Below are 71,684 nucleotides of genomic sequence, written 5' to 3' on the forward strand. Positions count from 1 at the left end.
TATTAGTAACTGCAAAATTAATGAACTCTGTAATACCTGCTTGATATTCTGGGTCACCCGGTTTTTTTGTTGATATCCAACTTCGATCCATTCTATATGCACCAATAGCAATTCAAGACTTTATAATAATCATAATATTTTCGAAAGTGATAATGTCTTCACATATATGTACATGTAAGTCTTGAATTTAGCAAAGGGGGTGACAAGATATTAAATTAGAGAATACAACAAATATTTACTAGATTAGACAAAATATTTTTATCAACCGAAAAACGACAAAACCATACTTTTCACGGGAAAATCAAATTTGAAACCATGACCCAAGCAGCCACCACAAATGCAAGCAGAATTTTTAAGGCTATAAACTAAACATGAATCATCTGAATTTAAATATCATATTAATTCAGAATATTGTATTCAATAAGAGAATAGTAAAAAGAAACATTAAATCCATTTACAGTACAATAGACTTTAAAAGCAAGATAAAATTTTAATATTATAACCCATGGCAACAAAGATTATCGAGTTTAAGAAGAAAAAGTCACAAATGCTGATCATAACCTAGTGTTTCGACTTGAGGCCAGTTTCAATTTTTGAGTTGAGCTTTTTATTCTTCAACACTTGAATCAAAAAAACCCTTTGTCCCTTAAATTTTGCCACATTATCTTTTTTAGATTATCCCTAAAAGATTGTCTCATATCATACATATACACGAGGAACCACAACTTTACTCAAATATTACAACGTATATTAAATTTTTAGGATCACCACTTTTCCTTGTCATCAACTCCACACAATCAAAATATAACTATGGGGCAAACAATTGAGGACAAAAGCCGCCAAAATTTATTGTAAACCAGAAGAAGCATCAAACACAAGGACAAATGGAACTTTTAATAAGTATCCAATTTCCTCAACTCATTTACTACGCTATCTGATATTACAAAATGATCACCCAATAGCCTCATTACCGTAATTGTCATTGTACAACTATAAACAAGGCAGAACAAATTATTACGAAAACAATTGGCTAATCGGTGATGTTGCACAACTTAAATACAGAAGTTCACAAATCACGAATGCTATAAATTCAATCTAGCCAGAGGCCAAGTATATTCACATATAAGACGCATGCTTATTTTTCTGAGTAAGGAACAGGAATGAAAAATACCTTAAAAAGAATAAGAATTTTCTGGTTGTGGTGGGAAATCGATCAAATGTAAAGTAATGCAATTGCTTGTATTATGGCTGGAAATTGAACAATCTTTATCAATAATTAATAGTGAACAATGAAAGAAGAACGAATTTGTGGTTGGGGGACGTGGCCCGGAATGCAAACGGCTTACCGTTGTACAATCGCTTGAAACAGAGTGGTTGATAGTCGTGACCCGAGTACGCTTCAGATGGTGGCGGCCTTGTAAACTAGACGACGGTGGCGGCTTACTATGTGGATGATGGTGGACACAATCTTAAAATCGATCGCCTCTAATTAGGTGGTGAAAAACTTGGGAGGGAAACCATGGAAGTTCAAGGGTTTGGGTTTTTGGAGGAGGAAGATGAAACTGCTGCTACAGTGCTACTACTCTACACCTCCTTTTAACTCTTACTTTAATTTTATTTTATTTTTTGTTAGGAAGTGTTAGTCTAAGATAATAAGTAGTAGCGTAGTACACATCTCCTAAAAATAAAGGAAGTTAGTAGTCTTTAATTTTTATTTTATTATTTTTAACAAAATTTTACTCAATATTTCTAGAATGCTTCTTAGTATTTGATACTAGTGTACACGTGATACTAGTATATAAGAAATCATAAATAATTTTAAGATTAAACAAATAATAATAAAAACAAAGAGACCTCTTAACACTAACAACAGGTCTCTTTGTTTTTTTCCCGCCAACAAAAAGCTCATTAGAGACCTGTTATCAGTAACAACAGGTCTTTTTGATCAAAGAGACCTGTTAAGTCTTGTAACAGGTCTCTTTTAATATATCTCTTTACCTATTTTTATAGTAGTGTTAAATACTGTTAGCACAGCTGATAGTTTGGAGTATTTTTTGCACCCATGATACAAAGGCTTTTTAGAAGCCTTAGATAATGACTCAAACACGTCACCTTCAACACCACGCATCATCTCATCCACCCCTTCATCCTCGACCTCATCCACCTGATCATCCTCAAATCCATCCTCATCACCATTATCAATAATATATTCATCAATCCTGTATTCCTCGTCCACATGAATCTCATTGCTTCTATCATGCACACCATTCCATCAACATCCCCACTGTACTCTTCTTCTTCACCGTGCCAAATCCACACATGGTATTTAAGCCTAAACCCCGACAAACTACATGATCTCTAATGATATCAACACTATTGACCACCTTCACATTATTACGATCAATTAGAGGTGATCATTGGGCGGGCCGGGCCGAAGCTAAAAAAATTTGCCCACTTCTTGGGCCGGGCCAAGCTTCGGACCGAATTTTTTGTGCCCAAACCCGCCCAAAGTGGTCGGGCCGTGCGGGCTTTTCGGGCCATTTTCGGGGCGGGCCTAAAAAATCAACTAAATATGCTTAAAAACGCATTCCCAAACCCGCCCAAAAAAATAAAAATTTCGGGCTGGGCCGGGCCCAACCCGATTTCGGGCCGAAAATTTCTGCCCAAAGCCCCCCCAAAATCGGGTCGGGCCATACTTGATCAGGTCTACAATCAATACAAGGACAATAGAGGCAATCGACACCCATTCTGCGCTGATAAGATGAAGCCCTCTCGTAAAACTCTTGAACCCCATCAAAGAATTCCAATGTATCACGTCTACCATACATCCAACTACGATCCTTCTCCATTAAGTAAATTGTCTCTAAACATAGCAACATATTACGAATAATGTATAATTGCTACATACATTATATATGTAAATCAAATTCAAACACACACCATGCATATAACATTCTTATAGTAAAAAAATGCATATATGCTTCCAAAGGGTCATTATCACTCCAACCTAACCCATCATTGAACGTGTAATCTCACTAGTGAATGTATGTCGACTTTCCAATTTTAAGGAAAATCCGACAGCATTTCCCCCAGTTCTCCAAGTACACGATGTAGATAATTACTTACCCACATATGTACCCAGAGAACAGGGTGAGGAAATGATAAGCCAAGATGTTCCTTAAAATCAGAAAAAGAAGACATACATTCACCACCTAAGTGAGAGTAAACGTTCAAGAACAGTCCCAACCAGGGACTATTCAACACTTTCTCCTAATGAGAAAGCCTTGAACGGGTATCTAGGCATATGATGATGCAAGCATTTTATATATTGTTGTATTTATTTGTCATTAAACAATACAAAAGTTGTAATAACATGAAAAAACTTTTATTGAATGAATAAAGAAAAAGAAATATAGATTAGAAAAGTTTATAATTCATACTAATATAGCAAGTACAATGGATGTATTCTTTCTTACTTCCCACTTGAGCTAAATATGTAGTCTTCAAGCTAAACTTGTGCTTCAATTCACATATGAATCTATAAAAAAAACAAAAAGAAAAAACAAAACAAAAAACAAAAGTTAGTAAGTAATTAATACCTACATTTATTGCTAAAGTATAACGCATCATTAATCAAACTAACAATTGCTAATTACTAATTTTTTTAAAATTTAGAGTAAATAATGTAATTTCACTAATTTATTCACTAATTTATAACACAATTGCTAATCACTAATTCAACCACATTATATTTTACATACCAAAATTCAACTAACTTCACTAAGTTATCTGCATTTTAATGTGTATTCAGTTCAAATTAGACAATGAGCATATACATAAACTCTAACAAGTTATGCAAAGAAAAAAAAAAGGCAAAATTAAGTTAATTCATCAGAAAAATAAACCTTAATGTTGATGAATTTCGAACAACAAAAGTTAAAACTAACCCTAGATTAATAATGTTTCTGAGCAAAAGATGAAGAGATCAGACTGATTGTACACGATGAAGAAAGAAGCAAGAATAACAAGGCAGCAGCCCCTGCACCACCAGCCCACCACTATTCCATCACTGCCCACGCCACCTAAACCGACCACCAACCCACCTGACCACCCCCCCAACACACCCAACCATACCCACCCAACTTACCACCCACACCCACCCCCACCACCTAAAATCGAAAAAAAAAACCCACCACTAACCCACCCCCTAACCCACCACTTGTTGTTGCCAGCCACATGCGTTGCCGCCTTGAAACCCCAAGCCCCACCCACCTGCCACCCCAAAACCCCTCACTCTCACCTCGCCGCAACCGTAGCTCCTTGCTTCCATCTACCGCGCACCACCAGTCATCATCAAGCTCCACTGCTCCTTCAATCTCACCGCATACCCACAACAACCACCTGCAGTCACCCTCTCACACACTCCCACCAAAAATACCCCACAATCACCGCCTAAGCCGCAGCTGTTGCCCACAACCACCCTCACCCACCCCACCACCATACACTATATACTGAATTTGAAAATCAAATCAACGACAAACCCTAGATTGCGAAAACTGAAATCGATAATCTTAAAAAGGACAAAAACAAATTCTTACCTCGAAGCTGCTTCAATGGAGGTAAGAAAGCTCGAATCCGCTTCAATGGAGAATTAAGAGTACGCGTAATGGAGGAGTGATATGGATAAAGCTCAGAATGCGCTTCAATGGAGAACTACGAGCACGCGTAATGGAGAAGGGATATGGAGAAAGGTGAAAATTCAGAGGTGGTCGAAGCTAAGAGAAGGGCGAAAACGAGAGCAAGGGAAAACTGAAAATGAAAAGCAGGGGAAAAGAAAGAAAGAAGAAGAAGCAGGCCTTTTTTTTTTTAATTTCGCACCGGTTTGAACCGGTGCTAAAACACTATTTTCGCACCGGTTTGGCTTGAACCGGTGCGAAATCCCATTCACCCTTTTTTTTCTTTTTTTTAATTCGCACCGGTTTGAACCGGTGCGAAAAAGATAATTTCGCACCGGTTTAATAAGAACCGGTGCGAAAAGTCTTTTTCCCAATCCCGCCCATTTCTTTTACCACCGGTTTTCAAGAACCGGTGCGAAAGTGCGGTGCCTATTTCATTTTTTCTACTAGTGTATATGTATTAATATTTTTCCTAATTTGGTATTCATTAAGAAATCCATGACAAAATCACGTGTAAGGCCCATTCACTTCACCTTATATTTGCTGAATTGAAATTATTTTTACTGAACTGAAATTATTTTTGCTGAACTTAAATTATTTTTGTTGAACTCAAATTAATTTTACTTAATTGAAATTATTTTTGCTGAATTGAAATTATTTTTATGGATTTTCTATTATATTTCTTCTTTAATTTTACTGATTTTTACTGAATTGAAATTATATTTACTGAACTAAAATTATTTTTGCGGAACTGAACTTAATAACTAAATTAGTGAAACTAATGTTATATATTAATATATTTTTCTATTTTTCGCTTCTTATATGTAACCCATTTTCCAAAAATTAAAGTGAGGGTGCATATATTCTAAAACATAATAATTATTGTCCAACATTCCGACAAGTTAAACAATGCACCCAACTTTTCAACAATTCCACACACTTCACTTACTCCTTTATTGCCTTACCCAATCCAAAACAAATCCAACCTTTTTCTTAAAAAAGAACCTCTGTTTCGGGGTTTTCTGATGTCCTGCGGGAGAGTTACAATTCCGAGACTGGAACCGGACGCCTGTACCTGCAAAATAACGGAGACTCCTGAGAGCTCCGCCTCCAACGGTCAAGTTAGTACCTGATTAAGGAGTAATTAATACAGAAATTAAAGTAATAAGGTCTCTCTAGGTGAGAGTATTTAATGTAGGTAATCTGCTTTGCTAGCGAGATCAGCCGGTTATTAGTGTGTTCTGTCAATTATTCGGTCCCTTGATTAATGAGGATTAATCGAGTATTTATAGCCTTGGGAAGCGTGCAACTCTCTAGGTTTAAGGTAAACCTAGGGCCGAACGGGCTTCTAGACTGAAATGGGCCTTGATGGCCGGTTGTCCCATTTGGCATGGGTGGACACGTGGCGTGTCTTAAGTGGTCCGTGGAGGACGTGTGGCGGAACCTGGTTGGTCCACTTGTCAAACGGCGCTTGGTGGATAAAAATCCCCTAATCATTTGCCCCTCACAGGTGGCACGCGACTGGTCACGTGTCGCCTGTGACAGGCGTCGCACGGTGACAGGCGACGGTCCGTTACAGGTGTCACCTTGCAGACGGCCGGGAGACTCTCCCGCCCAAATTTGAATTCGGAAGCGACCCTTCGCCTTCTCATTTTGCCTATAAAAGGAAGTGCTGACTTCGGTCATTTTCACATTTGAGAATTTTTGCGAGAACATTCGGACCCCTGAACTTGATCTGACATTTTCGGACTTTTTCTGCCTACCGCCTGTTCTGACAAGCCGACTGACCCGAACTTTCAGGACTTCATCAACTGTCATCCGTTCAGGTAACTCAGTTCTCTTACTCTTAATTTTCTTTTTATTTTTTGAAATGGCACCATGGAAGCACACGACACGCCCTAAGTTAGTGATCAGCCGGTCACCGGGGACGGCTGAATCTAGGACTAGGAGTGCCGCCTGCCCTTTTCTGGACCCATCTTTGCCCTTTATACAAAGTCCGACTGAATCTGTGTCTATGCAGAACGTGATGGCCAGAACAAAAAAGACTGCTAGAATATCAAACTCAGACGGCTCCTCCCAAAGGGTACTCCTTAGCGAAACATCTGACCAGGCGCCAGATGTGGAACGAGGCGACTGTCAAGCTGACAGTTCTGAGAGAGGGACCAAGGTGTTCCCTTCTCATCTAACCGTGGACATGTCTAATTTACCTTCTGCTCCTTCTAAGGGAGAGGAGGCGGGCCCCTCTAGGAGAGGGGAGGAGTCGTCCTCTTCGGACTCGTCAGGGGACGAGTCCGATTCCAGCTCTTCTGACCATAGTTCTTCTAACCATAGTTCTTCTGACTCAGAAGAAAAACATAACCGCCTACAAGAGGCGAGAAGTTCCCATGCAGTGGAGAAGGGGGATAATTGGGCAGAGCCGTCCGCCTCTTACAGAGAGGAAAACACCCCCTACTACTGCAGGGTGCCCCGGGGCCGGATCGCAACCATGCGAGACAACGTGGCGAGCTTTATTGCTAACCACAAAATGGGCCCGGAGTATTTACTGTTTGTGCCGGATCCAGAAGATACTGTCGTCTGGCCGGCTGGTACCAGCTATGGTGACGGCTGTTTTGGCTGCTATGTGGCGGCCATCAAAGCTGGTCTGCGCTTCCCATTACATCCGGCTGTTCAGCGGATTTTAGATGGGTATGATCTGGGGTTATGGCAGTTAGCCCCCAACTCTTGGGTAAACGTACTCGGCTATGTGGCCGGGTGCGAACTGAACGGGGTGGAGCCAAGTTTTGAGGCTTTCGCCCACATGAACTATCTCAGCCGGACCCCTAAGTCGGGAGGTACCGGCTGGTATCAACTAACAAGCCACAGGGGTTACCTCATGACGAGAGGTAAGGCAAACAAATGGAAGGATTGGCGGAACACCTTCCTTATTATCGAGAGTTCAGACACGGAGCTGAACAAACGTTTTAACAAGTGGAACAGGGATCCGCCTCTTCTTGCAGGCGGCCGCAGCATGCCGCCTGTTCCCCCAAAGGCTAAAAGAGAGATCCTAGACAAAGGACTCTTCAAAGTAGAGACTAGGGTGAACTCTACTTCAGGGGTACGAGAGCAAGTACCCCTACACTGCGTCCCGAGCTTCAAGTGGCTCTATGATGAGTACTTCTTGGCCGCCTGTGGCCTCGGCAGTCGGTGCTCTAGAGGTAGCCGGCCTGACGAATACTCTGTTTTCTCACGCCTTGTTTACTTGGGATTTTTACTAACTTTGCTGTTTATTTCTTTCAGCCGACGCCATGAGTAAAATAACAGCATCTAAGACTGCGGCGGCCATGCTGCGGGTTTCGCTAATGAAGCAGTCGTACGCCGACTCCCCCAGCAAGGAGGCACCCTTGGTAAGCTTTGAAAACTCTTCCCCTTTAAGTTGTATTATGCATATACTAACTCTTTTTGTTTTCAGTCTGGCACTCCAAGGGCTTCTTCCTCGCAACAGCCGGACCCCAAGGCCCGGAGAACGACTGTTGCAAGCTCTCCTGGGTCTTCCAGGAAAACAGTGGCGGCTGAGAAGCAGCCGGCCACTTCTTCAAAAACCCAGGCGGGGCCGCCTAGATGTATGGACACTTGCTTGTAAAAACTCACTCTTGCTTCCTTCTTGATTAGGTCTAACTTGTCTTTCCTTCTGCTTAATGCAGCCGGCCCCCAGGGACTTGACTTGGTTGAGGTCGCCAAGTCAATGGTTAAAGTAGTTCCTCCCTCTGACAGGGAGGCGGTCAAGGGTGCCGGCACCCTTGACCTCGATGGAATTTCGGGGATCCTAGCTGAGGTATACCCTTTTGAAGTTCCAGGACGCCTGTTAACCCTTATGATTGGAAACTGACGCCTGTTTTTCTTTGTACTTAGGCCCTGCTCCGAGTCAACAGCCTTCGCAAGCCGATTGATCGGAAAAACAAAGAGGTAAAGGCCGCAAAGGCTATGGCCGCCTCCAGCTGTGATAAAGCAATGTTTCAAATTGCCCAAAATGAAGTACTGACCATTGATCTTCTTTATTATCAGGCGCAGGCGACCGCCGCTGTTCGGGCTCAGCTAGAGGCGGCCCAAAAGAAGGTTGACGAGCTGGAGGGGACCGTCACCAAACTTAAAGCCGAGCTGAAGCCCCTTCGTCAGAAAATGCACTCTTACGAAGCCATGGAGAAATCTTTGGCTAACGTAAAAGAACGCCTGGTGAACCAGGAGAAGAGTCTTACCCAAGAGCTCTCGGACAAGGCCGAGCAAGAGAAACAAGAGCTCGTCCGGGAGATGGTGGAAGACTCCGCCCAAATCCAACGCATGACCTGGGAACGACTGTTCCCCAGTGCCGACTTTGCCTCATGGGAAAGAACGTACCGCCAGTGTTCGGAAATATATAATCAACAGATCCTGGCGGCTGCTGAAGAAGAGGCGATGGACGTTGCGTTGGAGGAGGAAGAGCCGGTTGTGGCGCTTGTGCCACTTGGGGGAAAGGCATCAAAAGATGATGCAGCGAAGGCCGAGTCCAGCAAGAAGAGTGCTGACCAGGCGGCTGCTGCTGATACTGAACTGCCCCCTTCTTAAGCTTTAAGTATATTTTTTCTTTCCACGGCCTGCGTGCCGTTTGCTTTGTAATTACCCGGCCAGGGGGCCGGGGTTTTGAATATTCTGCTGGTCTTTTATGGCCGGCTCATTTTAATCAAATTTTTTGTTTTTGTTCAAATTTGTCTAAGTATTTGAAATTTGCTCACTAGACAGACTGTTGTGTATGGCCGAACGTTAAGACAGGTACAAATAGTAAGTATGCCGCCTATGCCCCTGGACGACTGGTTGTCTGTTTCCAGGATAGATGATCAGTCGGCCATTTAATCAATCGGTATTCGAACTCTTTATTCAATTTGACCAAGTAAATAGAATTACCAAGTAGCCAAGGAATTTAAGTAGGAAAACAAGCGGCGGGTACCGGTTGTTTCCCTTTATTGCCAATGTTGGCCTCTAATTTGTTATTTGTTAACCTAGCAAGAGTATTGGTTGAGAGCCTTTGTTTATTAAAAACAAGTGGACGACTCGTACCTTTTAGGCTCAGTACTAAGTTTGAGTGACTATTAAGTTAACATAGGAGTTACTTAGTCTTCGTCACAATCTTGATTGAGTAGTAAAGGTATCAGGCGGCGTAGGCCGGCTAGACCCCTTGATTTACCAATGTTTGTTGGCTATTTACTCAATAGGTTATCCAGTAGGAATAGGGGTTCGAGTGCCCTTGTTTGTATAAAACAGGCGGACGACTCAAACTTTTTAGGTTCCATACCAAATTTGAAGGAGTGACTATGAGTTAACTTTGGAGTTACTCAGTCGCCGTCACTTTTGTTTGAGAAGTAGAGGTACCAGGCGGCGTAGGCCGGCTAGACCCCTTGATTCGCCAATGTTTGTTGGCTATTAACTCAATAGGTACCCCCTGCATTTATCCCAAGTAATACAGGCGGTCATCTGACTCAGATGTCAACTGCTACCACTGGTTTGGTTAGTGATAGAGTTATCCTTGTCTCAAAAACGGCTACGTGGTTGCCCTTTGGGACAGTCGTATAGGTGCCGTGTAATTAGTTTATAGAACAATGTTCCACCCAAAAGGGAGCTGCTCTCTGCGACGAATTTCATCCGAATGGATGCCGCCGGACGCCTGCTATAATGTTGGGACAGGTCGGATTAGTTTTTAAAAGTTAGATCAGTTGACTAGGCGCCTGGTCTGATCATTCGGCCGGTGGCCTTGGTAAGTTCTTGGTGAACGTAGGTGCTAAGTCAAAGAAGGGTAGCCGCCTGTTAGGCACAGGGTCGGCCAGGCCCTAATCTTTTTAGCTAAGTATTGTGAGTAAAATACTCAATGGAGAGTAGCCGACTGTAAAGGTACAGACGGCATGCCCCTCTGATGATAGAGTGAAAAAACTCAATGGAGAGTAGCCGACTGTAAAGGAACAGACGGCATGCCCCTCTGAAGATAGAGTGAAAAAAACTCAATGGAGAGTAGCCGACTGTAAAGGTACAGACGGCATGCCCCTCTGAAGATAGAGTGAAAAAACTCAATGGAGAGTAGCCGACTGTAAAGGTACAGACGGCATGCCCCTCTGAAGATAGAGTGAAAAAACTCAATGGAGAGTAGCCGACTGTAAAGGTACAGACGGCATGCCCCTCTGAAGATAGAGTGAAAAAACTCAATGGAGAGTAGCCGACTGTAAAGGTACAGACGGCATGCCCCTCGTAATACAAAATTGAATAGTAAGTGCCAACTTTATTAAGTAGCTCTTTACTTTACATCATTCAAAAGAAATATTTCTTAAGGTTATCTACATTCCAAGTTCGAGGCAACGGTTGTCCGTCTGGTGTTTCCAGACGGTAGGTACCGTCCCTGACTTCCGCATAGATTCGGTAGGGTCCTTCCCAGTTGGGAGTTAGTTTGCCAGACTCGTTAGCCCTACCAACTGCTTCCATTTTTCTAAGTACAAAGTCCCCTACTTTGAGTGGACGCCTGTGCACTTTTTTGTTGTATGATCTAGTCATTCTCAGGCGGTAGATTTCATGGCGCAAAACAGCATTGCCCCTCTTTTCAGGAAGTGAGTCTAATGCCAGGCGCATAGCTTCCCAGTTTGCCTCTTCGTCATATAGCATTACTCGAAGAGTCGGCTCGTAGTGTTCTATTGGAAGAACAGCTTCTGCACCATAAGTTAGGAGGAAGGGAGTTTCTCCAGTCGCCCCTTTTTCAGTCGTCCTAATGGCCCAAAGAACATGTGGTAGTTCATCTGCCCATAGGCCGCCTGCTCGTTCAATTTTTTTCTTGAGACCGTCTGAGATGATTTTATTAAAGGCTTCTACCTGGCCGTTTGCTTGTGGACGGCCGACAGATGCAAAGTAATGTCCAATTCCTTGGTCTCCCAACCAGCTTTTGAGAACAGGCGTCTCAAATTGGGGACCATTATCAAAAACCATAGACATGGGAACCCCGAACCGAGTGATGACGTTTTTCCAAATGAATGAAATTACATCTTTCGTCTTGATTCCCTTTACAGCCTCCGCCTCTACCCATTTAGTGAAGTAGTCAACGGCAACAAGTATATACCTTCTGCCGCCTGTAGCAGGCGTATATGGACCCAGAATGTCCATGCCCCACTTAGCAAACGGTAGTGGGCTGTGAATGGTAGTGAGATCAGTAGCCGGACGGTGAATTAATTTGCCAAACCTTTGGCACTTGTCACATTTTTTCACCATCTCCATTGCATCTGCTTCCAAAGTAGGCCAAAAGTAGCCCTGCCGCCTTGCCCTTTGAGCAAGCATCCTACCACCTATATGGGAAGCACAGAAACCAGAGTGAAGATCATCTAGTATCTCTCGTCCCTTTTCAGGAGTAACACACTTTAAGAAGGGTTGAAGGTGCCCCCTCTTGTGCAGTTCCCCCTGTATCATTTCAAAACAGGAGGCTCGTTTTTTCAGTGATGCCGCCTGTTGAGGATCATCCGGCAGTGTACCGTTTGTCAGATATGCCCTGATTGAATCCATCCAGGTTGAGCTTCTGTCTAGAATTCCAATAGGATTTTCCTCGATGCTTCTCTTCTCCATTACTTCCCAAAACACAGTTCGAGGAGTATCGGAGGAGGCGGATGATGCTAATTTCGAGAGTGCATCTGCCTGGTTGTTTTCTGATCTCGGTACTTGGATCAGATGGAAATCCTCAAGGGAGCCGACTGCTTGTCGGACCGCCTGTAAATATTTGATCATGGCCGGATGTGTTGCTTCGTATTCGCCATTGTACTGACTCACTATCAGTTGTGAATCAGAACAGGCGTCTATTTTCCTTGCCCCGGCCGCCTTACACATGCGGATCCCGGCTAGTAAAGCTTCATATTCTGCCTCATTGTTTGAAGCCTGGAAACTGAAGCGTAGAGCATACTCGAACCTGTCGCCCTCTGGAGATTGACATACGACGCCTGCTCCACAACCGTTTGAAGTAGAGCTTCCGTCCACATATACCTTCCAGACTTGGTCTGGAACTTGAGAGTCAGGAGGACGAGTCATCTCTACAATAAAGTCAGCAAAGGCTTGCCCCTTCACTGCTTTTCTAGGCTCGAAAGTAACTTCGAGACTCTGCATTTCTATGGCCCATTTGATCATTCGTCCGGAGGACTCCATGGTGGTAAGGGGCCGCTTGATCGGTTGGTCGGTATACACGACGACTGCATGTGCCAGAAAGTAGGGCTTCAATTTTTTAACAGCCATGAAGAGTGCAAGACCAAATTTCTCCACTAGGGGATACCTCAACTCGGCATTTTTCAGTACGTGACTGACAAAGTAGACCGGAAGTTGACAGCCGTCCCTTTCAGCAAGGAGCACCGCGCTTAACGCATGATCAGAGACGGCCAGGTACATGTAGAGATTTTCTTTGGGCAAAGGGCTGACCAGCCTTGGCAAGGAATGCAAGTGAACCTTTAATTTCTGGAAGGCGGCCTCAGCATCCGGCCCCCATTCAAACCTTGCCTTTTTCTTAATTGCCTGGAAAAAGTATAGGCATTTGTCGCCTGATCGGCTTAGAAATCTTCCCAAGGCCGCCAGACAACCTGTTAACTTCTGAACCTCTCGGACGGTACGAGGCGACTGCATGTCAATGACCGCCTGTACCTTCTCAGGGTTCGCCTCTATTCCTCTCTGGTTGATAAGGAATCCGAGAAATTTCCCAGACTCAACTCCAAATACACATTTCTTGGGATTGAGCATGACATGGTGCCGCCTGAGTGTGGCGAAAGTTTCTCGGAGGTCCGTCAGATGATCTTTCTGAAGTTTAGTCTTAACAATCATATCATCAATGTATGCCTCGACGTTTCTCCCAATCTGATCAAAGAACACTGTGTTTATCATTCGTTGGAATGTAGCCGGGGCATTCTTAAGACCAAACGGCATGACCGTATAACAGTATAATCCCTGATCAGTGACGAAGGCCGTCTTCTCCTGATCTTTCTTCCACAAGGGAATTTGATGAAAACCAGAATAGGCGTCCATAAAACTCATCAAGGCATGGCCGGCTGTTGAGTCGACCAGGTTATCAATTTTTGGCAGAGGGTAACTGTCTTTGGGGCACGCCTTGTTCAAGTCTGTGTAGTCTACACACATTCGCCAGGTGCCATTCGGCTTTTTAACAAGTACCACATTTGCAACCCAATCTGGGAAGTAACATTGCCGAATGAACCCTGCATCAAGTAATTTTTTGACTTCGGCGGCGGCCGCCTGACCTCTTTCTTCACCCTGGTTCCGCTTCTTTTGCCGTACCGGCTTCTTTTTCGGATCCACAGCGAGTTTGTGTACTGCCAGATCAGGACTAATGCCTGGCATTTCATGGACTTCAAATGCAAAGATGTCCTTGTATTCTTTCAACAGGTTGTGAAAGTCATCACCAAGGTTTCCCAGAGCAGTCGTCCCAACTTTGACTGTTCGGTCAGGGCGGGAGTCGTCTAATATCAGGTCCGTATGCTCACCAGCCGGCTGAGGGCGGAACTCATCCGGCCGGTCCTCTGCCAATGATTGCTATTTTCTTGCCTTTCTGGCGGACTCTGTCTGGGACGCCTTTCTTTTTCTGTCGCCTGTTTCTTGAACAGGCGCACTTTCCTTGACATTGTCAAGGTCTGTTTTTTCTCCACTTGACCCAGTGGCCTTAGCAGTGGGTTTGACATCCGAGAGATAGCACTCTCGGGCCATCCTCTGATCTCCCCTTAGGGAGCCGACTGTTCCATTGTCCCTTTCAAACTTAAGCAGCATAAGTGACGGGATTATAACAGCCTTGGCACTATTCAGGGTTGGGCGACCCAGAATCATGTTGTAGGCAGAGAGTTCCTCTACAACTAGGAATCGGACTACCATGTGTCGTCCTTCCCCTTTTTCGCCCAGGCGGACGGGTAGATCAACTCGTCCCAGTGGGTGGACGACTCCTCCTCCAAACCCTATTAAAGGGTGGGAGGCCGGATGTATGCAGTCCGTCTGATATTTCAGTTTTGACAGACATTTGCTGCTGATGAGATCTGAAGAGCTCCCAGTATCTATGAGGATTCGACCAACTCTCTGGTTGGCCACTTTACATTCAATAACGAGAGGGTCGTCATGCGGCCCCCTTATTCCTCCTAGATCCTCTTCAGTGATGACAATCTCAGGAAATGTATATTTGGACGGTCGTTCTTGGTGAACAGAATTTACATCTAACCGCCTTATATTATCTTTGTTGCCCCTAATAGTGGGGCCGCCTCCTGAGAAGCCGCCTGCAATGGTGTAGACGACTGCATCATCTGTATCGGAACTGTCGGCCTGTTGATTCTTTTTGGCCGACTGCTTTTTTGAGGAAGTATTCCCCGTAGATTTCTTGACATAAGTGTCAAGATCACCTTGATCAGCCAAGCGGTCTAGGTACCGCATGAGACTAATGCAGTCGTTGGTGTGATGACCAATGTCATCATGATAAGCACAGATTTTGTCTTGGTTCCGGTTGCTCGCAGAACCCTTCATGGGGAGCGGTTTCTCAATTGAGAGCCGTCCCTTTATTTCTTTTAGGATAAACTGGTTATCCTTGTTAAACACATACTTTGGGGAGTATGGTTTGAATTCCTTTTTCTTCTTGGCCGGCTGTTTAGAGGAATCAGCCGCCCAGACCCCTTTTCTTTTTTCATCTTTGTTGGACGACTGTTTCTGTCGTCCTTCTCTATTGTCGAACCTCTTCCCGTCCGACTGTTTCATTGTACACAGATCAGTCGCCTGTATATAGGCTTCTGCTTCAATCAAGGCCTCTTGAAGAGTCGCCACCCTTTTTCGAACTAAATCAAATTTGAAGGTAGACCCGTCTTTGAGACCTCTAAAAAAGTCAGTATAAGCTACCTCATCCGGTAACCCTTGAATCTGTATTCTCATCAGGTTGAACCGCCTGATGTAGGAACGAAGCCCCTCCTTTTCACCCTGCTGAATTGTTCCCAAATCAAGGGTCGTTTTCTTCGCAGGGATGTTCATTGCAAAGTTGGAGGCAAATAAGTAAGCAAGCGTCCTGAAACTGTTTACACAACCAGTCGGCAGGTTGCCGAACCATTGCTGTGCAATTCCCTTGAGAGTTGCTGGGAAACACTTGCACCAAGTGGGATCATCCAACCCTTGAAGGTACATCAGGTTGGTGAATGCCATCAGATGGTCTTCTGGGTTAGTAGTGCCATCATAGGCGCCTACTAAAACATTTTTTACTTTGGCCGGCTGAGCGGCTTCAGTAATTTCCTTGGAGAAGGCCGACGGCTGTTCACCAAGTCTAAGCAGCCGTAGCTGCCAGTCCATAGGTTGGACGTTTTTTGCTGCAGGTCCACCAAATGGAGGTGGCTGCATAAAATATTGTTGTTGCGGCACAAATGGCAAATTTGGTACCGCCTGCGCACTATGAAAGCCAGACTGTCGGGAGGTGCCGCCTGACTGACTCTCATGGTACGACTGAGTTGGCCTCATCGAGGCATTTCGCAAACTGTCCTGAAAATTTGAAGTAGAAGCCGACTCTGATAATCGGTCACTCCTCTTCTGCTCTAGCAGGTGCCGAGCATCTGTGAACGTTTGCTTTGACCCGTCCGCCTGAATATGACGAACCGGTTTCCTATTTCCCGTAGGATAACGGAGTTTTGTGAAATCAAGAGCAGACGGCTCCCGCTTCTTAGATTTAGGATGGGGAGTCGCCTCTCGCCCTTGAACTGGCTTCCTCTTCAGTGAAGTGGAAGGTTTTTTGGCCGCCTGCTCTTTGACTGAAGCAGGCGGTTTTTTGTTGATCAACTCTTGGATCTCTCCCTTGAATCCCCTCATGAAGGTCATGAGTTCGTTCCTTGTGATGGGAGCAGACCCATCAGTCGGCTGTTGCCGAGCAAGCGGTGCGCCTGCTGGCTCGCTTCCTGTTTGAAGATACTCCCGTTCCCTTATTTCAGTATGACGGGTACGGCGGGCTCTTAGGGTCCCGTCTGGAGCTGTATGAGTTTCAACTTCAAATTCACTTTCGGTATCATGGTCCGACTGAACTTGAGGGTCGTCTAGGGGACGCCTCTCTTCTGGGGTCGGTACAGACTTGGATGCCATCTCTGAAGTACTCTCCCCACAGACGGCGCCAAATGTTTCGGGGTTTTCTGATGTCCTGCGGGAGAGTTACAATTCCGAGACTGGAACCGGACGCCTGTACCTGCAAAATAACGGAGACTCCTGAGAGCTCCGCCTCCAACGGTCAAGTTAGTACCTGATTAAGGAGTAATTAATACAGAAATTAAAGTAATAAGGTCTCTCTAGGTGAGAGTATTTAATGTAGGTAATCTGCTTTGCTAGCGAGATCAGCCGGTTATTAGTGTGTTCTGTCAATTATTCGGTCCCTTGATTAATGAGGATTAATCGAGTATTTATAGCCTTGGGAAGCGTGCAACTCTCTAGGTTTAAGGTAAACCTAGGGCCGAACGGGCTTCTAGACTGAAATGGGCCTTGATGGCCGGTTGTCCCATTTGGCATGGGTGGACACGTGGCGTGTCTTAAGTGGTCCGTGGAGGACGCGTGGCGGAACCTGGTTGGTCCACTTGTCAAACGGCGCTTGGTGGATAAAAATCCCCTAATCAACCTCCATCACCCAAAAACTGATCATATTCATATTTATACTCACCTTTCTCTCTCATCTAATCCATTAGACCATTACAATGGCATCCGAATCAGACTTACCAGAGCTAGGACTCTCACAAGGAGGTCCAACATGGAACCATCTCACAGGGTCCAACAACTGGGAAGGTCTTCTAGACCCACTCAACGACGATCTCCGTCGTCTGATCCTTCGTTGTGGCGACTTCTGTCAAGTAACCTACGACACCTTCATCAACGACCCTAACTCCGCCTACTGCGGTGCTAGTCGCTACGCTAAGTCAGACCTTTTACAGAAAACCTGTTTTCCTGGTGGTGCTGATAAGTTTCAGGTTGTTGGGTTTTTGTATGCCACTGCACGTGTTGGTGTGCCTGAGTCGTTTTTGCTGAAGTCGAGATCACGTGAGAAGTGGGATAGGGAGTCGAATTGGATCGGATACGTCGTCGTATCGAATGATGAGGTGAGTAAGGAGAGTGGAAGGAGAGAGATTTATGTGGCGTGGAGAGGGACAATTAGAGATTATGAGTGGGTTGATGTTCTCGGTGCTAAACTTCAGTCTGCTAAACCTTTGCTCAGTGATCAAGATGATGATGCTCCTGCTGGTATGAGTTTTTGTGCTACTTTCCTGTTTTTAAAAGTTTGTTTTAATTTACTATGTATTTGTTTAAGTTATTGTTTCTTATTTATGATCTTGGAATAGTTAAAAACAATGGCTAAAATAAAAAAAATAAGAAAACAATATATAAGATGATAAGAGGGACATATAAAAATTTAAAAGGGGAACGAGTAAATAAAATAAATCTTTAATTATAATAATTGACACATAAATTTACATTGTATTTCTAAATTAATATCATGTTGGAAAGTTATTAAATACAGTATGTTATTTGCAACCCTAAGTTAAAGGCTTGATATATTATTACTCTAATCTCTAATTAAAGTATTTCCCTCCGTTTTTTTTAGTTAACACGTATTTCTTTTTGGAAGTTTATTTTTAGTTGACACGTTTTTTTAGTTTTTTTATTTCTTTTTTTTTAGGGGTAAGTTTTATACCTTGCATTTACTAAAGTACCTCCACTTGCTTTATCATTCTCTCTCCTATCCTTAATATGTGTGTCTAAATTGAACGTGTCAACTAAATAGAAACGAAGGAAGTATTTAATTTTTTGAGCTTGGGAATTTGGATTAGTTCCAATAAAATTGTTAAAGGTGTAAACACTTAGTTAGGATTGGAGGAATTTTAAAGGGAGGAATGTTATGTATTTGTAAATACATAACAATGATTAAAATATTCTAAAAATACATGATAGAGAGAAAAAAAAAGAGGAGAGAGATAGGAAGAGAGAGGTCTGTAGGTGGACCCCACCTATTTTTTGGTCAAATTATTTCATGTGATGAGAGATCAAATGCTGATTGTTCCATTGAAAGCTTATATGGTACCATTGAATCTTTAGTGGTACTATTTATGCATAAATTTAGTACAACTGAATGCATATATAATACCACTATATATATATATATATATATATATATATATATTTATATATATATATATATATATATATATATATATATATATATATAGTGTCACCGTATGTTCAGTGTATTATTGATCATCCAATGATACCAAAATATGCATTAGTTTGTACATATGTGTAATTACATGAATGCCCCTTGTTATGCATTTCTACATGCATAACGTTCCTCCCTTTAAAATCCCTCTACATCTTATAACTTTAATTGTAGCACAAATTTATAAACTTCAAATTATAACTTTAATTGTAGGTGATTCTAGGATAATCTTCTAATTATTTGTGGAACTTCGAGAGAGAACTTTAACTATACACGTTTTTGTAAGGGGGTCAACATAAAGTAGATGATTGCAATTGGAGTTTTCGTACTCCGAATAAGTAGTACTCCGTATTTTATTATAATCCTTTAGGACTCAAACTAAGCCCTATTTGTCACCATATGTTTTCACTAGTTCGGTGATAATAATTTCAAAAAACAAAAGAAAAAAAAAGAGAAAGAGAAAAAAAAAACTTACATTTTTTTTCTACAACACCCACTCATAATTATATTTACTCATTTTTTGCCTTTTAAAAAAAAAAAAATATTTACTCTTTTTTTTTTTAACTTTATCTACTTTTTTTTTCTTACATTCACTCATCTTGTAACATTGTCTTCCCCTTAGCTTAATTCTTGTAAAAACGATAAATGTTAAAATCTTATAGTTGTGCTTTTGTACATGCTTTAATTATTACATTTGTAACATCATTGTGTTTATGGAATTGCAGAAGACTTACCATCCAAATTAGTGGATTCAACGGAAACAACAAAAAACGAGGGTACAGGTATATATATTCTATCTAGTAGATCATTCTTTGATAAAACAGAGTTTAATTGTCTTAGTTCTCTTCTATTTCAAACTTTATACTTTGGGTATCGTAATCTATTAACTATTACTAAAACAGAATATGCTTACGTCACCACTGTTTACATGTCGCTCTCTTAATAAAATTTCCCGCCTAAGTGCTAGGATGATATCATCCTTTTTTTTTTTTTTGAGAGCTATCATATTTAATATTTTTTAAATTTAAATATTGCAAGTTTCTACATTACTACTAAAACCTATTACTTTATCCTATGGAATTGAAATAATTTTAAATAGTACACTAATAAATTGTCTCCTACATTGAAATATGTATTAGGTGACGTTGAACCAATTTTATATCATAATTTTGATGAAAATCTAAAATTTTAAAATTACTCATTTTTTTCTTACAAGGTGCATAATTCTTATATAGATTTTATATACATCTTACACACACTAGCGTTGGTTCTAACTTAGTAACTTATGATTTCAATATATCATTAGTTCATCATGACATACACTATGCGTGGTTTTAAATAACTTCAACTACAACATGTTAACACCTTTATTATCCTATTGGCAGGAACAGTTTTTCCTTCATGGATCTTGTCATGTTGTCAACCAACTTCTAAGAAAAATCCAGGTATAATATTAACTTAATAGCCTTAAAATTTCACATAATTTTAAAATATAGTATAGTCTGTATTTAAAATAAGATCGAAAGAGGATGATTAAAATATAGGTGAAATATGCTACTAAGCTAAGCTTAGTCTAGTGGAAAAGGAGAGCATCTTCCAACCACGAGGTTGGAGGTTTAATCCCCATCAGTGACAATTTGAGGGGTGGGATTCCCTTACCTTTCCCCACCCTCCTAAATTGTCTAGTCCTCTAATCTGGGCTGAGTTGATTAGTGAGAAATTTTAGCCCAATAGGGCCCTTCATCTTACTTGCCAATATGTACTTGTATATTATAGTTGAGTTCTACGGATTGATTCTATTTATCAGAAAGTATGGATATTCCTCCATTTTTTTTCTTTTAGTCCAACTCTAACCACATAGTATTCATTTTCTTAAAAAACATAGGTACCAATAATTTTAAAAATGTATTATTATACTTTCCGTCTCAAAATAAAGTACCTTTTCTTAATTAACATGGTCTTCAAGATGTGTCTTAGATCATCAATATCTTAAATTATTAGATATTAACAACAATTATAAAAAAAAAGTTGATAATCTTAGTTATTGAGAGGAATCTTGCGATAACTCATATGACAATGTTTTTTTACTCCCTTGTCCCTTTTCCTTCGTTCCTTTTTGCTTGTCTCATTGAATTAATAATTTTTGGAAAGAGAAACTTTGATTATAAAGAATCTCTAATAAACAGAATATAAGATACAACATTTATTACAATTTTTAATTTATGAATGTTTATCAAACCCACCATTAATGCACATATAAAGTTGTTTGTGACATAGGTAAAGAACGTTTGTTCATGATTAATGAAAGACCTTGTTTCGAGGTGAATTATACTCTACTATTTTGAGTATTGACATTGGCATATTTACTAATAAGCTTACATATGAATCAACACATATATTATCACAATAATTTACTCCGTACTTTGTAATTGAACCATATTTATATAGTATATGTTAGATTATTTGATTTGATTATTTTGTTTCTATCTTATACTGGTATTTTATTAGACAATGCTGATAACGAAGACGATGATGATGACGATGAACCAAAAATCATGGAAGGTTGGCTTACAATATACACATCCGAGGATCCAAAATCTCCCTTTACAAAACTAAGTGCAAGGACACAACTTTTGACTAAGCTTAAACAACTTATTGATCAGTACAAAGATGAAGATATTAGCATTACATTCGCCGGCCATAGTTTAGGTGCAACACTATCAGTCGTAAGTGCTTTCGATGTCGTTGAGAATCTAACCATGGAGATCCCGATTTCGGCTATTGTTTTCGGATGTCCAAAAGTTGGTAACAAGGCCTTCAAGAAAAGATTTGATTCATACCCTAATCTTAAGGTCCTTCATGTTAGAAATATGATCGATTTGATTCCTCTTTATCCTTTCAAACTTTTGGGGTACGTAAATATAGGTATTGACCTAGAGATTGATACGAGGAAATCGAGTTTTCTTAAAGACTCGAAAAATCCTAGTGATTGGCATAACTTGCAAGCTATGTTACATGCTGTGAATGGTTGGAAAGGAGTTAAGGAAGAGTTTAAGCTCGTAATTAAGCGAAGTATTGCATTAGTGAATAAATCATGTGATTTTCTTAAGGAGGAATGTTTAGTGCCTCCATCTTGGTGGGTTGAAAAAAACAAAGGCATGGTATTGAATGAGGATGGAGATTGGGTTTTGGCTAGTCCAGAGGAAGTTCCAACTCCAGAATTTGATTAAGTACATTAGTTTTGCTTGATGATTAATTAATTTTTAGAATTGAGTAGTGTACGTTTTTAATTTTTTTGATATTTGGATGCTTGCATAACATTCATTTTATTTGGTTTTTTTTCTTTTATTGTAACTAGAACTATTTGCATGTAATTTGTGTTTTAAATTTCTACTCGTCTGTACCAACTACCTTAAAAGAGTCGTTAAAATTAAATTTAGGGCAATTTAGATATCTTAAATGGATACCATGATCTCACCTCTTGACTTTATATCGTTTTCAAATATATCGTATATTTAAGTGTTATGTACTAATCTCAAGTCAAGAGGTAAGATCATGGTATCCATATAAAGGCAATTGCCTCTTGACTTATTTGAACTTATTCCGACGTATTGTTAGTAGTGTACTTAATTTTTGTGTCGATCTATTTGAAAACGATGTTAGCCCGGCCCTCAATCGCACACCTTTAGTTCTTGCACTAGTTTTAAGTCCCGTGCAATGCACAGTTTTTATCAATGTTACAATAAATTATAATGTTAGTTCAACAATAGTTTACAGTAAACTAAATAAATTTTTTAAGTGAAGTACGATAAATTGATTTTAATACTTATACCAAAGAATGAAGGGTAACTACTGCATTAAGCCGATTCACTCTATGAAAAATTAAAAGAAATTTAAGAGCTATAGGGCTCTATTTAATAAAGAGAAACACATGTGTGATATAGTGATATACACACATATATATCTCTATCCATATTTTATTAACACACTTTAACAAATAAGGAGTACAATACTTTATTAATTAATTAAGAATACATTATTTTTTTTCTTACATTTGTTGGAAATATAATGGTGGGAAATTTTTGCACCAAATTTTGACATATACTACCTTTTTTTTTTCCGACACATGCTATTATTGATTTGCCTTTTAAGAATAAAAAATTATTGTATATACAATAATACATAATATATATTACCAAAGTGAATTTCTTATTTATTGAAATAAAATGCATTGCCCAAAATCCAAATAATGAAGTTAGAGCAATTAAAAGATAGAATAATGATAATAATACAAAAATATTGAGTAATAATATTATTCTAAAAATATATTGCCTTATCTATGTTCATTTATTTCTAGAACACCTACTTGTAAATTAAATATATAGAAAATATATCAAATCATTTTTTTCCTTATATACTTGAGTGTATATGGAAGCCAATATGACTGTAAAAATGCAAGGGAAATATTTTAAGTTGTGTAATAATTAATGAAGATTTGACCCAAAAAAAAAAGAAAGAGGGAAAATTTTCAACCAGAAGATGACATGTGTCACTTCTGGTTTGCCTTTTAGTATATAGTTATTATTAATTTGTGGATGTGTTTTTGGTTTAAGGTATTACGGTGCTCTTACGTTACTTTATCTAGATCTTGCAAAAAAAAAATAAAAAAAAAATAATAGTTTTAGTTAGCCATTTTTTAAATCAATTTATCCACAATACATACCGTTAGTTCTTGTAATTGTTGTTGGATGAGATACTGTAAAATCAGAACAAATAAGGATTGAAATGTGGGCTTAATTGTTTAATGTATGTATAACGTTGTGACGTGTTAAGAACAATGTCTTAGATTAAAAATTTGCCCCGACTATATATGGTGCAATCGGAGATGGCATTGCTCCCCCAATGTGTTTCAATAGCAACCAAAATATCAGTTTTAAAGAGGAAGAAAATCGTAACCGTTGGAGAGAATCAAGCCACGAAATAATAATGGGGAGAAAAATCAGCGAGATTACAAACGTTTAAAAACCAAGTCAAACATTTTCGCGAGCTTCGTAACTGAACAACCTCATAAAAACTGGACCATTAGTTACGACTTGGCCCAGAAAGGTAGGCACAACACACCGCGCATGTGCCACGAACCGGCCGGACGGCATCGGGTGGCGCACGTGTAGGGATGCCCTCTTTTAGCCCACAACAATAGGGAAAACATTTCAAATATCAAAGCATAAACACACATATTTAAACCAAGTAAAACTTACTTCTCCCACCAATGTGGGACAAACTCATTTTCCTCCAAAATATAAACAAAGTAAAACCTTCCTTATCCCACCAATATGGGACAGAGAGTTTTCCTCCAACACAAATAATTTGTTTCCTGCATTTTTTCCAACAATTGTAATTGGGGCGATGGTTTTTGCTTATCTTGAAAATGAACCTAGATGTGATATGTTATGTCAACATCCAAAGCCTTGAATTTATAATTGAGATTAAGTTTTATACACTTCCTCCATGCTTTTATTATTGTAACATAGAGGTTGGGTTCACTTTTCTTAGTAATGGAAAAAAGAAAGAGAGAAAAGGGTAAAAATACTAAAGTATCCATGTGATTTAAACAAAAATATAGAATCAAGTTTTAAAAGTAATGATATTTTATTGGTATATTGGATATTTGTTGTGTGGACATAGATTTTTTGTTTCCTAAATTAGGTGCAATATTTGTGAAACTTGCTCAAATGAAAAGTGGTGCAATTCTTGAAAAACGCAAGAACTATAATTAATCTATCCCTTTAGACTATGAAATTGTAAGCAAAATAAGTCATCAATAACTAAAGCCTAGTCTTCTCATTAGCTTCACACCAAGCACAACCGCACCAGCTTGGTGCAATTCTTGAAAAACGCAAGAAGTATAATTAATCTATCCCTTTAGATTATGAAATTGTAAGCAAAATAAGTCATCAATAACTAAAGCCTAGTCTTCTCATTAGCTTCACACCAAGCACAACCGCACCAGCTTCTACCAGAATCGAAGACCACCTAGCATCAAGACCCCCCAACGCATCCCTTAACACAACACCAAAACTCATCCTTACACAGCAACTGTACTTACTCAAAACTGTAATACATAGTACGTGTTGAAAATATGATGTTGTAACCATGAAAATAATAGAGAAATTAGGGCAAAAGTACAATACCCAATTGTAGATCTCATATAAGCTGTGACGCATTTTACGGCTGCCCTAGAAGCGTATTTCGCCGCCACCGGTACGAGGCTCTCAGTGACGATTGCTCCCCAAGGGTAACACAACTACCTTCCAAATCCATACCCCAATTGAAAGGTTGGAATTACTTCAAAAAAATGCTCAGATCTCTATGGGAATGGCTTTTGTGTTTATTGTGTTTACGGGTTCACAATATTCTGTGCATTTTGGATATCCAAAAATAATAGGCTCAAAGGTATTTATAGTTATGAGGGAAAAACGAAACAAGTCGTATAAACCGACTCGCATCCCCGCCAAAACTAGTGTCCGCAGCCTAAACCTGTGGGTCTGACCTGCGCCTGGAAAAATTGATCCCTCGCCTGAATCCTGCACCCGTAGGAAACTTCGATCACGACAATGGTGTGGAGACGAGGGCTCAACTCCGTCTTAGGCTCAAACTTAAGCAATTGAACACCGTTTGCATTACACAATAATTCCAGCACATAGCTCACAAATCCATGTATAGGTAACACTGTTACGGCTTCATTGAGTTCCTTCTAGCTTTTTAATTTGCAAAATGCCATATTGTTTGGTTGGAAAAAATATTTGTGGCTCGATGAATGTGTATAATTATGAAAAATGCTATACATAAGCCTATATAAATAGATAAAAATGAAAAAAAACAAATAAAAATAACTTATCAATAAGCAAAGCCTAGTCCTATAAGTTAAATCAAAACCACCAACTACCTTGTAATAAATACAAACGTCCAATAAACGTCGTTAAGGCCAAAAAATCTAACTTCACTAACGGAGTCAGTAAGGTATATCAACAGTGATATAAGAGTTAAGATACAGGCCAGGTGTATGTCTTTAATGAGTTTAATCTGACTCATGGACAATAAAAAAGACGAGCTAGCAAAATTGATTGACAAAGTTTGTTAATTACTCCGTATAAAGATGGGCAAAGACCCGCGCCCAATTTATTTATTGGACGGATCTGAGGTTTTATAACAGGGGTAGTCATGGCTTTTGATGGGTCTCCAACCCATTAAACTGCTCTAATTACCAACAACAAAAACAATCCTCCTCTCTCTCAGTTTTCCATTGAAGCGCACTTCATTGAGGCGCCTCTTAACACTTGTATCCGCCATTGAAACAGCTTCTGAGGTAAGTTGTTTCTTTTTGTTAATCATCATATCATGGGTTTATCTTTGATCTTATTTTATTTAAATGTCAGTGCAGTAAGTTTAGGCTTTGAAAATTATTGGTTCTAATTACTAAGCTTATGAAAGATAAAAACTAGCGACTTTGTTCTTTGAAAAGAAAATTATGAGCCTTATTTATAGTTGAATCAAATTTGCATTTTTATCCCCAAGATTATGTGAGATTTTGAGCTTTATTTGATGAGGCAAAAGCTATCGAACGCCAATAAGCTAACTAAAAATAGAAATACTAAATTAAAATGAGCTCTAATTACATTGATTGACGCGTGATTTTAATGTATATTCCCAAATTAATATTACTTTAGGAAATATTTTAAATGCTTATCTAATGGTCTGATACGTTTATTAGCAAGATCCATTTGATAATTTAATCAATTTGGTTGCTAATGTATTGCGGAACCTTTTAATGTTACGATTAATTAGACCTCATTTAATGTTCCTATCTAAACAAACCGTATTGTAGAATTGAATGAATTTGTTAGGTGCCACAAATATTTAACTTAGGTGGTGTATTAACATAGATTTCATAAATATTTCCGTAATTTTAGGTGTAGTAGGCTAAACCCCTTGGTATTTACGTGCTACGTTACTTTCATCATAATGGCTTTTTAATCATCAAATGAAAAAAAAAAAAAAAAATGCTTGTAATTAATTATCAGGGTTGTGGAAAGCTAGAACCTAGAGGATGAAGCCAATTGTACTTCGAATTGTTAGTTGATTTATGCTATCAAACTTTAATTCTTTTTGTTTTTATTTAATAAATGATTTTGTTTTTGCACTCCCATTTGTTTAATTATTTTGATCTTCCAACGCAGAAAACTCAAAATGCAAATTAATGGCTTCTACCTAGCACTATGGCTTTTTGGATTTCTACTAATGACATTCAACTCCTCTAGTGGTATAGTTAATCGATCTATACTAGTTTCTGGTAACTAATTGCTACTCCCTCCGTCCCATTATTATTAAATGTCTGTTTTTCTAATTGGATATCTCAAAATTAAATATCTATTTTTATTTTTGTTTCATGTACAATTACCTACAATACCCCCACTTTATATCTTTTAACATACTTCGTATTATATTTCCCTAAATGCCCTTTTAAATTGATGCATGCCCACATATACTTCACACATGTAATTCATTTGATTATCATTGAATTTCAGCACTTGTTTGTGTCATAGTCCTCATAGACATTGATAAGAATGGTCCTATGCCTTTCTTAATCTATTTGCATGTTATAAATGGCTATCTCGTGGATGTAGTAAGTAGTCGGTTCTCAAGGCATCATAAATTGTAGTTCCTTTGAATAAGTTTGTGTTTTGATACTTAAGTTCTATTTAACTTCAACTCTACAATATATCTTAAATACATGTGCTGGATACTAAACATCCTTACAAGAATATGTTATTCTGATACAAATATACAAAAGTATAAGAGAAGGGGTGAACTGTAGTATGGAGCTTGTTTGCAGAATTGAAAGGAACATAATGTTGGATAGAAAAATAATACAAGAGAAAATTCACTAGGAAAATATCCTAAGCTTGATAGCTAATGGAGCTTAAACTTTCCGCTATAATGGACCGACAACTCCCTTACACCTTTAATTCTCTCCTACGAACTCAAGCTCCCTTTAATAACAAGAATTTCACTCAAGTTTCCACTCCAATACAAGGGTTCACTCAATGCCCTTGAACAATTGCTAAATACGAAGTATAATATATACTACCTCCGTTACATATTAGTTGCAATTTTGGGGTATTATTTGTGAGACATAAAATATTCCAAAGTTGCAATTAATATGTAACGGAGGTAGTAAATAGTTTAACACTAACCTGTTGGGCACTAGAAAGCAATCAAACACTAATTTGTGTATGGTATTTGTCCTTGTTTGAGTTCCTCCTAGATTCCTATATGGTTATATGCTGTAATTTAATGCTCTGGTAATTTCGCTGCATACTTGCATTATTGCCTTAATGTGTTTGTCTCAAAACCTGCATGGTGTGAAAACCTGACAATGTGTAAAGGAAGTCTTATATTCTTTGTTGTATACGACTATACGAGTATGTGTGGACTATTGTAGCAATCTTGATTTATTTATATCATTACAGTATTGAGAATGAACTTGTTACACACTCTCGACTCTCCCCTAAATTCCTATCACGATGTATTACACTTTCGCTAGGGCTTTTTGGTTCACCTAGTCACCAGAATATAAAGTGCACCAGTCTTTCTGATGCTGCACTGAAAGACTGGTGCATTTGGTTTGGTAGCCTTATATTTACAAATCACAGCACCAAAGCAGAATTTGCAAATTATGACACCAAAGCTAAGTTACCTGACTTTAATTTCAAGCCATAATAAACAGCGTTTTGACTGCAGAATTTTAACAACGAGCCATAGCTGTATTTCAAAGAGCACCAGAAATGCACCTTGCTAGTAGTCATTTCCACCCCAAAAATACATAATATTAAGACACCAATTATTAATTCTGATAACTTCAACCCATTATATCCTGTTTCTGTATTATATTCATCATTATATCAGCTTTACAGGCGTGATGTTAGGCGATACCAATACAGTGACAACAACGATAAGAAGTAGATATCTGAAGGTAACAATTTCTTTGGTATACCAGCGTTGTTACGTTACCTGTGTTTCTGACTGGTTGAGCAGCCATTTCTTGCTCTTTTCAGTTTAACATAAGTATGTGCTTCCCTGTTTTGCAGGAAAACAGATTTGGTTTCATCTTTGCTCAGGGAAATTCAAATGGTGATGTGAACTTGGAAGACTATGGCCCTGTTGATCCGAGCCCAAGTCAGGCTTCTATAGATCATGGACCTATTGAGCATGGCTCTCCTTCACATCCTTACATTCCAAAACCAAAGCCTCCACCACCGGCTCCTATTCCCTCTAGACCATGATGGATCGCCATAACCTTTGAAAGTCGTCAGCAGTCAGTTTAACTGTATTCTTTTCAGTTTCCACGAATGCCCAATGTATATCTCCTTCAAGTGTAACATTTACTAGTACTAGTATTTCAGAAACAATATGAAAATATTTTCTGTAATAACCCTATGAATGGTAGATCAGGTGATCTAATTTTCTTATGATCAAAACTATTATTACTTGACTCATTAATCATTCTTAGGCATCTTCCATATTAAGTCCTAACAACGCACAAGTACGGACTGCGGAGTCCATAGTAGATCAGGCGTTATGATTGACGATAGCTATACAGTTTGTATCAATGTTTTTTAAAATAGACAAAAAATTATTATATATTACAAATCATGGATCGCACGAATGCTAACAATGTAAAAGTACGGACTACGGAGTTAATATTTATTCTCGAAACAATTTCTTATACGGTAAGTTATAATTTGAAAAGTATCTTAAATATTTTTTTGCTTTAGTAAAAAAAACTGTTACTTAAAAGTTGAAATACGAGCATTTTGATTAGAAATAATACATAGAAGAAACAAAGAAAAGAATCCAAAGAAGAATTGAATAGGCCATTGCATGGTGTCTAGAAAACATAGAAACACGACAACATTTGCAATTCGCCAATATGCACTAGTCCCAAACCACGAATCCACGATATAGAAGAAAAAGAAAGGTCTGCAAGCCTAGACGTGTGTCACTTTCACACAGCACAGCAATACATAGCATGGCCTACTCCAAATAATTGTGCTTCTATTCAATTTCATTTTTTTATCATTCTCCAATTCATTCTATTGGTTTGCTTTTATAGAAAATCTCCCGAGCATGAAATCAAATTGGTTATCCGAATTTGGCAATACATACTACATTCCCTCTCTTATTATCCACCACTATGCCCATCATCTAGCCACTTCCAACTTGTACCGGATTAGCGCGCATCAGTTCGCAGTGGCCAGATTTTTGCTGTAATCTTGTCGGTTAGAGGTAAGTTTACCATTTAATACGAATCTAATAATACCTCACTTAATTATACGAGTATTAATTATTTATGGTCAAAGTTTTGCCATTTAATAATCGAGACACTTTAGTCATAACTTCTAATACTTTAGTATGGCTTAGGTTTATTTGCTTTTAATACTTGTAGTTAATGATTGAATTGTGGTAATTTGGTGTAATAATTGTTTTGTGATGGTGTTATAATATACGGAGTATTGTAATTTCATAACCATTGATGTTGGATTCAAGAGGTGGCGTTTTTAGTAAAGTGAGGCATCAACTTTATATTGGATGTTCATTCCTTGTATTGCAAATTTTTCTGATTGGGTTTTAGATGCATTCCGTTGAAGAATCATATGTACTTCCTCCATTTTCCAAATATTACATCAAAAATAAAATCTAACAAGTCATTACAAAAATATAGTTTTTGTTCAATGTAATCACGAAATGTTAGTTGGTTTATTAACTTAGGTTTCATAACCTTTGTCACCATTTATTGTTTTCTATGTAAATGGGACTGTATTGTATTGAATTTGTTAGGTGGTGTAATAACTTAGGTTTCATACTTTCATGAATATTTCCGCATTTTTAGGTGTGGTAGGCTAAAGTGTTAAACCCCTTAGTATTAACTTTCATCATAACGGATTTTTAATCATCAAATGAAAAACAGAGAATATGCTTAGCTTGTAATTATCAGGGTTGTGGAAAGCTAGAACCTAAAGGATGAAGCCAATTGTTGTATTGTTAGTTGAATCGCGCTATCAAGATTTGTATTTTCAAATTTATATATGTATGATTTCGTATTTGCACTCCCATTTGTTTAATTATTTTGATCTTCCAACGCAGAAAACTCAAAATGCAAGTTTATGGCTTCTGCCTAGCACTATGGCTTGTTGGAGTTCTACTAATGACATTCAACTTCTCTAGTGGTATAGTTAATCGATCTATATTTGTTTCTAGTAACTACTTTTACTTCATATTTTGCATGATAATGAGATTTGGAGATGAAACATCATAATATGCCCTCTGTTTGTCCATTTGAAGCACTAGATTGTGCTCTATCACAACGAAAACTTTGTGTAATTTGTGTTTAAGTTGTTGTAAATGATCTTTCTTTGATGTAGGTATGGGAACTTCATTCCTTGTTAGTAGTCTGCGTTCTTTGATTAACTTGGTATTGATTTTCCTTTTAGTTGAAAATTCAGTTGTTTGTGTCGTATACATTGATAAGAGTGGTCCTCTGCCTTTTTAAATCACTTTGCATCCAAATAAATGACTAACTCATGGATGTACTTTGTAGGGGTTCCTGAGGCAATTTGTAGTTCCTTTGAATAAATTTGTGGTTTGATACTTACATTCATGTGTTGGGCAACAACTCTTAAAAGGATATGTAATTCATTATTGCCAAATTTAGTATGGAACTTGATTGCCCAATTTAGCGGAATTGAAAGGAACTTAAAAGCTAGGAAGAAAAATAATGCAGGAGAAAATTTACATCCTAGGCTCAATAACTAATGAAAAACCTCAATCTTAAGAGATTTTGACTCAAACTTTCCACTATAATGGGCCAACGGCTCCATTACTCTTGAGTCTCTCCTACGAACTCAAACTCCCATATTCAACAAGAACTCACTCTAGAGGGTTCACTAAAAGCTTTTGAACAGTGGCTAATGCTTGTTTGGATAGCAAAAAAGGAATGAAAGAAAGGAAGGGTAGGGAAAGAGGAGGAATGGGAGCGAAGATAAAGGGAGAGGAAAGATGAGCTCCATTTTCCCTCCAAATCTCTCCATTTTTGGAGGAATTATGCTTATTAAAGAGAGCGAAAATAGATCCCTCCCTCTCCTTTCCCTTCCTCCCCCCAATTTTTTATCCAAACAAGAGAAATTTTCCTCCTCCCCCTCCTCTTCTGTTCCTTCCATTTAACAGTTTAACACTATATTGTTATAACACTAATATGTTAGGCACTAGAAAGCAGTTTAACACTAATTCGTGTATGTTACTTGTACGTGATTGAGTTCCTCCTAGAGTCCTATATAGTTTATATGCTGTAACTTGCATCTCTGATAATTTAGCTACATACTTGCATGTATTCCTTGTGTTGGTCTCAGAAGTCAGAACATGCATGGTGTGATAACTGGACAATAATCTGGCTAAATAATTTCTTCATTAAAATATAGTGCACCAGTCTTTAGATGATACACTTGGTTTGCTAGCCTTGAATTTGCAAATCACAACACCAGAGCTGAATTTACAAATCATGACACCAAAGCTAAGTTACCTCGACTCTAATTTCAAGCCAAAGGGTGCTTTGGCTGCAAAATTATAACAACAATTGGAATTTTAAATAGCACCAGAATTGGAAACATCTTGCTAGCTAGTAGTCATTTCCGCCCCTTACATCAGCCTTATTATGTTCATCATTATGATAACATATCATCTTTACAGGCATAATGGTTGTCGATAGCAATACAATGACAACGACAAGTAGAAATCTGAAGGTAACAACTTCGTTGGTATACCGCTTTGTTAACCTGTGTTTTCTGACTGGTTGAGCAGCTGTTTCTTGTTATTTTAGTTTTAATCACAAATAACATATGTACTTCTCTGTTTTGCAGGAAATCAGATATGGTTTCAAGTTTGCTCAGGTAATTTCAGATGGTGACGTGAGCTTGGAAGACTATCGCCCTGTTGATCCAAGCCCAAGTCATTCCAAGGCTTCTGTAAAACATGGACCTATTCAGCATGGTGCTCCTTCACATCCTTACATTCCAAAACCAAAGCCTCCGCCTCCAGCTCCTAGTCCCTTTGACCATGATGGATCGCCTTAACCTGTAAAAGTCGTCAGCTTAGCATCTGATCTTAAGAAAGGTAAAAAAAAAAAACATAATGTTGTCTGATATTTTGATGTTTGTATTCTTTTCACGGATGCCTAATGTATATCTCCTTCGAGTGTAACATCTACTTCAGAAACAATTTGAAAATATGTTCTGTACTAACCCTATGGCTGGTAGATCAGGTGATCTAATTTGCTTATGATCAAAATTCATAGTTACTTGACTCATTATTCATTCTTAGGCATCTTCCATAATCAGTCCTATACTCATATATATCTGCACTCAGTAGTATGTTCTCGTCTCAATTAAATGAATGGGCTAATAGCTTTAAGTTTGTAATCCTATGAACTTTTCAAGCTATAGTATAATATTTATCGTTTCTAGAACAGGGCAAGAAGAGGATTGAGTGAGCAATGTAAAGCATAGCTTGTTACAGAATAAGCATAAGTATGCTTCCTAAGTTTGACATAATCAGTTCTATTTGACAGAGTTATAAGACAGCTTAAACATTAGCGAGATGGCACAAGTACAACTATTTATAAGGTTACAACGGTATAAACTGTAAACCTAATTCAGGCTCTATGATTCACTGGATAAATACTTGTATACAGTATATATATGATCATAAGATACATTAATAATTACAGAAGATGATATCGAAGATTTTTAATTGCATGATAATGTTTGATATGATAACACCAAGATATACCTCTTAATATCTTTAACACTATTGACCCAAAATAAGTTGAAATGTTGTTTAAGGTATGGTGTGATCCTGAAATCTTTGATAATTATTTATATACCTTTTAGTTTGTACAATGCAAATTAATGGAACTTTAAAAGCCAAAAAGAGTACAGAATAAGGTAGGAAATTCGTATTATTTTTTCAAATGACTTAATTACTTCATACGAAGTATTAAGTAATACCAATATGAAATTTGTACTACTTAATATGAAGTAATTAAGTAATTTGAATAAAATAATAATAAGTAAAAACAATCTGGACAGGCGAATTTTCAACACAACAAATGCCTATTTCCAGTAAACTTTTTTTTAGCATTTACATCATAACCATAGATAATTTCCACATTATCATTATTATAAACTACAGTTAAGAGGCTTAAAGCCAGAGCACTATATTGTACAAATTTGCAGGATTTCACTAATTTTAAAAACTATATAACAAATTTAAACAAAGAGAAAGAATATTCTCAAACTAAGTCAACCAAAATCATATTTTCTCTCTCAAAGAATACTAGTCCAACTATCAATCATAAATAATACCAACACCACCACTACTACCACTTTCTCTCAAACCGAATGGCTTCACAAGAACAACAAGTGCTAGGGCTCTAAGACGAGGGTCCCACGTGGCACAACCTATTAGGGTCCCGTAACTGGGAAGGTCTTCTAGACCCACTCAACGACGATCTCCGTCGTCTGATCATCCAATGCGGCGACTTTTGTCAAGTCACCTACGACACCTTCATCAACGACCCTAACTCTGCCTACTGTGGCAGCAGTCGCTACGCCAAGTCAGACCTTTTAAAAAAAAACCGCCTTCCCTGGTGGTTCGAACAAGTATGATGTCGTAGGGTTTTTGTATGCCACGGCTCGTGTTAGTGTTCCTGAAGCGTTCCTATTCAAGTCTATGTAGCGTGAGAGGTGGGAAAGGGAGTCTAACTGGATTAGCTATATCGCGGTTTCGAATGATGAGGTGAGTCAAGAGATGGGGAGGAGAGAAATATATGTAGCATGGAGAGGGACTACAAGAAATTATGAGTGGATTAATGTTCTTGGTGCTAAACTACAGTCTGCTAAGTCTTTGCTTGCGGAAGGATGTCATGGTAAGACTTAAGAGCATTATTTTTTGGATGAATTTCTTTTTAGCATTTACATTGGATATACGACGAAATGAACAAAATTCCAAAAGTCAAGTAAAAAAAATGTCTAACCATTTAATTTTATTGCAAGTATTTTACTCATATTAATGGATTACAATAAATTAAAAAAAAAAAAAAAATAAATAAACCTTTAGTTTTGTATAACTAGTTAGTAAATAAGATACTCCGTACATTTTATCACCTTAATATCCTGGCAACAGATAGGTTTCTCTTGACTCTAATTTTTCCTATTATGGTTTTTAATTACAGCCTTAAATTCTAAATTTGCCCTTAAAAAAGAAATAAAGGTGTGATGGATAATTGGCTAATGTGTCAATATTATCTGGCATAGACAAAGATAAATAGACAATAATGTAAGAAAATATGGCCACAGTTTTAGCTACTTTGGCTTTAGTGTTTGCATTGATAGGAGATTAAACTTATAATGAGAGATTTCATGAAATTTTTTACTGTTGAATTTTTTTTATGCTTGTATTATAAAAATATTTTGTTTTATATGTATGTTTAAATTTTCAAACATAGCTTTAATTAGATTTAGTGACAGAGAGAAGACAAAGTGATAGACAATTTTGATAAGTAGTAATTAAGGAAAATTTTAGTGAAGGTGAAAAGTTCTAATTATGGTGTGTTCTCTTCATTTAAATTTATTTGAACATAACCAATTAGATTCAATTTTCACCTTATACGTAGACCTGAGTTATTTGCCTTGTAAGGTTACCCTTACTTAGCCCTATAGAAGCCTCTACCATCTTTAATTAATACGACTTTAGTTATTACTGCATATGCTAAAAATACAACTCTTAAAAAAGTGAAAATTCAAAATGGAGTAAGCTTTAATGGACAAAGGAAACATTAAAGTGGAGGAAGTATTAGAATAACTATAAATTAATACCATAATACAAATTTAATTAGCGTTCTTTTAAAAACAAAAACAGCATTATGAAATGTCATTGGCGTTGGCCTACCTCATTGGTACTTTTTTACCTGTTAGTTTGGGTCGTTATCATGGCATGGCTGCTAGTTCCTACTCCTCACGTTTTTGAAGAATCATACAAGTTTAAAATATCTTCAAACATTTATAATATCCACATGACAAGATATTTTCCTTCTAAATGTGAAATTAAATTTATCAAGTGGTAAAATTATGCTGAAAGGTTGGTAAAAGTTGTCTGTTTTGGTTGAAAAAGCACTCGTTAAAACAATATGGTTTCACATCTAGCTAGCAGTTGAAAATTTGAAGGTGATGAAATTTTCAAATTTAGCTGATTAAATGAAATGCTTTTTAAAACTAGCTACTCCGTATTTCAATACTCTGAATTTCTTAAGATTTAGATTGATAAAATAAATTTTTAGTAGCTATTTTGAAATGATAATCAGAATAACATTTTGATTTAAATGTTATTTAAGGTGCTTGTGAAATAGTGCTTGTTGTCCCGTAAAAAAAAAAAATAAATAAACAAATAAAAAAAAATTAAAAAAAAAAAAAAAAAAAAACAATGGTGTCTTATATATCCAACTTCTTATCATTTTAAACGCTACTTCCGCCGTTTTTTAAGTGCATCATACCCTTGGGCACATAGTTTTAGGTAAAAGAATAAAATATTATATAAGTGGGTATGATTAGGAATAAAAAATTTGAAAAAGTAAGATTATGAATGGGTAGGGCTATCAAACAGGTCGTGTCGGGTTTGTGTTCGGGTCGATGTTAAACGGGTTGAAAAACCCTTGACCCAAACCTAACCCGTTTAATAAACGGGTTAAAAACCCTTGACCCAAACCTAACATGCTTATTAAACGAGTTACCTAGATAACCTTTTACCCACATAGTATGTATAAACTAATTAATATTCGATTCAAAAATAAAAAGGACAGACATCATTAATTCATTAAAGATACTACTACAGTTTAAAGTTAGTAGTTGTAGCAAAAGATACCACAAAGGTTTAAAACTAGTAGTTTTAACAATACAACCATACATAAAAAATTATCTCAAATTAACCACCAAATTAAATTTTAATTTACAAAAGATGGAAAATTATAATTTTTTCGCCAAATCAACAGCAAAAAAATTACCAAAATGTATACGGTGTCAAGGTAATTTACAAAATTACATGGTTTGAAAAAAAAAATTCTGTTTTTTACTACTTAATTGATAGATTAAGCGTGTCGGGTTCGGGTTGAAAATTTCAACTCAAACCTAACCCGTTTAATTTCATATCGTGTTCGTGTCAACCCAATTATATAAACAGGTCGAGAATTCTTGACCCAAACCCGCTTATTTCGTGTCGGGTTCATGTTGGGTTCGTGTCGTGTCACCTTTTAACAACCCTATGAATAGGGACCACTAGGAATGATGTGAGAAAGAGAAAAAATTATAAAATGATAATGGGGTTAAAAGAAAGAGAGAGAAATAATATATAATATGAGTATGGTTTCCACTTTTAGGACCAAGTCACTTAAAAAAAACAGTTATTTATGAAAAGTAAGGCACTTAAAAAAAACCCAAAGGGAGAAAAACTTTAATTACCGTGGGTAATTAAATTCCTACCGAGTTGGAATTCCTCATAGGTCCAGATTAGCTTAGACAGTTTAAGAGCCGGGGAGGAGAAAGGCAAAGGAAAATCCCTTGAGATTATGATTTGTACTTTGTAAGTGGATAGCATGTCGTGTCAAGAAAAAAACAAAACAAAAAAAGTGGATAGCACGTAACACCAAACTAAAAGAGCCACTAAATACACTAAAATCTATTTATTTTGTTTATATACGGAGCATTTAGCCATCTAGCACTCAACGAAGAACATATTATATTAAAAGTTTCATTAAAGTTCTTTTTTGCATTATAATGAAAAAGGTTCTCAGCAATATAGTCACTTTGAGCGATCAAGCTAAGGTCACTTTGAGCGAGAGTAGGAATTACTTTATCCTTTCTCCCCATTCTCAAATTGTCTAGCCTATTTATTCGAGTTGGTAGATATATGTATCGCTTTATGAGAGGTTTCACAATGACAAGTCAGTTCTTCTTACTAACCAGGGAATATAAATACTTGTAGCAACATATTCACCCTAGGAAGACTAGTAGACATTTTTTTGTCATTTATTTACCTATGTCAAGTTATATTTGATACATTATTTCTAATTCTTTTAGTTTTTCAAAAGACCACCATGAGAACGGAGATGATGAGAATGATGATGATGAAGGCGAACATAGGAAGCCCAAAGTTATGCAGGGTTGGCTTACAATTTACACATCCGACGATCCAAAATCCCCCTTCACAAAACTTAGTACAAGAGCACAACTCCTAAACAAGATCAAACAACTAGTTGAGCAGTACAAAGATGAAGACCTTAGCATCATATTCACAGGTCATAGCCTAGGAGCAACTTTATCAGTTCTAAGTGCTTTCGACATTGCTGAACGTAACAAGGGAAATTCCGGTCTCAGCCATCATTTTCGGTTGCCCTAAAGTAGGCAACAAGCGGTTCAAGGAAAGAGTTGACGCGCACCCTAATCTCAAGATCCTTCACGTTAGAAATGTGATCGACACAATTCCACTTTATCCTGCAAGGCTAATGGGGTACGTACACATAGGAATCGAGCTAGAGATCAATTCAAGGAAATCACCATTCCTTAAAGCCTCAAGACATGTTGGTGATTGGCATAACTTGCAAGCTATGTTACATATTGTGAATGGTTGGCAAGGGTTTACGGAAGAGTTCCGGCTCGTGGTTGAACGGAGTATCGCTTTGGTTAATAAATCATGTGATTACCTTAAGGAGGAGTGTCTTGTGCCTCCATCTTGGTGGGTTGAGAAGAACAAAGGAATGGTGTTGAATGAGCAAGGAGAATGGGTTTTGGCTGGTCCTGAGGAAATTCCTGTTCCTGAATATGATTAACCAAATCTAATTGGAGGTTTTTCATGAATAAAATGTTTTCAAAGTGAGATTTGGTGGTGCAATGTAGTGTTTAACTTGTGGTGTATGACTACTTCATTTTTCTTGCTTTGATTGGAGATTAAAATATTGACTTGGTTTTGTGAATGGTTATTGTATCCAAATCTTTAGCAGCGTACCATAGTACTTGATCTTTTATGCTAAGCATATTTAGTAATTCAAGCCTACTAAATTCTAAGTCTTTAGTTAAGCTGAAACAACTCTCTTACCAACTGATTCAAACACTTGCTAGTCGTAGTATATAATGTTAATTGACCAATTGACACGGTAAAAGATAATGTGGAGTATATAAGCAAAGTTTTTAATTGGCACAATGCATTAGGCGAGCAACTCAAAGACACGGCAAGCTTGTTGAATATGGACGACCCACAAAACCATGAAGTTGGATACATGTATGAAGAATATACAGAGTATATATGAAATGAAATGTTATTCCATTGTTGCCTGTGTCAATGTAATCATTGTACGTGCAAGTGTATTAAATAAACCAAAATTTTGAACTATTAAAATGTTGAGGGAAGATAAATTCTATATTTTGTTACTTGTGATAAATTTGCAGTCAAGCCTCTGGTGAAGACCGTGAAGACGTGAGGAACTAATCGAATCACATATCCCCATCCTCGTGTTTAAAGATGGTTTTGAAAGGCGTCAATGGCGCTTTGTCACTTTAGTTAGTGAGAGACATGGAGACTGGTGATCAAGTCACATTTTGAGAGGTTGAATACAATGTCAGCGTTGTTGCCCAATTCGGCTGATGTTTAAGGGGATACGAGGAAGAAACAGGAACTTTTATAGTCATCACTAAGCCATATCCTTGTTTAATTGGTGGTATATTACTTTGGTTGGGAAAAGGGAGAGGGAGGTAAAAGGGGAAGGAATGAAGAAAAGGAAACTAACTTTTTTATGTTACTAGTGAAAAAAGAAATGTATAGTATATTAATCTCCCAATTTTTTAGGATTGAAAGAAAGGTTTCTGCTAAAATACTTCCTGTCTTGAAGTTGGGAGATTATCCTCCAGCAGTTCAAAGAGGACTCAACTGTTAATACCCTCTTGGTTTCGGAGTGGACCCTTTCACTCTTTCGTATTCATATACTATACATCTCACGGCACATATCGACCTAAAGGTAACACCACGAGACCAAGGAGTTCACTATATCTTGTTCATATACTATACATCTCAAGGCACATAACAACCTACTGGCAACCCAATTGGGAGTTACAGGATCCATGGTACCTGCAGCCTTCCAGACCTCATATTCATCATCATGTTCAAAACTGAGGGAAGAGATCTCTTTTTAGCAACAGAAAAAAGAGCAGTTTTTGACTCGATTTGGGTTTAGTAAAGGACTAAAGGGATTGATTTCAACAAACTCGTCGTGACTAATTGGTTATTGAGCTGGGCACTTCTTTTGGTCACTTATGCGAGTTATGCCCCAGACACATTTTGAGTTGCAAATCTTACTAACAATTGATGGTCTGATACTCATACTCTGATAGTACTCTTACCTTTTTTTAATTTCATCTTTGATAGAAGTACGTACTATTAACTCTATAAGCTCAAAGTATCCAAACTTTTTAACTTATACCGTTATACCACATCTGGACACTAAGGGAATGGCCAAATCAACTTAAACTAACAAAGCACAATAAATCAAAATCAAAAATGATTTCACCATTGCAAAAATAATCTGAGTCCTTTGGTGGTAGCTAAATTATCTATGTTCATCATCTTCTTCTTAATTACTACTTGTACTTATTTTTATACAAACACACACTTAAGTTTTACAGTAGAAATATTTTAAACAAATACTTTATTTGTATATTATATATTGCATATAATGGCAATACAATGTCAAAAGGAAGTGTTCAGATTATAGATTTTTTATTACTGAAGTATAGATTCTAGCATAATTTTACTCAGGACTTATTAGAAAACAGGGTACTATAGCCCATATATTCACTAGTCAACAGGGAACAGGTCTGCAATATTTATCATCTAAATCAACCCTATACTCATCATCAACATATAACACCTCCACCACCTTCTCTCCCCAAAGTCTCCCCACCCATCAGCAAAACCACCCCTTCCCCTCTCAGCCCTTTCCTATGGCCGAAGAAGAATTAGGACTTTCAGAATGTGGCCCAACATGGCACAACCTTCTAGGGTCCAAAAACTGGGAAGACCTTCTAGACCCACTCAATGATGATCTCCGTCGTCTGATCATCCGGTGTGGTGACTTCTGCCAAGTCACCTACGACACCTTCATCAACGATCCTAACTCTGCCTACTGTGGCTGCAGCCGCTACGCCAAGTCAAACCTCCTCCGCAAGACTGCCTTCCCAGGTGGTGGGCATAAATATGATGTTGTTGGCTTCCTTTATGCCACAGCTCGGATTAGTGTTCCTGAGGCCTTTCTTCTAAAGTCGTTGTCACATGAGAGGTGGGATAGGGAGTCAAACTGGATGGGATATATTGCGGTTTCTAATGATGAGGTGAGTAGGGAAATGGGGAGGAGAGAGATTTATGTGGCGTGGAGAGGAACTACCAGAAGTTACGAGTGGATTGATGTTCTTGGAGCTAAGCTGCAATCTGCCAAGCCCCTCCTACAGGAAGGAGCTCTTGGTAAGAAACACATTTCTCTAGTGTCACGCTCTTCTTTTCAAGTCCTCGCATATTCCCTTTCACTCCTTCAAAATTTCTACAATCAGAGGGATTATCTAAAAACATATATTAAATGCAGATTCAGTTGTTAATGACAGACTAACACTGTCAGACTGTTTACAGAGATATTCATGAAATTGTTTGTATTAATAATGGCCTATCAGTGGTAGCTAAAATGTTAAACCCCCCATTAGTGATAGCTCACCTTGCTAATACCACGAACACAATAATACTGTACATAAGTTACTTTTCTACGTTTTCAACTGATCATTTGAAGTAACCATATATGGTCTCCAGTCTCCTATAATCAATTTACGTAAACATTTTAGAATAGGTAAGTCAAAGCATTAAAAGAATGTCTTAAGCAACAAAAAATAATAATTATGCATAAGTGGTTTTGGTGCACAAAAACAAAAAGACTGGTGTAGGAGCATATAAGATTTTGTGCATTTGTTATAAATTATAGATCATGAAAAATTCAGTGTTAAATGTAATGAAATGCATATATCAATATATGTGACCCAGTTAAGAAGTGAAAATAAAGGCATTATGCCATCATATAAGTCATTGTTTTGTTTGATATCTTGACATAGGATTAATTATCTTGTTCAACTCCTTATTCCACCAGACCATCATGAGAATGGAGAAGATGGTAGCGATAACGAAGATGATCACAGGTTGCCCAAAGTCATGAGAGGGTGGCTCACAATATACACATCTGACAACCCAAAATCCCCCTTCACAAAACTAAGTGCAAGATCACAGCTCTTGAATAAGATTAAGCAACTAATTGACAAATACAAAGATGAGGACTTGAGCATCTTATTCACAGGCCACAGCCTAGGAGCAACCTTGTCAATCCTAAGTGCTTTTGATATTGTGGAGAACATTACGACAGAGATCCCAGTATCAGCCATTGTATTCGGTTGCCCCAAAGTGGGAAACAAGCACTTCAAGGAGAGGTTTGATTTGTACCCCAATCTTAAGGTACTCCATGTGAAAAACACACTTGATCTAATCCCTCATTATCCAGCAAGGCTTATGGGTTATGTATATTTAGGCACTGAGCTAAATATCGATACAAGGAAATCTCATTACCTAAAGCACTCAAAAGATCCTGGCGATTGGCATAATTTGCAAGCTATGCTACATGTGGTGAATGGTTGGCATGGGGTTAAGAGGCAGTTTAAGCTTATAATCCAGCGGAGTATCGCATTGGTCAATAAATCATGCGATTACCTTAAGGAAGAGTGTCTTGTACCTCCATCTTGGTGGGTCGAGAAGAATAAAGGAATGCAGATGAATGAAGAAGGTGAATGGATTCTAGCTTGTCCTGAGGAATGTCCAATTCCTGAATTTGATTAAAAACATTCCCTCCTTCCCCAAGTGAAAACCCCATTTGACCCAAAAACCTTAGCCCTAACAAATGTTTCATTCTCCACAATTATTTTTTTATTTCACCTTCAATCAACCAAACCCCACTACTTTCTTATTTTAATTCACTTTTAATCAATCAAACCCTAATGTTTTGTTTTGTATATCTACCTTCAATCAACCAAATCCCACTTTCTTCTTTTTATTCACCTTTAATCAACTCACTTTCTTCTTTTTATTCACCTTTAATCAACTAAATCCCACTATTTTCTATTTTTGTTCACCTTCCTAACATCGTGTGCAAAAGGCATTACTTGGGGATGGAGTATAAGTTGTTTGGCTTCTTATTGTAATTGAGTTATTCAGAGACTAGATTGTAGATACATACCCACTATGCATTATAAGACCTAAAATTTTACCCCCTACATACATTATTTATGATCACATTCTCTAAACCAGTCACAATTATGGTTACGACATAATTTCAACAGGAGAAAAACATAAACCTTTACAGTAGTTTTGTAATTTAAATTCTCTCTTCAGCCTATTATTAGTACTACAATATTGAGAAATTTAATCACAATATTCTAAGAAAAGTTACAAAATTTTAGATGCATGTTAAAATAATGCACTACCATATATTTCTGAAGGGGGAGTGGTGATTAAATTAATCCTATTTAGCAGTTTGTATGACACTGCTACACTGCAACAGACGCATACCAGAAGTAAACAGAGAAGGAACAACTTCTAGTCATATATCAATGGACTTGAACTTCTCTTCCAAGGAAGGAAAAACTTTAAGACGTTGAGAACATAGAGCAATATGATCTATAGACTCTAGAGAAACTATAACTAACAGTGAATGAACAATTCCGTAAGCATGACATATAATTAATGAGGTGTTCGATCAGCAAACATCATAGGTAAATAAAATAAAATAAAATAAAATAAAAAAAAAAAAAAAAAGAACATCCAAAGCTAGTAAAATCATCTAACCTGTCTTAAAGCTTGATGTATAATATCATCAATTATAAACGGCCTTAGCATCCACATTTTGCAGTAGCTATCCAATTCACTGGTGGATGATTTTAGATTCAATGAAGAAACAATCTTTTCCTGCATTGTATAATCTTGTTTCACCATGCTGTATATTACTGCCATAGAGGAGGCACAACCAGCAGCATCAAGCATTCGAGAAGCAATTACTTCTTGTTCTGAACCCAGGGAATCCATATCTAATTGGTCATCTGGGTTCATGATCAAAGCATTGCCTGCCTTATCCATAAGACTTTGAAGTTCATCAACTATGCCTTTGGCTTTAAGTGAATAATCCCGAAGGTTACCCAAACTTCTGTTCAGCTGACTAACACTCACTGTGCTATCATAAGCATTAATGCAACCAGCTTCTACATATGCACCAACCCTCTTAGTTTCATTTGCTTTAACAATGCTCTTGACCAGCTCTGATGATTCAAATATTGAAGGGCGTCGAAGAAACTCAAGTGCCTGCTGAAATCTAACAAGAAACGTCTGGCCAACTTCCACTAACTCTTCAAACTTGATAACTCCCACCATAAATTCTGCCAGGATCCCCCTCATTTCATCATCAAGATTGGATTTTCCTTCTTCCATTCTGAAATCCATAAGAACATAAGTTGCCATACCAAAATGAAAAGCAATATATAAAGACGAAGTTTGTAGTCCTATGTCAAACATCACAATTATTCATCGATTATCAATCGACTAGCAATTTCTCTCTATTATCATCAATGTCATCCCTACAAGCTACGAGTACAAATTTACTTTCAATGTGGTTCATTATTTAGCAACTGACCTCACAATCTTACGCATAACATTTTTTAACTCCAATCAAAACAGCTTCATATCCAAGCACAAACTACCAAATGTTTAATTACCCGATAGTCACAAACTTCAACACCTACTCCCTCCATCTCTTTAAGTTCTTCCTATTTTGACGGTGAATGTCTCACAAAAATGAGTCAATTCCTCCTCGCTAAATACATACTACTATAGATGTCACGTGATAATGAAATACCATTAGACCTAAGAGCAGCAACCAAAACATACAAGCTAAACATACTTTTCAAAGATTATATCATGAAATCAACATAAATAAAGATACAACATTTTGATTTTATAAAAATGTCTCCTCATTATTCACTTCATTATTAATGAGCAATATTTTCAAAAGGGTTTGCAGCACAATTAGTTTGAAACCCACGCCCAATCCCGGGGTTGAAGTATTGGACAAGTTTGTTTATGGTTTGGTCTCCTTCAAGAAGAGATGAGAGAAAAGTTGGGATTTGGAGGGTAGTTTAAGGAGATATGAGAACATGAGGGCGTTGAAAAAAGAGAAGAAAAGATTCTAAGGACGATGAAAATTTTGGATGTAGATGGATGGAATAAGGATGGAAAAAAAAAAAAAAGAGGGCAAAGAATAAAATGTGAACGCCGAAAATGGTCAAACACTCGAAATCCGATAAAAGGTACTCTTTTTACACCATTTTTATGCTTTTTACACTCGAATCTCTGTTATTGCACAGGTAACTGAGGTAAGAGTGTACACCTCACCGGTCACTCGCCCCCCCCCCCCCATCCACCCACCCCCCTAAAACACTGGTAAACCAATATTCTGCTTCGCAACAGGATGTCGAAATTCAGGCCAAAAGGCAAACCAGTGTAACAACCTTTAAAAGAAAATTCAACATGCAAATCAAATTTAAATTCTTTCAAAAGGGTTCAACATAACACAGCAAAAACACATTTCTTGAAACAAACATAGGTTTAACAGCGACAGTAGTTTGAGCTCAAATCATAACAATAACAATAACAATCTCACTATAGAAACTTAAAGAACTCAAGAAACATTATCGAAATAGCATATCAAAACCAAAGGGCATATCACTATAGCAACCAAATTTGATTCAATTATCAAACAAAGGCCCGAAAAATTACATAATTTTAGGGATATGTGATTCAATTATCAAATTTCTAGCAACATTATCACTGGTTATGATCATTCATAATCTTAGTATTTAGAACCTATAGCTGAGATTTTCGAACCCTACACTTACTGCATTAACAATTAAGTTAAATAAGATCAAAGATGAACCCTCAGTGGCGTCTCCAGGATTTGCGAAGTGTGGGTTCGAAACTTCAGAAGTTCGGAATCATAATTAACAAAGGGAAGAAAATATAATAATTAAAAATTAAGTACATAAGTTCATATTATGGATTACAAATAGATTACACATAGAAAAATGAAAAAATAAAACTACAGAAGCATTTTTCGAGTATATCTCAAATTCATTATATATCACTATATCTCAAATTCATTATATATCACTATACCACAATGGCACAATCTACAATTTTACATTATATATCATTATATCTCAAATTCCAAATCAAATTAGCAATTATCATTTACCAATAACTCAATACGACAATAAAGGCAGCAAGGCACTAGTCACTTAGTCAGGCACTCAAGGTCACAGGCAGCAAGGCACTTGGCAGCAATTCAACAAGACAACAAATGCCATTAGACTAAAACTAAAAGACAACATTCAGTCAGTCACAATTAGTCAATTAGACAATTTCTGAATTTCGACAACAATCACAACATTCACAAATTACAATTAGACAATTTCAATAACATTCACAAATCACAATTAGACAATTTCGAGTTTTCGACAATTGACAACAATGAAATTATGAAAGACAGAAAGACAGCATTATCGCTACTCGCATTGAGCATTCACAATCACAGATTCACAGCAAGGCAGCAATAAGCATTAAAGGAAACCGGAAAGGCAAGCTCACCAGGCACCAGGTCGACTGGTAGAGGCCGTGCCGCCGTGAGCCGATTGATCGAAGTGCCGTCTGCGATTGCGGTATGTTGAAGGACTGAAGCGTCACGAACTGATTGATTGAACGAAGGTGGCCGGTGAAGGACGACTAAAGGCGGAATGCGTCACGGACTAAAAGGTGGCCGGCGGGCGGCAGGCGGCGGGCGGAGGGCGGCGATTGGCGAGATTTAGGGGAGTAGGAGTTTAGAGGAGCGCTGCAAATTATGAGATTTAGGGGAGCGCTCAAAAAAAAAAAATGGCGAGAGCGTGAAGTGTGATGTTTTGGAGCGCTTCAATGGAGAACTGAGAGAGAGAAGGGAGCAAGAGGAGGAGGCAATTGGCAAGTACGCAGGGCTATCAGGCTATGTTCATCCGATTTATTTTTCTTATTGTCTTATTGATAGAGCAATTCAATGGGTTGGACTGTTGGAGCTTAGAGCCCCATTAATAAAGTGGATAGCTGAATGGGTCACATCCGTGTAATAAATAAATGTGTTGGGGCCTTACACGATCTTACGTGATTATAGGTATAGGGGGCGTTTTAGTTGATTTTTTTCAATAAACATGGGTTGTTTAATGACCCAAATTTACACCATTCAGGTTAGAACCGATAACACCATTAGCGGTTTTACCAAAAATGTGTATTGTTTATGGTGGACCTACTAACACATTTTTTGCTGTTTATTTACAAGTTTATCATCTCGATGAACATGAGTGGTTTATTATGGAGTAAAATGATAAACTAGTATTATTCTCATGTATTTTAATGTAAGTAAAGAATCTTTGGTCAAAATTTTAAACTTTAATTATAAAAATTACACAATTATATGTAGTTTGCTACACGGTGTGACCCACCAACATGAGGGCTTCTTTGTTAGTGTTATAAGGGTTACTCGGTCCGTGTTACAGGGGTTATTTCGTTAGTATTATAGTGATTACAGGGGTTACCCGGTAAGTGTTATAGGGGTTACTTTGTTGTTTTATAAGTGGCTACATGGTATAACCAACTGCACACAAGACGGGCTGAAAAAAGTACAAACAAAAAATGTTGATCTTGGGGCATAACAGAGATAGTGCTAGGTTCAATGCAGAGCCAGAGAGAGCAGTGAAAATGAGTAGGAAAACCCGAAGACTAGGGTACAATCAAAGCTGAAAATTACCATTTATAATCTTTGGCTAATAGGAATTACTTCATATAATTTTTCAGGAGGGGTGTGAAATCTACAGATGCTTTACATTATAAAAATTTTGTTCAAAGTTTCTAGTAAATGTTCTGAAGAGCTTAAAGGATTGCTTTTGATGTAGTAGTGTTGCTTCTTGGCAGGCCAATTTGCAAGCTCTTGGCCCCTACCTACAAAGATATTTGGACAATGATATACTTGTTTTTGTAATGCCGTGCATTATTTAATATCTTTCATATGCATCATGCAGACTAGTAGGCTGTAACACTTATTAATCGGAGCTTTGATCGCAGGCATATTTGGCATGAATTTGAGGTCCTATCTTGAAGAACATGTGGTATGTCTTTGGTAGTCTAGTTATATTTTGAATATCATTATTTCAAAGATAGGGCCAACATGTGTTTCACTACAATATAGCTTCTTTGAAATATGAGATCTAAGTAGATTGCATGCTTAAGATAGATATAGGTAAACCTTGAAATCTTCTCCCTTCAAATGCTGACTTAATTTCACACTTTTCATTATATTTTTTTTAAAAAGTCACAATCTATATTCTTTTTCTACTAACACCATTTTCCAAAATATTTATGATTATATACTCATAATGACTTTTGTCACATACAAGACAAATATTGTATGGATCACGATCATGTTCAATTAAAAAAATGTGCATATTCATGTAAAGCACTGTTTGTTTGTCTATTTTCAATCTAAGATGAAATTAATAGTCCGCTCTTTTGATGCATTTTGCATTTTGGACGACAATAGCAGGGATCATGATTGGTATTGTGGTTGGATTTTACCTTATGTATGTATATCTCAAGAAGAGGAAATTATTGTAGCTTTGTTCTCTCAAAAATCTAAGTAAAGTGGGTTTCTTAGTTTAGTATAATCATCTCATTGTTGGGCTGCTTCACTAGGTTAGCTAGCTTAATTTATTTTTATTGTAATTTTAGGGAGGAAGGTTGTATAATTGTAGAAGAGATATCATGTAAACGGGGGGTGTATTACTACATGTATTTTTCATGTAAAAAACTCATTATTTCTGGTAGTAATTGACAAAATCACAGAATATCTAAATAAAGTTGTTTGGCTTATGAATTCATCTCCGTTTCAGTCTTGTACCCAATTTTTACCCACTTAGGTTGATTCTCTATTGTGAATTACTCCCAGCAAGCTGAACCAAGGCAGCAACCCCAAGTAGCACCCAGCAGCAACAAAAGGACAGCAGCCAAGTTGCAGTATCAACACAGACGAGCAAGAAGGGGAGCATGTTGTAGCAACCTGAGAAACTAGCAGCAGCAGGAAACCAGCGCAGCAGTAGCACCCCACCAGCAGACCCAGAATCAGTTGCGATACAGTAGGCAGCACCAACAACAAGGAGCAAAATGCACTAGCCAGAACTGCAAAACAGGCAGCAGTAGCCAGAACCTGCAGAAATAGCACCCAACAGCACCAGAAACAGAGACTTGCTATAGTGCCTGGTTGTAAACCAGCCCCGGTGCAACAATAGGACAACAGTAGCACCAAACAGGAGCACCAGCAAAGAACCCCAAACAACCAGCAAGAACAGCCGGGACAAGCAGCAAGCAACCCAGCAACACCAACCCCAGGTTGCAGCAACTAGAAGGGAGCAAGTTTATTATGAGTTTTTTTTTTAAAGGTGTATGATCAAACAATGTATACATTACAAGTTTATTAATAATATGTATTACAAGTAATATATATATGGTTTTTGCAATACAAGTTTTTTTAATAATATGCATTATAAGTTTTTTGAAAGGTGTTTGCTGTCAGAAAAAAAAAAGCAACAAAAAAAACAGGTTATTAGCATCGGTTCTTAGCAAGAACCGGTGCCCATAACAGGTTTTTAGCACCGATTCTCAGAAAGAACCGATGCGAATAAGAGGTTTTTAGCACCGGTTTTGAACCGGTGCCAAAGTTTTTTTTTTTTAGCATCCCTCAAATCTACACCGATTCAAAACCACGGAGCAGGTTTCAATGTAATAATTTATAATTTCAATACTTAACATAATTACTAGTGTAATGTTTAATTATATACACATATATCTTAAGAAAAATTGGTTTTAATCTCAACTTTTGGTCATTATATTAAATAATCCCAACTTTTCGATTATTCAAGAATGATCCCAACTTGGGGGCGTTTTCTTTCTATTGGTCGATGATTGGTGACCCGATGAAAAGGTTAAAAAAAACTGCCAAATATCAAATGCTAATTGATCCAAAAAAAAAATAACATACAACAAAAATGAAAAAAAAAATCCCTTACCAAAGGCGGAGATACATTGGTGCACACTGGTGCATGTGTGTAACACCTTAGAAATTCCTTTTCCTTAAAATACCCATTTCACCCTTTTTAAAATATGAAAAAGGAAAATCTAAGACATTACCGCCACCGTGAAAACGGCTAAGGCAAATATCAAAGACTCACACACAGCAGAAGACTATTTTTAAAAACCATTTAAAACAAGTCAACTTAAAAAGTCAAACCAAACGAAAGTAAAGTCAAACTAAGTCAAACGAAGTCAACCTACAATTTGGAACAATTGCAGGCCCTTAAAACCCAATCAATATTTAAAACCTTTGCGTTAGTCTCATGATCATAATAAAATAAATAATATTCAAAGCAAATAAAACACATCATATTCCTATGAGAATTAAGCATGATTCGCTCTTCACTCATGCCCATCATGAATATGTTTCATTACCAGTAAAGCTCCTCACTACTAGTCCCCACTACTCGCCATTAGAAATGGGTCCTCGTAGGGCCAAGGTAAAGAAAAAGCCAACAAACATGCAAACACACACAATCAGCAATGCTGAGTACATAAGCATAATAAAACACGCTAACATGCTTTCATCCTAACATCACACAACTTACCGTGTAGCACCTGTTTACAAGCATACAAAACATCCAACACCTAACTAGACCACTATCAATGTTCATTTAATTTTGATTACACATCGAACAGGTTTCCAACCAAATCCCTGCCTCAAATAAATTGAGGTAAATTATACCGGAAGCTAACCGGGTAGGCAAATTAAATGTCACATGAAATGACTGGACGTCCTGCGCATAATAATAATAAAAAGGAAAATACAGCGTCCTGTACTCCCAGTAGAAGTTATGGTCAAATATAAAGTCGCATAACTCCCCCCATATGTTCATACTCAAGGTATATACGTTCTAAGAGTTTTGGTGTGTAATCTCTTCCGCTTTACGTTATTTACATATTATTAGACTCGGTGATGACTCTCAAACCATAACACAATCAAACATTATCATTCATTCAAGCAATCAAGCATACCAATTTAATTCTGAATAATTATTGACCACATAAATTTAATAGTTGAACCCTTTTTAATCTACCTCAATGTCAAAGACGCCTTAAACGCATAATGCGCCGCAAATCCTATCCCTCGGTGTTAGAAACACCTTAAGTGCATATAAGCATCGCAATATAATTTATTCCTGTGTACTAAGACACTTAAATAGCTCCCTCCTCATGCTTATAGTATCAATAAAAATTATATGAACCATAATAAAATTCCCTTTTCATATTCCAAACCAAATTAAACATTTAGTTTAATTAAACATGCTCTCTATCATGCCAATATTAAAAGTGTGGTTCATACGCAACATGTCAATATAACTAATTCCAATCACCAATTCACCATAAATAATTCATACATCACAAATCATTCATCAACTCATTCCAATCACAAATTCCAATCAACACCTATCATGATATTACTTGGAATTAATTCATCAAAGCCTAGCATGCTTCTATATATTCAAATAAATACCAAGTACGCGAACGTACCTTGAATATGATCTCAAAATCGCCATGACTAAATAAAATCACTCACTTGAAAGTCTCCTACAAGCCAAAAATATAAAGAAGTATTAATACCTCTTTCACACAAATTTTCAGCAATATATACTCTCCTTAAATCACTCATAAACCCTCTAAAATAATTTGAAATTTTATTTAAAACCCTTACTTTTATTCCCAATTAATGGGTAATTAAAAATCTTTTCAAGAAACATAATTATAGCTTATATATAAAAATTCCAGCTTAATTTAGTTTAAAAACATTAATTTCAATAGTTTTAATCAACCACAATCAAATTCCATCAATATACATTAATTTAGAAACCTAGGGTTTTCAATTTGGGGCTTTTTAATTTAAAATTAAATTTGAAAATTAAAATACAAAATACTTACTGGCGTCACCACCCACGGCTACTGCTGCTGCCGTACTTGTGCTGGCGGCGGCGGCTAGCTGTGGTGGTGGTGGCAGCCGGCCACCGTGTGGTGGTGTGTGGTGGTGGTGATTAAATAAATAAATTAATTAATTAAAGGGGAAGGGGAAAAATAAAATAAGAAGAGAGAGAGAATTTACCTTTGGGTGCACTCCACCTTAGGCGTATGATGGGTATTTATACCCTCTCTCATAACCTCCTACTTACTACCCTTAATAATCCCTTCCCTACTCAAACTAGGATTCCTAATCAAACTAGTATTTTGACTTTCTTTAAAACTTTGACTTTTAAAAATTATCTTTTATAAAATAATATGCCCCAATATTTTTAAATCATAAAATAAAATATTTTCAAGATTATTAAATAATTAAAAATAAACTTTTTAATTGGAATAATTCTATTTAAATTAATAAAAACTATAAATAGTTCATTTTAAATTATTTAAATACTTTAAGAAATACTTATTTAAATTAAAATACGTATAAAAATACGGGGTATTACAATGTGCATCACCAACCCAAAAAAAATGAAGTTGGATTTTCTTAAAAAAAGAATATCAAAGAGACCAGTTATTTAGTTGTAATAATGCAGTATTCACTCCCTCTTTATTCCCACTGCTTCATTCTTATAATTAAAAAACAACCGGTCTCTAAGGTCATTTTTGCTATTCTTAATAGTAATGGGTCAAAGTGAACGGTTATATTAAACAACCGGTCTCTAAAGTCATTGTACTTTATTTTATTTGTTTTACTAATAAAAGTAATGAGTCGGTACTATTTGTTTCATGTTATTTGTAGTAACTTCGACTTGTTAGATGAATTTTTTAAGTACTTTTTAGTTGTAGTATGAATGTTTGTGTCCTATTTTTGGATTGAAATCAATTTGGTTGGTATATAATTTTTTTTAATATAATTTTTGGATTGAATACAATTATGAGCTAGACCCCCCTTTTTTTTGTGTACTTTCTTATGTGATCAATAAATGATGGTGACTCACCAACTCGAAAACCCTAGATCTGCCACTGCCACTAACCACCTTCTCCCTCCCTAGCTTCACTATTAACCACCTTCTCGCTCCCCAACTTCACTAGTAACCACCTTCTCCTCCCTAGCCCCACCAAAAACCACCACCTTTCCTTGAAAACCACTTGCAGCCCCACCCACTTCCCTCGAAACTACTCATAGCCTCACCCCTTTCCCCTGAAACAACCTTTCAGTCCTCCCTTCTCTCAAAACAACCGTAGCCCCACCCTCTCCTTCCCTTGAAACCACCTTAACTCCACCCCCTTTGTCGAAATCACCGTAGTCGCACCCCTTTCCTCTTAAGCCACTACTTTCAAGGCGGTTTTGGACCTAGGTTAAGTTTCAAGGTGATTTCAAACCATAGTTTGGGGGGGTGGGTGGGGGGTGGGTTGGCTTTCAGGTGGCTGGGTTAGGTTTTGGGTGAGGCTAAGGGAGGAGGAGTCGATTTCTGGTAGGTGAGGAGAGCATGGTTTTGGATGAGGGGTTGAGGAGGGATGGCGTCAGCGGTGGGGTGGTTTTAATTTATTTTATATTTTAAAAATTGTTTTTAATTGTTTGGATCAATCAAGGGCTTAAACACATGACAAATAACTTATTATAATAGGATTGTTGACTTTTGTTGACCGGTCATGACATGTCAGAAGAAAACGCCCCAAAATTGGGATACTTAACAATAAATAATGACCCAAAATTAGGATTACTAAAACCAGTTTTTCATACGCAGTATATCTTAATGGTCAAAAATAAAATTGACAAATATAACAACTTTAATAATGTCGATTATTCTTCAACGAAGAAAGTAACCGAGAAGCTGTAACCCACACGGCCCACGGCCACTCTCAAAGAACACTGTAGTAGGAACTAGGAAACCCCCTTCAAATAAAAACCACGAACCGTCCATAAAACAACTTTCAGAAATCAAATGTCTTTTGTCTGTCCGAAACTACATCACTTCAACGGTCACTTTTTCTACTCACTGCTCACTACTCATTCCCAGCACAAAAAAAATTACTCAACTCAACAAGAAAGAATTACAAATAAACCAGATACCTGAATTCAAACTCTAATTAACAAAGATGGCGAATTTTATCATCACTCTCTCTCTCTTACTCTCTCTCCTCCTAGCAGTAACCTTTCGGCCCATTAAGGCCCAACTAGAAGAAAAAGCAGTAATACAGCAGCAGCAGCTATGGTGTGTGGCAAAGAACAACGCCGAGGATTCCGCACTTCAGCAGGCCTTGGATTGGGCTTGTGGGCCAGGTGGTGCTAGCTGTGGCCCAATCCAAAATGGTGGGCCTTGTTATGATCCAAATGATCTTATTGATATGGCTTCTTATGCTTTCAATGATTATTGTTTAAAGCATGGTATGAGTGAAGAGACTTGTAACTTCAGTAACACTGCTGCTCTTACTGCTCTCGATCCAAGTAATTTCTCTTTCTTTTTTTTTTTTTTTTTTTTTTTTTTTTTTTTTTTTTTTTGTTTTGTTATTTTTCTTAATTTTTAATGCTACATTCTAATTTTTGAATTGTTGAATTTTTTTTTTTTTTTGGGGAATTTGCAGGTCATGGAAAGTGCAAATATGCTTCAAGGTAATTAATAATCTTTAAAAGTTGTTAAAATTGTCTAATTTTATTGGGTTTTGATTTTTGAAGTATTATTAAGAATTGTTATTTATTTCTTGTCAATTGGTAGTCAATATAAATATGCCCTTTTGATTTGGATAAATTATAGGGCATTAATTAGTATTAATTGCTTAATATTAGAAATAAAACTATAAAAGGGTGTTACCAATTTTTATTTGTGCCATTATAAAGGAAATTGTTTTTTTTTTTGTTTGATGAGCATAATAAGGGAAAATGCTATGTTGTACAGGTTGTTCTAGCTCTATTTCTAATGTTGAAATATATTCATCTATGGAACTAATATTCTAAATTGCAATCCTTAGTTTCGGGAGAGAAATAGAATTAGTCTTGATATTGACTGAATGTTTGTACTTAATACTCTTAAGTCTTAACATGACCATAGATTTTTTGTCTGAAGAGCCACTTTTAGCTAGCTCTTAACTCTGTAGATTTTTTATGAGTTGGTCTATTTCGCGTATTTGTTTGTTTGCAATCACATATGATGTGTCAATGTGGTCGGATATGATGATTCGATGAGAATGGAATGGGAGGGATGGATGGATAAGATACATTCCTTCCACCATTATTGTTGTGTTAGTATACAATTTTTTTGAAAAACTTACCTATTGCTTTAGGATTTGGCAATAATTTTTATATCTTCGGAACAAATTATGACGGATCAACTTATAGCTTATTTAGATGTGGTAAAAGATGTAGTGTCCTTTTGGAGGAGCTCAATCTTCTCTTGCTTTCAAGAAATTTAGCTAACCAAACATCTCCAAATGAAAAGTTTTCCATCTTTACAAATGGATAAATGCTGAGCAGTATATATTGCATGTTACTAAGGTGTTTTTGTCTCATAGTGGAAGTGCATGATACACCTTTCCATTATTAATAATCAGTGAAGTTGACACTTTGCCTTTGATATCCTTACGCTCCCCTGGAATGAAATCTGCATAGTGCTTAGTTTTGATGCGATGATTGTTTTTACCCTGTGAATGGATATGTCAATGGAGATCTTAAGGGTTGTTGCAATTAAGGATAAGACTCTAAAAACATTAAGGGTTGTCTTTTGGAAGAAAGTAGGGGGTTACATTGATTGAGTACAAGATGAGAGAGAATCGGTTAAGATGATTTAGCAATGTAAGAAGGAGACCAAGTGAGGCTCCGGTAAGGAGGCTTGAAGTGTTGTAATCCCTTTTTGTGTGGCTTCTTACAATGTATATGGATGGGAGGTTTTTAATAGACAGGGGAGGGAGAGTCGTAGATTAGGGGATGAGAAGGCAAGAGACATGATGTGAGGGATCCAAATTTCTTGCAACTTGTTTTAGGATATAGTTTATGTTGTAAATTCTAAAATGGGGTGATTAACTTAATGACATGGAGAATAATTCCCTATCTGGTAGAGGTTACTCTGAAACATCTTTGGACTCATGGTTTTCCCACATGGATGAAGAGCTTATATTGATAAAGTAAGGTCTGTTTGTCATCAAGCCAGGAATGAGAAATATGTTAACCACAAAAACCAGCATTAATTTGCATATACTGAAGTTGGTGACATTTAAATGAAGTTTTCATAGTGGAAGAAGAAATGCCTTTGGTAATAAGTGAAGTTTTTAGTTATTCCTCAATTTCCTTGACATCCCAATTATGACATGTCATAGTTTTGACGTGATGGCAGTTTTCTTCCTATCAATAGTACTCTGGTGTGGCATACAGCTTTAATATTTTGATTTCTTTTATTTTCAATTTTATTGTATGTTTTTATTTTTTATTTTTGCTTAAAGAGAAACGCTAGGAGTGTTAATCTTTATCTGTTTGAGAATTTTTGATGCTGAGGTGCTACATAGTTTCATGGATTACAAGTCTGCCAGGGGTGCATGTTCTGAAGTGTTATAAAATGTTCTCTGAATATGGAATGTGAGTGAATTTGTAAGATGAAGGCTCATATACCTTCAGCACTTAGGAGTATATTATTGTAAGGCTCCTACTGAGTATTTAGTAACTGACAAGTGATCATTGTATAACTGAACTGACTGTTATGACAGCAAATGTTTGTTACATTAGCTAAAAGTAGACTGCCAGTTAAAGAGACTATTTATAGAACTTGACGAGGAAGCCCTTCAGCCTCTGGGACAGATATTTTCTATAGTAGCCTGTGAATTCAGGATTTTTCTTATTTCTCAAAATTCTCTAATTCTCAAACATGTATATGAATTAATCAGTTGTCACATTGCCCAAAGCTAATTAGGATGTGGTATAGTTATACAAACCAATAAAATCAATAGGTTTGATATAATTACTGTTTTAGGACTTGACATCCTAATATTGTGTATGTATGCATTTTTTTTTTTCACTGAAGGTGGGAGTACTTAATTAGCATAGTTAGGTTTTATGTAGTTATACTTTAGCTTTATGGATTACATGCAAATTGTTTATTATTTTTTTTTTCATCCTGTAATGCCATCACCAGTATGGAGAATTTTATTTTCTCAACATCCTAGAGTAGTACATGTGACTGTTATTTCTAATGATGAGAGTACTTATTTAGCAAATACGAATTGTTAGTAGTTACTTTGTATTATTTTACTTTATAGGTTCAATGCCACCTGGTTTTTTGTTCTTGGAATATGATAATGAGTATGGAGTAATGATTGTGCAAAAAATTTAGATGCTATCATGTTTATTAGTCTTTAGTTATTTTCTGAAGCTTTGTTACATGACCATTTGGTTTTTAATTATAATTTTTGCTGTTGCTGCAGTATTTTCACTGCTGCAAATTCTACCACCCCTTCAACTGCAGGAGTCATCCCAGGTAGTGAAGACTTGAACGAGACCTCTCAGTTTGCTGCAACAGAGGTTAGGACGTTAGCCCTCCTTAATTTGCTTCTCGCAATCGTTATACTCACTATAACAGATGAGAATTGGTGAGAATTGGATGTATTGAGTGAAGCAAGTCAGTGAAATAGAGCTAGGCTTAGATCTTGCTAATATCATTCCTGGAAAAGTTTTGTTCCCGGCTTTGATTCTTGTATCTTTCATGAACAATTGATATATTTCGTTGGAACCTATCTGGTTTGTAAAACCAATTAATATATTTTTGTTGTTGTGCAGTGTACAGTATCTCTTATTCTCTGCCCTTCTATTGGATTCAAATCAGTGATGTTTTGTGTGTTTTTTGCTTTTGATTAGCTATGATTCAATTCCACTGTTGTGATCCCCGGATTCCCACTTCCATAGTTTACAGGCATAGTTGCTGCGCTTGTACAGTTTCTGTCCTTCGATTGGGGTTTAAATGATTTTACTTTTCTTGCATATTGTTCATGATAGCTATGGTTCAAGATTCGATTACCAAATCGAAAGTGGTCTTCTAATTTTCTTACGAAGTACGAATTATATTTTCAAAGGTGAGCGTGAGCCTGTCCCAGTTAAAGAGGACAAGGAGTAGCAAACTGATAACAGTTTAAATTTTCCACAGCTCATACTAGAAAGTTTATTAAAAGTTCTCTGGGTCAAAACTATTGAATCTTCATTTACTATTTATTTACCAATCTCAATCTTGATGTATTGATTTCTACTTGGCCCAAATTACAAAATATACTTTCTTACATTTATTCAGTTTTGATCAAGATCTACCTTTGCTCAAACTTGAGTAATGTACAAAAGTGCCATAAATGGATATTTTGTCATTTCATATTATTGATCCCGAATGAAGATGTCAATTAGTGTCTAGGATTTAACACAAGTACTTGAGGAGAATTCAAGAGTTCGAGTAACATAGTTCGAGCTAAATACGTTTTCTTTCAAGCGTGATGCAACCCAAAAGACTACTAATTATATAAACTGATACTTGTAGCAAGAGCTCTCTCAGTTTCTCTTTAGTGTTATAAACTAAAGCAAGCAAACTATTAAAATTTAATCAACAAACAATTGATATAATTGGCTGATTAAAAGACATTCTAAGTGTGAAAGAAAAGATATCAGCTGTTTTACGTTATTGACAAAATGCCAATTATATTTGGTAACCTTGGACAGCTGGATAAAAAAACAATTAGCAGTTGATTCTTTATTGCTCCAGGAATAAATAAATAAATAAAAAACAAATAAAGGAAAAAAATAGGGAATTAAGTCAATAGGATTGTTAAGGTTGTGATTTGAAGATTTAATAATTAATCAATCGAATTTATACTAACCCCTAGAAAAACATAAACTTTGATTAAATTAGTTTACCAAATAAGTGTACAAAATTCTACTTATCTTTTGGTCAAGACAAAATTGAAAATGTATGCTTATGTTTATACTTAATTAAACAACTACATTGAAAAACTCTTTTCATGTTCTGACTCTTTTTTTGTTTTTTTTTGTTTTTTTTTGTTTTTTTTTTGTTTTTTTGAGTTGAATCTCATACAAAATATATTAAATAATGATACTATTGTTTATAATGTATGCCTATACACTAATATTAAACGAATAGAATTTCTGCAAAATGTCAGAGATCATTGCTGAACTTGATTCTGTGGATCAATTTCTTCAAAAACTTGCATTCTGCTTGAAGATAATGATCTTTCCCTACTAATGATCTTCCTAAAAGAGCTCATTCGAAAGCTTGACGATGATGATCCGCTTCCAGCATTAATAATCTTGCTAGGATTATTACTATTATTGCCTGAGCTTATCACATCCTGAATATTATGTTCAAGACCTTCTGAAGTAACAACCACTACCTCGGTCAGGTCACTGACAATGGGAGGTTCTCGGTCTAGCAGGGTTAATTGAGGAGACACTTCAGACCGACAAATCGGGCACGTTGCTTGGCCACTGAGCCACTGATCGATGCACGACGTATGGAATACATGATTGCAGTTGGGTAGACGCCTAACTTGCTGATCCTCCTCCAATATGCTTAAACACACAGAGCATTCAATGTGTTCGTCGTCATTTTCCATCTGCTTGAACAGAGTTGATGGTAGCAAACTGATGGCTGTTGGATCAAGTCCGGATTTTGCTGTTGGGGAATCACTGAGCTGCACCAGGTCAGGGTGGATGAAGGTTAAGGTGGGGTTACGGCGTGGGTGGCGTAGGACACATCTAGCATAAATGTGAAGAAGTGTTACTAGGAGGATAACGAAGCAGAGGGATAGTATAGCTGTTACCATGATCTTGCTGTTAAGTTCATAGGTGATTCTTTTGGTGGCGTCGTGTTGGTCTCCGTCCCAATTCATGGCTCGATTCGAAGACGGGAGATGACGGGGAGAGATTTGAGTGAAGAAATGTTGGAGAAACTTGGAACTATGCAAATTTATATGCATTTCAGTTGATGTATGAGCTTTGTTTTCTCAGAATGTGAAGGGAGAAGGTGACTAATATTTGTAATTCTTTGAAAATTTGATCCATAAAAACGATTGACTGTTGACCTTTGAATGATGACTTGGTGAGATGGACTTCTAACAATATAAGTTCTAACTCTTTGTGTAGTTTAAGGCTTACTTTCGTATGAATTGATATTGGGGATTTATTGACTAACTTATAATACAAGCTATAGGCTAAGTAACCTTCAAAAATCTAACAGTTATTTGAATGGAATACATACTTTCTGTCTTAAATTCATTCATTCTTGACGTAAGCTATATTTTCTATTTTGGAGCCAAACACTCAAACTTCATAAACATTGAAAAACAACATTCATATGAAGCATGTTCAAAACATTTTTAGGGCCTAATTAATATTCAAGTTGGTTTCATTTAAGGGTCATATAGGTCTAGGAATGACAACGGATCGGATTTGGGTTGGATGGAGCTTCACCCGCATCCACCATCCGCTCCACCCGATCCACCCGCCACCCGCATCCGATCCATCCATCATCTGCGGGTGAAACGGGTGGATCGGATGCTTAGCGGGTGATAATTATAATCCTACTCTTAACTAATTTTTTTTTATTTTTTTTTTAAAAAAATCTTTTAGCCAATATTAAACTTGAATAGTAAACTACTTCGTATTAATTAACTTTCAATTCTATATTACAACAATAATCAATAAATAAAAAAAATCATGAACTTACTTGCAATTGTTACATTTTTTTTTTCTTTTTTTTAAGAAAAACGGCTCACTTAAAATAAATCAAACCTAGGATAAAGCATCCATAGTTACATATGGTGAAACTTCATGTGGACAATGATTATCCCACACTTGTTCGGTACCAAACGGAATGAGCCTAGCAAGATGATGAGCAACATAGCTACCCTCTCTTTTAACATGAGACCAACTAATTGACATAAATGAATTACAAGCATGTAAAATATCCCCAAGGACTGAATCAAGGTCTGTGAACAACAGAGCACCTCTCGAGAGGCGTTTGATGAGAAGTTGGCAATCAGATTCAAGAATAACATTCTCCAGCCCACGCTGCTTCCCCAGCTTGAGAGCCATGTCTATGGCTTTTGCTTCAGCAATTTCAACAGGCCAAGTAGCCCGCACCCTTCTCGTCCCAGCAAAGATTACCTTGCTTGTGCTGTCCCTAGCCACCACACCCAAGCCTATCCACGCATCTTCAGCAAGCGACGCATTGGCATTAATCTTGATGATACCATCAGGTGGAGCGATCCATCTCTTCGGGCTAGAGGGGGGCTGCGCACCAACTATCTTCTGAACACGGGCAGTGTACTTCTCCAGCTCTTCCACCCACCGAGCTACTCTTTCAAGCAACACAAAATTTGGAGTGACCTTATTCTCAAATACTTTCAAATATACACCAAGCTAAGAGAACACCCCTTTGCACCACCTTCGAGTCTAGCTCTCCCCACAGCTCAACCAAATCACACATGCCACCCACCTCTTCCCACCGCACCTTAATTGAACAGCCACTCTTCCCAAAGCTCTCTCACTCGTACACAATCAAACAAAGCATGCCCAATCGTCTCATCCTCTGGCACCACGGACAGCAAGCATTCTCAGCCATATGCCGCGTGAATAGCAGCCTCCTAACTGGCAGAGTATTAGTGCAGACTCTCCATAGGAAATGACGGGCCTTCGGAAAAACTTTCATCTTCCACAAATCCACAAAAGCTTTGTGGAAATCATCAAAATTACAAATCCCAGCATGTACGACGTTTTTACGGAGTACTCCCCATCCATAGAAAATGCCCAAGTAGTCTCGTGATAGTATAGTATAGCTGGCGGTACTTGCAATTGTTACATATTATACTGAGGAGGGGGGGGGGGGGGGTGGGTGGTTTAATTTTATATTTTTTTAAAAATAAAAATTAAATAAAATTTAGATTTTTTTTTGTAGAAATATACTTACATAGTACAATATATGAAAATTGAAAAAAAAATAATTATATTTATGCGGATGGATGGCGGATCGGGTGATAAACGGATGACGAATCGGATGACCGATGAAACGGAGCTCCACCCAAATTCGACCCGATCCGTCACCGCTTCATCCATCATCCGCCCTTCATCCATTTAACGCGGATTTTCGTCCATTTATTTATTTCGGGTGGATCGGGTTTGTGGATATCCATTTAGAATTGCCATCCCTATATAGATCTTGATGCGTTTTAATTAACTTTTTAGGGCTTTCAGTTCACCTTTTCTGCATTCCAAAGTAAATAGGAGCACATAAACTTTATTTTATTGAAAAAATGGCTTCTTGTCTCATTATTGAACTATTCAATTAAGTCAGGATACCAACAGTAGATGTCTATATAAGATTATAAAATCATGCAAAACTAATGGTACACAAATAAAGCAAGTAAGTACACTAATATGAAGCATGATGCACATGATCGAGAAGAATTCTCAACATGAAGTCTTATCAATATATCTTATGTTCCTGCACTATGGTCAGTTTAGGCAAGAAATGATGGTAAGTGACTAAGATGGTGATCCACGATGAAAATTCCATCACTTAATGTGCTTTACCAAGCATATTCACACGTGCTAGGGTAAGCCGACTCCAAAAACGCCTATAACATGAGGTTAATTTGTCATCGGGTGCTAGTTAAGGAGACACTTTTTTGGTGTGTATAAGCTGCGTTTTGTAAATCATGACACTTAAATGTATTTAATTTATTCTGAAACATTAATAATTACCTTAACAAAGCCCATTTCTTTTGGGGGCAATTTTCTTTTATCATTTTTAATTTTGAAGTAATCACAAGTACCCAAAATCATTACTTTATTCATTTTAGTTTTTCCGTTTCATTTTAGTTGATATGTTTTATTAATTGACTTTTTATATAGAAATTACTTTGATATTTGTTGTGTTTTAAAAACGAAGAAAAATATATTCATGTGAGTTCTTATTAGATTCGTTTCAGTACATAATTAAACATTCACTTCTATAAATCTATTTATCGAAGATAGTTAAATATATTATTGATTGAAGCGTGACTAAAAAAATGTGTAACCTGCGACAGTCAAAGAATTGCCTTTTGAGAAGACAAAAATGACGGAGGGAGTAGAGTTTAGGCCCTAGCTAATTGGTATTATGTACAATGTGTTTGTGGAATATGTTTTCCCAACTTTTATTTCTTCACAATTTCCTATGTTTGATATGCCAAGGGGTGGAAAACTATTTTTCCAATTATGGAAAATTACATTCTTAATGGTAAAAAACATTTTCCATTACCAAGCAAGGGAAGTAACATGCCCCTCCTGGCCTCCTCCTTACATCCTTTTACTTTTCTATCATCTATCTTCACATTTTTACTCCTATTTTCAATTTTTTTATCACAATTTTTTGTTAAAAAATAAACAAAGGAAAACTAATTTGCAATTGTGATTTTCTTTGAAAATAAATTTTTCAAGAAGAACTAATTTTTCATCAAAAATGTATTACATCAAACCCAAACAAAACCTTAATAAAACTTAAGTATATAAGCATCAAGTTTAAGGTCATTGCATGCCAGAAAGTTATCTAATATTGCCAAACTTACAAGGACGAACATCAAGACAAGGAATTTAAATCTTTTGTAGACTAATTAACATAACCAAAGATAGATGAATTTAATTGCTTAATAATGTAAGGTGCTAAATTGACCGAAAGGAGCCCCTATTTCTAGCAAAGGCGCAAAATGAATTGTCTATAATTTAAAGTCTAATGCTATGCTAATGGTCACAAATTCACAATTAAGTACATATGACAAATTGACAATAGGATTGGCTAACTAGCTAGTAACATAGGCTAAGATAAGCACTTGTAAGAAATATATATATGCACTTTTTTACATTATTCACTTACCCTACTTTAATTTGACTAATGTTTATCATTTATACATAACAAAAAATATAGTTTTGTGAATACATTTATTGGAATCGTCTCAATAAATAGATTATTAATTTTCAATTATTATATATGCCCAAAAGAAATGAAGTATTTATTGAAAAACGGATGGAGTAATACAAAAACATATCAACCAAACACTACAAAAACGGCTTCTAAAAGTAACTCTTACTTGTATGTTTTTGCCCACCAAAATGTAATGGCAAATTAGTTATTACTCCATACCTTTATATTATGTCTCTTCCTTTTCATTGTGCAAGTTGCAATTATAATACTAAAATGACACTTATACATGAATATTGATTCGCAGCTTTTTGCGTTCAATTAATTTTCTTTTGAGAGATTTACATGCATTAATTGGTATACAAAGATTTGCTCTGCTTTAGCAGCTTTTTGGATCCAATCAATAAAAGATCAATGGAATTAAAGGTAAGCAACACTAACTAGCTGGTTATGCGACATCAATACACTAATATTAATGAGCTCAGCTTATAACTTTGTTTGATTACAACTAAATAGATCCAACTAGAGCAGTTTATGGTGACATTTTTTTTAATTGATAATTTGTTTTTAGTTAGGTTTTGTTGTTTCGTGTAATTTATATTTGAAAGCGAGATTAATTTTTTACATTACTTTATGCTCTGAAGTGGGGATAAAAAAAAAAAAAAAAAAATTCATAAATCATAATAGTTTAGTGGATTTGAGCTGGTCATTTAAGTTAGAGTTTAAGATGAAAAGATGTTTGGAGGTTTACGTGAGTTTTGCATTATAAATATCAATGTGGACTCGTGGAGGCGTGGTTGCGGGGAATGGTTTTCTCGTTGCCATTCGTAATGTTCTTATAGATACTACTCATGGTTCTCTTGACAAGTCTTGAAGTTTCTTATCTATGTCACAAAAAAAAAAAGAAAAAAAAAGAGAGGTAAGTCTTGAAGTTGGTAAGCTCCTTCTTTTCCTAGACATTGAACTTCGATATGAAATGAATAAATTGGACTTGGACTAGTTGGCCTAAGACCTTGGATTGGACACATTGGATTGCATTAGAGTAGAGTAGATACAATAGGAGAAGAAATAGGATAGCAAAAGAGTAAGAAGACAAGATAAACTATGACTTTGTTTGGAAATTAGCGGGTAACTGATTGGTAAGAACTGATTGCATTAGCTGGTTTGACTAGCTGGTTACAATAATTGTTCTGACTAGCTAGCTGTTTGGTAAGAGCTGATTACGTACACTTGTTTGGTAAAATTAGAGTTTTAGTCATTTTGTAAGTAGAGCACATTAAACTTATCTTCACTATGATTATCTAACATTAAACTTATCTTCCATTAAACTTATCTTCCATAAGAGTACATTATGCATGACACAAAACTTGTCTCAAATCATCAAACACCCATCCTTTGTATTAAACTTCTTAAGCTTGCATTGTGCCCTAGAATTACATCTATTTGTTCAGATGTAATTTATATTTTATTATGATTAAGGGCACTAGAATAAACTCACTTTTCTTTTGAAATGTCTACAAGTGCCTTTTCAAACTTTTGCCCAACTTTATGTAGAGAAATCTCGGTAGCTTGAATGGTAGTAACTACCTTTTTATGCTTTGCACCCTTGATATTTATTTTTCTCGCTTTAACTCAAGCAATATCTTCCTCTGTTCTTATTTGACCCAATTTGGCAAATATTATATTTAAGGTTTCACTAGATTTAGTTTCTTCTTTAGGAAAAGTCTCAAACTCATTCATATATCTATAGAGATTAACTTATAAATTGCCAACAATTAGCTTTAAGTTTTTGTGCATATATTTCTCTTTCTTTGATACATGCTCCTTTCTCAATTCTGTGATCCCTCATTTATTCTAAAATAATAATCTTTTTGTGACTTCTGGTTAGCTGAAGATATATTGAATGAAATTCTAAATGAGGTTTGATAATGCAAGTGGAAATAATGTGAATAAGATGAACACTCACTATGATTATCCTTTTTTTTTTTTTTATAGAACTATCGCAGTACAAATATGTCAGTCTAAATTGAATAAGATCGATTGATGGTACTAGCATAGCTTAAATTTCAAAGGTTATATTTTTTTTTAATACATAATTATCTTATACTCAATTCATCAAAGTGAGTCCAATGTGGCAAATTGAGTAGATACTACATATTTCAAGTATTGCTCTTGATGCTTTATTTCCCATAGTTTCTATCTCAAAATGTTTTGATTACCTTTTAATAGATTTTGTTTTTTTTTAACAATATAATGAATTTTTAACTTTATTTTAATTTTTCTGTGTTTAAAAATAAATTTATATTTATTTATTATTGAGAGAAATATGCTACTAGAATGTAAACATAGAGACACCAAAATATGACTCACTTTAAGATCCAAATAATCTTCAAAATTGATAGCTGACATCCATACATGTAATATTTTTACTGATTAAGCTTTTTAGTAGTGTTATACAGTATATTTTTTGTCCCAATTAATATTGGGATATCTATCTTATTTAGGAATTTTTTTGAACATGCAGCAAATTAAGTTACCATAAAAAATAAAAATAAAATAAAAAATCTTTAATTTTTAAAATGTTTTCTTTGTTTACAGAAAGTAACTGTTTTAATCTTAGTCAGTAGTTTTTTTTCATTATTCCTTGAAGTTAAATAAATGATAGTAAAAGGATATTAATTTTAATGAGGCAACCCCCATTTATCTTCTAATGTGTTTATCTCTATGTGCCACCTCATAAAAAAAGAATTAAAAAAAAGTAAAATAAAAAATTGGAGTTTCAGTATTGTTTCAGGTTGTGAATACGCCGTTATCATTACCTTCCTCTTCCTCTAAGCTTTCTCTCTCCTCGCTCCCCTCTAGAATGAAGGAAGCTCATAAGCAAATTCAGTGGAAATTGTAATTGTTTCTTTCTCTGTCCTCCGCTCACGTGGCCATTATGTCCATAAATGGATCTGAAAAAGCTCATAAGTCGAATTAATGGAGAAATCAGATTAGAATTTCAATAGAGGATACCGAGCTAAGAAAGATGCTAATGGAAAAACTATCGCTATCTTCTGGCGGCTTCGCCGGTAAAATCAAAGAAAACCCTAAGAAAAAAATGTATAAATATGGAAATGGTTAACTCTACAGGTAGATGTTGTGTTTGTTTGTGAGGCTTCTCTTCTTCATTGATTTCACCATTGAAGATGGTGGTCATTAGTTTCTTCTTTCATCTATCATTCTTGGAAACTCTGTCAAATGGTGATAACGGCATAAACCACTGTTGCTACATAATAGACATGGGTTTTACATATATGCCCCCACTTAATTTGTCACGCAAGTTTACCAAAACACCCGCTGATAAACAAGTGTTTATCAAGGAGATAAACTTGAATTTTCTCTATTTTAATTTATTAAATTTTTTCATTTTATTAGGTTGATTGATTGAGTTTGATTTTTATTTCTTAGTAGCACTGTATGATTTTAAATAGATTACCTATATTTGACAATTTAGTAAATTTCCTGGTTTTTTTAATGATATCAAATTTATCTAAGCATCTTTACAAAACATTTAAAGGACATGAATTCACCATCACGGTAACCTAAGAGTAATTAATAGTCAATATCAATGCAAATCTAAGTATATTGCATTTGAAATATTTTTTTCTTGAACAAATATATGCTCATACCAATAAAACTAATAACATCGGTTTAAATAAGGAAGGAAAACTATCTTTAACGAATTTTCTATGTTCTATTATCAAAACATAATATGGTAATTATTTTTCTAAAATATCATGTGTAATAATTTTTCTAAAATTTGTTAATCAATGAAGTATAGTTTTTGTACAATTATCACAAAATTTATATCATGAAATCATCAAAAATGTCCTAATATATCCTTAGAAATAGTAATAAGAATAAAATTATTGTGTGGTAAGATATATATGACATGTTATAGAAACATGTATATATATCACAATGAATTATTGGAATTCTCATTGGTGACCTTGTATTATTGCAATTTCACTTTGATAGAAATAATAACTTTATTGGTACTAAGCTTGTACCACCAAATTATCTTGTTTGTGGCATTAATAATATTAAAATTCTAAGTAAATTATCTAACTAATTATGTGGTTAATTATTGCATGGTTATGATTCTCCTCCAAAATGTACATGATGTTTCCTCACCTCTATTAACGATGCAACCTTGTTGACCACCCATGCAATGGGCCGCGGATGAAACAACTTTAATGGTTGCACAAGACGACTACGCAGAGTCAAGAAATAAGAGAATGCTAGCAAGCCCGATTCTTTGAAAACAGAGATGTTGTATGTCGAGCATTGACTGGTCTTAAAATTGAAAGGATTCGAGTGCGAGAGAGCATATACTAAATACCCACCTCATTTTGTAACACATAATGAAAATTGCTCATGTTTTCAACCATTATATTTTTTCATATATAATACTACTAGCTATCAATACGATTCTCCCCTAAAGAAAACTATCAAAATAACTCTATTCATGTTTCACACAAGATTACACATAAATCATATTATAATCAACAACATTCAAAAGTATCAACAAAATGCAAATCTAATTTAATGATTTTCTAGAAAAAAATAGATATTTTGCAAAACTCCTATAAAATTAACGTAAAATGATAGGAGCTGCAAAAATTCACAGCAATAAAAAAATAAAAATAAAGAGGAAAGAATTTATTTATTTTTTAATTTTTATTATTGGAGAGTCGTTGTGGGGAGGGGTCAGTCTGTTTCTTCAATAGTAATGGAGGTTAGGAATCATCTTGAAGGAAAAATCTTAACTTGCAATAGTTGAATATAGCTAGTAAAGTAGTTTTTTCTAGGATTTATGATAATTAAAGCCATTAGTAATTAAACTCAATAGTAAAGGGTTACCATAATATTACTTTATCTAATCCCCTAAGTTAATGTAGCCATAGAAACCAAGGAACATAAGATGTGGGAACTATGCATGTGACTCCATTTTCTGTAAAGAAAAGAGAGATAGAGAGAAGTAAAATATGTAAAATTTAGAATAACAGATGAAAATGAAAAATGAGTAGAGTTTATGAAAACAAGGAAGTAAGTTCTTTTGTTTGTTTACTAAAGAGTAAGTGCAATAATAAAAGGTCACTACTGAAAATTTCTCATGAATTATTCACGATATCAATAATGAAAAATCTAAAATTCAAAGGAAGAAACAAGTTGAATACACATCTTTTATTTTAGTTGAAACACATTTAATATTAAATCACTTATCAATGAAAATTATATGCAAAATTATATTAATATGTTGTTTGACCATGAAAGACGAAAATAATATATTAAATTAGAAAACAAAAATACAAGTTATATACATATATATATATATATACATATATATATATATATATATATACATATATATATATATATACATATATATATATATATATACATATATATATATATATATATATATATATATATATACAGACGCACTCCATTATGCAAAGCCAAACTCTCCATGTAAACGCTAGTGAAAACTGGAGAAAGTTTATAACTCTTCACAAGAACCTTGGTTTCTTCGTTGTAGATGTTGTAAGAGTTCACCCCTCCTTTATTTCCCGCAAAAAACAACTCACCATCCATCTTGAAATACAAGCACTTATGAAGCAACTGTAAATTTATTGTACGTCGTTTAGTCCATGATTGTTCCATGTTTTCTAACCCTTCCATGACCCATATTTGAGAATGAGTATTAAAAACATCCATAAGTGAAATTGATTGAGCCAAATTAATGGGAAACCTTTCAATATCCCTTTCATGGCCCAATACATTAGGTAGATCACAATTCCGCAACTTAATATATTTTAATGACTCATTACGCACATTAAATGATACAAAATGAGAAATTATACCATTTGGAGTAGCTTTTTGGATGTCAATCCCTAACCAATATATGTTACCATTAAGAAAAATCTTTGGACCACCTTGAACCCAATAATATGGCCCCTCAAATTTTTTGACATTCTTCCAAGCGCAAGTGCTAAGAGTAAAAATTTCAACAATTTTTGGAACATTAATGTCACTTCTTTTATAAAAACTTACTACAACCTTGTAATCATTTATAACTTGGTCAAAACCAAAAGCACAATCAACAACAAACCTTTGATCTTCAAATGACCCAAAGGTAGGAGGGAGCACAAAGGCTTTCTTGATTGAAGGGTTCCACAACAAAATCTTGTAAAGTTTATTCTTCGATATATACTCCTTCATGCACAACAACCCATTAATGTAGCCCGCGACTTCATAACGATCATACCAAGTAGTGTCTATTTCAAATTTAGATATTTTTCTAAATTTTTCTGTATTTCTGATTGTGCATAATTGATGAGAATTTATACACATCTTGGGTGGCTCTAAGACTAGTAGGTAAGATTGATTTTTATTGTTTTTGTAATTTGTCAAATAGGTTGAAGGAAAATTTGTGTTATGTATAAGAGAGTACCATAACTTGCAGATGCAACAACTTTTTAGTAGAGCTTTCACAGGCAATTTTGTGAGTATTTCAATATATATTTCATCAGGTAAGGTGACTTGAGGACTTTTAATTCTCTTTTTTTTCACCATATTTGATTTTAAAAAAAAAAAAAAAAATACACTTGTTTGTAAGAGAGGAAAAAGAACTAATGGTTTTAACTATTATCTTTGAATAATATGCTCCATAATTTATAGAAGACCAGCCATATTTAGGCCACTACATAAAGCCATATGATTGGCAAGATATCTCTCTTGTATGGAAGGAAAAATAAACCTTAATCACTTACATTGTATCTAATATCGTGTGTATAACACAAATTCTAAGGAAATATAAGATTATGTTTGATATGTTCATATTAGATAATCTATTTTGATCCATGCAATAATGTAAATGTGATCAAATGAGATCTTTATTACTAGGTAAGATTTTATGAAAAGATCACCAATAAATTGGAAATAAAAGATTGTTATATATATATATATATATATATATATATATATATATATATATATATATATATATATATATATATATATATATATATATATATATATAACCGTATTGGCTTTCTAAATTAAATTACGACGACATATGTCATTGTTTATTAATTTTCGCAAAAAATGTACTACCTACATACGTACCGCTATTTTAGAAAGAAGTTCTTAGGGAGTAAAAGATGTAGTCCTAAACATTATTAACCAACATTGCCTCCAATCACTTATTTATGTCATATATAAAAAGACCAAAGTTTTATAGGTGATAAATTTGGAATTTCCCTTTTTACCATCACTTCAAAATAAAAATTCCTTCACATACAAACCCCTTCTCACTATTTTTTTTTATTAAAAAAGTCAATATATCACGCTTAAAAAACATGAAATGTAGAAAGTTGTTGAGGTAAG

The 71,684-nt window shown here is 36.2% G+C and overlaps 6 protein-coding genes and 2 pseudogenes across 9 annotated transcripts; 6 read left to right on the forward strand and 2 right to left on the reverse strand.

Moving 5' to 3' along the window:
* Positions 1-17,310: 17,310 nt before the first annotated feature.
* LOC110699721 (phospholipase A1-IIdelta-like) lies at positions 17,311-22,444 on the forward strand. Of its 2 annotated transcripts, none has more exons than XM_021877248.1 (4): positions 17,311-17,924; positions 19,620-19,676; positions 20,286-20,339; positions 21,403-22,444. In XM_021877248.1, the coding sequence occupies exons 1-4, from the start codon at positions 17,384-17,386 to the stop codon at positions 22,122-22,124; spliced, it is 1,374 nt and encodes a 457-aa protein (XP_021732940.1). In that variant the 5' UTR covers positions 17,311-17,383; the 3' UTR covers positions 22,125-22,444. The 2 variants fall into 2 exon arrangements, with proteins under 2 accessions (XP_021732940.1, XP_021732939.1); XM_021877247.1 differs by having other exon boundaries at positions 20,280-20,339; positions 21,403-22,443.
* Positions 22,445-25,966: 3,522 nt separating this feature from the next.
* LOC110699722 lies at positions 25,967-29,515 on the forward strand. 2 transcript variants are annotated; one of them, XM_021877250.1, is made up of 4 exons: positions 25,967-26,260; positions 27,132-27,214; positions 28,869-28,927; positions 29,043-29,515. In XM_021877250.1, the coding sequence occupies exons 2-4, from the start codon at positions 27,142-27,144 to the stop codon at positions 29,235-29,237; spliced, it is 327 nt and encodes a 108-aa protein (XP_021732942.1). In that variant the 5' UTR covers positions 25,967-26,260; positions 27,132-27,141; the 3' UTR covers positions 29,238-29,515. The 2 variants fall into 2 exon arrangements, with proteins under 2 accessions (XP_021732942.1, XP_021732941.1); XM_021877249.1 differs by having other exon boundaries at positions 25,972-26,260; positions 27,132-27,244; positions 29,043-29,510.
* A 292-nt stretch (positions 29,516-29,807) lies between these two features.
* Positions 29,808-33,309, forward strand: LOC110699726. 2 transcript variants are annotated; one of them, XM_021877254.1, is made up of 4 exons: positions 29,808-30,240; positions 31,099-31,181; positions 32,698-32,750; positions 32,868-33,309. In XM_021877254.1, exons 2-4 carry the CDS (start codon positions 31,109-31,111, stop codon positions 33,078-33,080), a joined length of 339 nt encoding a protein of 112 aa, XP_021732946.1. In that variant the 5' UTR covers positions 29,808-30,240; positions 31,099-31,108; the 3' UTR covers positions 33,081-33,309. The 2 variants fall into 2 exon arrangements, with proteins under 2 accessions (XP_021732946.1, XP_021732945.1); XM_021877253.1 differs by lacking the exon at positions 29,808-30,240 and adding an exon at positions 30,323-30,995.
* LOC110699725 lies at positions 32,940-47,281 on the reverse strand. Its single transcript, XM_021877251.1, has 3 exons — positions 46,822-47,281; positions 43,975-44,611; positions 32,940-33,081 (listed from the first exon to the last, which is right to left on the reverse strand). Exons 2-3 carry the CDS (start codon positions 44,608-44,610, stop codon positions 33,049-33,051), a joined length of 669 nt encoding a protein of 222 aa, XP_021732943.1. The 5' UTR covers position 44,611; positions 46,822-47,281; the 3' UTR covers positions 32,940-33,048.
* On the forward strand, positions 34,099-39,062 carry LOC110699724 (annotated as a pseudogene).
* On the forward strand, positions 40,504-43,926 carry LOC110699727 (annotated as a pseudogene).
* Positions 47,282-53,715: 6,434 nt separating the features above from the next.
* Positions 53,716-58,094, forward strand: LOC110699728 (PLASMODESMATA CALLOSE-BINDING PROTEIN 5-like). Its single transcript, XM_021877255.1, has 3 exons — positions 53,716-54,763; positions 54,901-54,928; positions 57,724-58,094. Exons 1-3 carry the CDS (start codon positions 54,415-54,417, stop codon positions 57,890-57,892), a joined length of 546 nt encoding a protein of 181 aa, XP_021732947.1. The 5' UTR covers positions 53,716-54,414; the 3' UTR covers positions 57,893-58,094.
* Positions 58,095-58,787: 693 nt separating this feature from the next.
* On the reverse strand, positions 58,788-60,565 carry LOC110699886 (E3 ubiquitin-protein ligase ATL41-like). Its single transcript, XM_021877392.1, has one exon. It carries the CDS (start codon positions 60,268-60,270, stop codon positions 59,458-59,460), a length of 813 nt encoding a protein of 270 aa, XP_021733084.1. The 5' UTR covers positions 60,271-60,565; the 3' UTR covers positions 58,788-59,457.
* Positions 60,566-71,684: the final 11,119 nt, after the last annotated feature.

Source organism: Chenopodium quinoa, unplaced genomic scaffold, assembly GCF_001683475.1.
Source record: "Chenopodium quinoa cultivar QQ74 unplaced genomic scaffold, ASM168347v1, whole genome shotgun sequence".
Classification (NCBI taxonomy): domain Eukaryota; kingdom Viridiplantae; phylum Streptophyta; class Magnoliopsida; order Caryophyllales; family Amaranthaceae; genus Chenopodium; species Chenopodium quinoa.

Bases quoted from the DNA above. Each gene is read 5' to 3' on its own strand.
- LOC110699721 (XM_021877247.1), top strand. From the start codon at position 17,384: ATGGCATCCGAATCAGACTTACCAGAGCTAGGACTCTCACAAGGAGGT. The intron at 17,925-19,619 runs GTATGAGTTTTT...ATGGAATTGCAG, and splicing joins AGATGATGATGCTCCTGCTG to AAGACTTACCATCCAAATTA. The intron at 19,677-20,279 runs GTATATATATTC...TCCTATTGGCAG, and splicing joins AACAAAAAACGAGGGTACAG to GAACAGTTTTTCCTTCATGG.
- LOC110699722 (XM_021877249.1), top strand. From the start codon at position 27,142: ATGCAAATTAATGGCTTCTACCTAGCACTATGGCTTTTTGGATTTCTA. The intron at 27,245-28,868 runs GTAACTAATTGC...TCAGCTTTACAG, and splicing joins TCGATCTATACTAGTTTCTG to GCGTGATGTTAGGCGATACC. The intron at 28,928-29,042 runs GTAACAATTTCT...CCTGTTTTGCAG, and splicing joins TAAGAAGTAGATATCTGAAG to GAAAACAGATTTGGTTTCAT.
- LOC110699726 (XM_021877253.1), top strand. From the start codon at position 30,976: ATGAAGCCAATTGTTGTATT. The intron at 31,182-32,697 runs GTATAGTTAATC...TCATCTTTACAG, and splicing joins GACATTCAACTTCTCTAGTG to GCATAATGGTTGTCGATAGC. The intron at 32,751-32,867 runs GTAACAACTTCG...TCTGTTTTGCAG, and splicing joins CGACAAGTAGAAATCTGAAG to GAAATCAGATATGGTTTCAA.
- LOC110699725 (XM_021877251.1), bottom strand. From the start codon at position 44,610: ATGGAAGAAGGAAAATCCAATCTTGATGATGAAATGAGGGGGATCCTG. The intron at 33,082-43,974 runs GTTAGATGATTT...CGACTTTTACAG, and splicing joins TACATCAAGCTTTAAGACAG to GTTAAGGCGATCCATCATGG.
- LOC110699728 (XM_021877255.1), top strand. From the start codon at position 54,415: ATGGCGAATTTTATCATCACTCTCTCTCTCTTACTCTCTCTCCTCCTA. The intron at 54,764-54,900 runs GTAATTTCTCTT...GGGAATTTGCAG, and splicing joins TCTTACTGCTCTCGATCCAA to GTCATGGAAAGTGCAAATAT. The intron at 54,929-57,723 runs GTAATTAATAAT...CTGTTGCTGCAG, and splicing joins AAGTGCAAATATGCTTCAAG to TATTTTCACTGCTGCAAATT.
- LOC110699886 (XM_021877392.1), bottom strand. From the start codon at position 60,270: ATGCATATAAATTTGCATAGTTCCAAGTTTCTCCAACATTTCTTCACT.